Source organism: Gorilla gorilla, chromosome 21 (assembly GCF_029281585.2).
Source record: "Gorilla gorilla gorilla isolate KB3781 chromosome 21, NHGRI_mGorGor1-v2.1_pri, whole genome shotgun sequence".
NCBI lineage: Eukaryota > Metazoa > Chordata > Mammalia > Primates > Hominidae > Gorilla > Gorilla gorilla.
The window spans coordinates 36388784-36460872 of record NC_073245.2 but is presented as its reverse complement, the minus strand read 5'-3'; the positions used below and the strand labels follow the sequence as shown (position 1 = coordinate 36460872).

At 34.6% G+C, this 72089-nt stretch overlaps 1 long non-coding RNA gene across 2 annotated transcripts; it reads left to right on the top strand.

Annotated features, from left to right (window-relative positions):
• Positions 1 to 30373: 30373 nt before the first annotated feature.
• LOC115933008 (uncharacterized) lies at positions 30374 to 65433 on the top strand. 2 transcript variants are annotated; one of them, XR_010132223.1, is made up of 3 exons: positions 30374 to 30492; positions 64993 to 65092; positions 65325 to 65433. It is a non-coding gene; the product is annotated as an uncharacterized lncRNA (long non-coding RNA). The 2 variants fall into 2 exon arrangements; XR_010132224.1 differs by lacking the exon at positions 30374 to 30492 and adding an exon at positions 58261 to 58349.
• Positions 65434 to 72089: the final 6656 nt, after the last annotated feature.

The following is a 72089-nucleotide window of genomic DNA, read 5'->3' as shown; positions in this document are numbered from 1 at the left end:
GAATTTTCCATCACTAAGCTGCCTTTTGGGAGCTGTATAATTGGTCTGCTTTACTAGACAGTCAAATGCATGCAAATGCGTTAGTGCTCATGACTTGCTTCCAGGCCATCCCCAGGCTCACACTGCCAATTTTTTTTTGTCATTGTAGGTAGCCGACTTTATGCATTTTTGGACTTTTATTGTATAATAATAGGGACAAGAAAAATAAATGTTCACCTAGGCATCAAAGATAATTATTAAGCCACTATTTTAAATGATAGTTAACTATGGGATTCTACTGTTTTCTGAGGAATATAGAAAAATGTTTAGAATAATTACTCTCCCTGGGACGCTTTGAGGGGTCAAATGTATTCTGTTCTTAAGTATCAGTTAAAACATCTTTTGCATTCTCTCTGATCTTACTGTTTTGATGTTGTGTACAAGGAACCAAAACATTGCATTACAAAAAGAAATCTTTATGCAGTTGACAGCTTGTAGGTCTCTGAGGAATCTATTCAATTAGTGTCATGTCCTGGTTCCCTATAGTATCAAAATTCACAGAGAATTGAGATGTCTTAGAAGTTGTATCTATTTCTTTTATTGTACTTTAAGTTTTAGGGTACATGTGCACATTGTGCAGGTTAGTTACATATGTATACATGTGCCATGCTGGTGCGCTGCACCCACTAACTCGTCATCTAGCATTAGGTATATCTCCCGATGCTATCCCTCCCCTCTCCCCTGACCCCAAAACAGTCCCCAGAGTGTGATGTTCCCCTTCCTGTGTCCATGTGATCTCATTGTTCAGTTCCCACCTATGAGTGAGAATATGCGGTGTTTGGTTTTTTGTTCTTGCAATAGTTTACTGAGAATGATGATTTCCAATTTCATCCATGTCCCTGCAAAGGACATGAACTCATCATTTTTTATGGCTGCATAGTATTCCATGGTGTATATGCGCCACATTTTCTTAATCCAGTCTATCATTGTTGGACATTTGGGTTGGTTCCAAGTCTTTGCTATTGTGAATAATGCCGTAATAAACATACGTGTGCATGTGTCTTTAAAGCAGCATGATTTATAGTCCTTTGAGTATATACCCAGTAATGGGATGGCTGGGTCAAATGGTATTTCCAGTTCTAGATCCCTGAGGAATCGCCACACTGACTTCCACAATGGTTGAACTAGTTTACAGTCCCACCAACAGTGTGAAAGTGTTCCTATTTCTCCACATCCTCTCCAGCACCTGTTGTTTCCTGACTTTTTAATGATATATAAAAAAAAGAAAAAAAAAAGAAAAAGAGGAAGAAAAAAATAAAAAAAAAATTTGCATTCCATGAAATAAAGTTGTTTGTTAATGAGAGAATAAAAGTAGGCACTTTCTAAATGAAAAAAAAAAGGAAAAGAAAAAAAAGAAGTTGTATCTAATAAGCCAAGAAAAGCATCACGAAATTTTTTCCTTAAAATGAAAGATAGAAAAAAACGTGTTTCTGCATAACTCATGTAAAAACAGCAGCCTAGAATCTGGCACTTATTTGTTCGTCACTGAAATGTGTTATCTCGGTCTGCTAACTTGACATTATATAGCTATAATTTAAATCAGATATATCAAAACCTACCTTGCCTTTGACTCATGCTGCCTATTTTTTTTCTCAAGGGAATCTGAGAAAATCCTATTTCTTGGGGAGGAAAGGACATCAATTTGAGATTATTGATTGGAGTCCAGCATTGGGATCATGTGGAATAGGATAGATGCTCAGTGTGGATGGGAATGAATAGAATCTTCTGGGTGAATGTCAACTGCTATTCATGGAAGGCACAGAAAATGAAGACTAGACCAGAAGCCATGTTGAACTTTATAAAGGCCTTTTCTGCATCTATTGAGATAATCATGTGGTTTTTGGGTTTAGTCCAGTTTATGTGATGAATCACTTTTATTGATTTGTGTATGTTGAACTAGACTTCCACCCTGGGGATGAAGCCTACTTGATCATGGTGGATAAACTATTTGATGTGCATCTGGATTTGGTTTGCCAGTATTTTGTTGAGGATTTTTGCATCAATGTTCATCAAGGATATTGGCCTGAAGTTTTCTTTTTCTGTTGTGTCTCTACCAGGATTTGGTATCAGGATAATGCTGGCCTCATAGAATGAGTTAGGGAGGAGTCCCTCCTCCTCAGTTTCTTGGAATAGTTTAAGTAGGAATGGTTCCAGCTCTTCTTTGTACCTCTGGTAGGATTCAGCTGTGAATCCTTCTGGTCCTGAACTTTTTTTGTTGTTGGTAGGCCTCTCAATAAAGTAGCTATTAAAGGAATATACCTCAAAATAATAAGAGCCATACATGCAAACCCAGAGCCAATATCATACTGAATGGGCAATAACTGGAAGCATTCCCCTTGAAAAACAGCACAAGAGAAGGTTGTCCTCTCTCACTACCCCTATTCAACATAGCGTTGGAAGTCCTGGCCAGGGCAATCAAGCAAGAGAAAGAAATAAAGCATATTCAAATAGAAAGAGAAATTAAACTATCTTTGTTTCCAGATGACATGATCCCATATCTAGAAAACCCCATCATTTCTATCCAAAAGCATCTTAAGCTGATAAGCAAATTCATCAAAGTCTCAGGATACAAAATCAATGTGCAAAAATTTCCAGCATTTCTGTATGCAAACAACAGGCAAGCCGAGAGCCAAATCAGGAATGAACTGTCCTTCACAATTGCTACAAAATGAATAAAATAGCTAGGAATACAGCTAACAAGGGAAGTGAAGGACATCTTCAAAGAGAACTACAAACCACTGCTCAAAGTAGAGAACACAAACAAATGGATAAACATTCCAAGCTCCTGGATAGGAAGAATCAATATCATTAAAATGGCCATACTTCCTAAAGCAATTTACAGATTCAATGCATCCTATCAAACTACCATAGACATTCTGCACATAATTAGAAAAAAAAAACTATTTTAAAATTTATATGGACCCAAAAAACAGCCTGATTAGCCAAAGCAATCCTTAGCAGAAAGGACAAGGCTGGAAGTTATCACACTGCCTGACTTCAAACTATACAACAGGGCTACTGTAACCAAAATAGCATGGTACTGGTACAAGAACAGACACATAGACCAATGGAACAGGATAGAGAACCCAGAAATAATGTTGCACACCTGCAACCATCTGATCTTTGACAAACCTAACAAAAACAAGCAATGGGGAAATGATTCCCTATTTAATAAATGATGCTGGGATAACTGGCTGACATCAGTTGAAAAAACTGGAACTGGACCCCTTCTTTACACCATATACAAAATCAATCCAAGATGGAATAAAGACTTAAATGTGAAATGCCAAACTATAAAAACCCTAGAAGAAAACCTAGGCAATATGATTCAGGACACAGACACTGACAAAGATTTCATGACCAAGATGCCAAAAGCAATTACAAAAAAAGCAAAAGTTGACAAATAGGACCCAATTAAACTAAAGTGTTTCTTCACAGCACACACACACACACACACACACACACACACACACACACACACAAAACAACTATCAACAGAGTAAACAGACAACCTACAGAAAGGGAGAAAATTTTTGCCATCAATCCATCTAGCAAAAGTCTAATATCCAGCATCTATAAAGAACTCAAACAAATTTACAAGAAAAGACAAATAACCTCATTAAAAAGTGGGCAAAGGACATGAACAGACACTTCTCAAAAGAAGACATACATGTGGCCAACAAACATATGCAAAAAAGCTCATTAGTCATCATTGGAGAAATGCAAATCAAAACCACAATGAGATACCATTTAACACCGGTCAGAATGGCAATTACTAAAAAGTCAAAAATAACAGATGCTAGTGAGGTTGTGGAGAAAAAGGAACTCTTTTACACTGTTGTTGGAAGCGTAAATTAATTCAACCATTGTGGATGACGGTGTGGCGATTACTCAAAGACATAAAGTCAGAAATGCCGTTCAACCTAGCAATCCCATTACTGGGTAATTCCCAAAGGAATATAAATTATTCAATTATAAAGACACATGCACAAGTATATCATTGCAGCACTATTCACAATAACAAAGACACAGAATTAACTTAAATGTCCATCAATGATAGACTGGATGAAGAAAATGTCACATATATATATATATACCATATATATATATACACCATATATATATACACCATATATATATACACCATATATATACACCATATATATATACACACCATATATATACCATATATATATACAACATGTGTATATATATGTACACCATGAAATATTATGCAGCTGTAAAAACAAACCAGATCGTGTCCTTTGTGAGGACATGGATGAAGTTGGAGGCCATTATCCTTAACAAACTAATGCAGGAACAGAAAACCAAACACTGCATGGTCTCACCTATAAGTGGGAGCTAAATGATGAGAACACATGGACACACAGGGTGAGGAACAACACACACTAGGATCTGTTAGTGGGGGGCAGGAGGAGGGAGAAAATCAGGAAAAATAGCTAATGCATGCTGAGCTTAATACCTAGGTGATGGGATGATCTGTGCAGCCAACCCCCATGACACACATGTACCTATGTAATAAACCTGCACATCTGCACATGTACACTTAAAACTTGGAAAAAAATCCATATTAAAAAAATGAAGAGTAGAGAAGTTAGATCTACTACCTACATCAAATAATGAACAAAGTTCTATGAATGACATTAAAATCTTACCAAAAAAGTAGGTGGGGAGTTAAATATAGGCATAAAATAAAGAGCAGGGAACAAGTAGCAGGAGGAAGCAACTCAGGAATATTTTGTTTTTAGCTCCTCAAGCTCACTTTAATTGGTTATTGTCACTATATTGTAGAGCCTTTTGGTTATTGATTGTGTAATATTTGGTTGAAAGGTTTGGCATAAAGGTACAGTTTTTTACATAGACAGCTTCCTTCCCAGGCTGCAATGACTGCACATCTGCTCCCACCTGCTTGATACTGGCCTCTGCTCTTGGAGAATATAGAGCGATGGATGGCGGCTTAGGGTGCCATCGATGCCCTGATGGCTTGAATGATTTCTGACTCTACCTAGACCTACAGTATGACTCCTTCAAATCCTTTGATTTTTTTTTCCTTTCTATGCCTATGTTCTTCTAGTTTTTCTTATTTACTGCCTGCTTAGATACACTTCTTTGTCTCAACTTCCATTCCTGGCATGATGTCAATTCCTGGTTGCCTACTTGCCTTGTGTGCAGGTGTATCTTGATCTCTACTCTGTTATTGGTCCTGACCCTGCTCTATTCAAGTGGTCACAATTTATCAACAGCCTCACACTTCACTCTTCATTCAGTTAATGGGCCCACTATTTGCCAAATTTTGTTTTTATCTTATAATCCTAGAAATTAAATAATTAAACAGCAAGCATAAAATACATTTTCTCCTTTAATCAGAATTTGGTACCTGGAGACTAAAATAATGACTGTCATCCTGGCAAACAAATTGATGATATTTGCTGGTGGGAGAGTTCTTACTTTGGAAATACTTTTGGCAAGATATGCCTGATTTTCTAGCCTTGTCAATAGCAAACAGCCATGCACTTCAAAGATTTATGAGGCATGATTATCCGAAGACAAATGACTATATTTTATACCAAAAATTACTCCTCCTGTGTATGTGATGTGACTCCATATGTGTTCTGGAGAACTTCATATTTTAATCTGTGCCAGATGTATGTTCACGGCGTAAGAAAAGGCCTAGAGATTTATGTTCGTCGTCTTGGACCCATTTTTGTTTGTTCTTTGTCTCATGATTAATTGTTTCCTTTGAATAATTAGTAAAACTTACATTGGATAAGCTTTCTGATTCTTATGATACTGAATGTACAATCTAATCCTTTTTGCATTACTATTTACTCAATATCATTTTGCTGTTATTAATCAATGTCCACAGTTCTAAGGCTGAAAAACTATTAAAATCTCCAAGAGTAAGATAGTTTCATTATAAAGTTCTGTCATGAGAAAATAAATCATTGTGAATATATGAAAGAACTTATTTGAGCACTGCAAGGCAGATCATGGCTTTCACTTAAAGTTATTTATTTTTAATATATAACTTCTGTAATCTCTCTCAGAAATATTCATCAAGAAAAAATACCAATTATGTTAGTGCCATTTCTAAAAATCTACCTTTTCTTTTTCTAGAAATATGGGAACATTGTAAAAAATTATATTTCCCCAAAATTTTAGGTAAATATAATTGCAAAATGCAACCTATGGCAAATATTTAAATCTTTATTAATCCAAAGGAAAATAAATTGGCTTTCACTAATAATTACTAAATATCTACTAAATACCAGGACATGTGCTATGATTAACATGTGTTAATTAAATCTCATATGCCCCACAATTTTTTTCGGGTAGCAATTATTATTTATAGGTGAGAAAACAGATTTGAGAAATTAAGGAGTAGGTAGTCCCTGGATTACAGTCACAAAATGACAGAGGACAAATTAAATCATAGCTCGTTTAATGAATGCCCATCCTGTCTCTCCTACAGCATGCTGTCTAATATAACACTGATCTAAGCACACATTACTATACAGTAAACTGGGAAAAGAGTTGCTCTGGATTCTGTACAATTATTAGAATGTTTAATAATAATTTTATAGTAACTATTGATTTTTAGTTTAAAATTCCAAACAATTGATAGCAATTCATCTTTTAATATTTTAAACACATTTAGTTATATCTCTGTTTGTAACTGAATCAAACATTATCAAGTTAATTTCAACAAAACTATATTATTTATCATTTGATATAAATTATTAATTTTAATTTATTGATTGTGTGGTTATACATGTGTTGGATTTTTTTATAATTGCATAAGAACTGTAAACATGAAAAGTTTGATAGAGATTTATAAAAGAATTTAAATCAACAGTAGGAGCTCAGACTTTTTTTTTTCTTGAAAAGGTGGGTACCTTGGACATTTTCAGAAACAGACTAAAATTCCTTGTGCTTTGACAATTATGGTGGACAAAGCTAAGAGATTACAATTTGGCAGGGAACAGAATGCTCAGGCTTTTTGGATCTTATGGTGGTTGTTTGTCAATGCAAATCAACAATCTTTTAATTAAGTTATCTTTCCCAAATTTGTATATATTTTCAGTAACGCAAGTTTCTTAGAGCCTGATTAGTTCTGGGCCCTCTTTTAAAAAGTGAAAGATGAGATAATAGAAAATAACCCCCTAATATTGTTGTTACTAGCCCACCTTCAACTCCATATTAAATTTTATATAAAAAATTAAAAATTTCTAGGTTTTTAAAATGAGAAATTGAGGCACAAAATGTTTACTTCATCAAAATGGGGACATACGTCATACATGAATGGGGAAAGAAGGAAGGGAGACAGGAAGCACAGGTAGAAAGAAAAATGTATCCTACAATTTGACTTGAATTTAGGCATTGGGATAAGGATGTTTAGGCATTCGAGTTAAACAATCAGCTACCTGCTTTCAATATTTCTTCCAAGTTTGGTTTTGCTTTACGTGGATATTTATTTTTCTAGTAGAATGAATTAGTTTGAGAGAAACTACCACAGCTCAAAATTGAGCTATCATGTTAGCTATCATTAACAGCTAACAAAGTAGTAGTATTTTAAAATTCCTGCATTTTTAACTCAATGTAATCTCATGATGTTTCAGAGAGGTAGGTACTGGGATTATGACCATTTTACTGATGGAGAAGTAGAGAAATGAGAGAAAGATGATGTAATTTAAACAGACTGTAGGGATAAATTCAAACTAGTGTACAGCTCCTTAGTCACTATATTGTATAGCCTTTGCATGACCTGGCAAATTAGTTTTGGCAGTCAATGGTTTGTTTTTTTGTTTTGTTTTGTTTTGTTTTGTTTTGAGACGGCGTCTCGCTCTGTTGCCCAGGCTGGAGTGCAGTGGCGTGATCTCGGCTCACTGCAAGCTCCGCCTCCCGGGTTCACGCCATTCTCCTGCCTCAGCCTCCCGAGTATCTGGGACTACAGGCGCCCACCACCATGCCCGGCTAATTTTTTATGTTTTTCATAGAGATGGGGTTTCACCGTGTTAGCCAGGATGGTCTCGATCTCCTGACATCATGATCCGCCCGCCTCGGCCTCCCAAAATGCTGGGATTACAGGCATGAACCACCACGCCTGGCTAATTTTTTGTATTTTTTTTTTTTTTTAGTAGAGACGGGGTTTCACCGTGTTAGCCAGGATGGTCTTGATCTCCTGACCTCGTGATCTGCCTGGCTCAGCCCCCCAAAGTGCTAGGATTAACATATTTATGGATGATTTAGTTTAAGACATGGAATCTATAATGGTCGCTATTAAAGAGTATTGATTATTTGTTGGGTGTGTCACAGCTAACTCTTATTCAGTAACTAAAGCTGGTATGTGATGCCAAGGATTGAGCACAGAATGCATGCCTGCTAGTCACGGTGATCTCTTTATAATACTGTTCTAAGGACTGTGCATCAATAGTTTGTAACCTATAGGCCCAATATTTGATGAGATATTTTATCTCTATTATACTTCAAATTAAACTTATTTCGCAATTAAAATTTTTTAAATAAATTGGTTATTATTTTGAGGTTTATGCCTTTTAGGTTGAAAATGTTACAGTAATCCTCATGATTTTATGAGTAAAAATGAAGACTGTTTAAAGTGGATTGATTGGGAATATGTACACACTGAGGCACCCTTACGCTCAATATCTCACAAATCAGTTGGTAGAATTAACTTTTAAAATGGTTAAAGTTTTGACTAAACCTACATTCTTATTGTGATTAAAAATGGGCTATGTATGAAGTGCAGTTTATGTCAATAAATCTAATCATATTTTATTTTCCTCATAGGAATATTTTATTTTACTTTGATTTCTATTTATAATTGATTTGTATCAAATAATGCTGCTTAAAATAATTATCATATTAATTAATATAAATAAAGTATCCCAATCATAAATTAATTCTATTTTCCTTTGATAGATATTTCAAAGCATTTTGTCATTATTTATGACAGATACACAGAAGTACATACACCTCCATAACCTGTTAATTTTCATGGTGGAGCCATCAGATTAAGCTTCTTTCTACTGAATTTCTAATTTGTGGTAGGTAGCCAGATGTAACTCTTTCAGTTGATTTGGTAGCAGGAGATAGATTCACCCACACTCCTTCTGCTAACATTATGGTGGTATAGTGAGAAGAGAGATTATAAAAAGAAACAAGCTCTGTTCTGTTACATTGATCTATATCTCTGTTTTGGTACCAGTACCATGCTGTTTTGGTTACTGTAGCCTTGTAGTATAGTTTGAAGTCAGGTAGTGTGATGCCTCTCAGAAATAACGCCACATGTCTACAACTATCTGATCTTTGACAAACCTGAGAAAAACAAGCAATGGGGAAAGGATTCCCTATTTAATAAATGGTGCTGGGAAAACTGGCTAGCCATATGTAGAAAGCTGAAACTGGATCCCTTCCTTACACCTTATACAAAAATCAATTCAAGATGGATTAAAGACTTAAACGTTAGACCTAAAACCATAAAAACCCTAGAAGAAAACCTAGGCATTACCATTCAGGACATAGGCATGGGCAAGGACTTCATGTCTAAAACACCAAAAGCAATGGCAACAAAAGACAAAATTGACAAATGGGATCTAATGAAACTAAAGAGCTTCTGCACAGGAAAAGAAACTACCATCAGAGTGAACAGGCAACCTACAAAATGGGAGAAAATTTTCACAATCTGCTCATCTGACAAAGGGCTAATATCCAGAATCTACAATGAACTCAAACAAATTTACAAGAAAAAAACAAACAACCCCATCAAAAAGTGGGTGAGGGACATGAACAGACACTTCTCAAAAGAAGACATTTATGCAGCCAAAAAACACATGAAAAAATGCTCATCATCACTGACCATCAGAGAAATGCAAATCAAAGCCACAATGAGATACCATCTCACACCAGTTAGAATGGCAATCATTAAAAAGTCAGGAAACAACAGGTGCTGGAGAGGATGTGGAGAAATAGGAACACTTTTACACTGTTGGTGGGACTGTAAACTAGTTCAACCATTGTGGAAGTCAGTGTGGCGATTCCTCAGGGATCTAGAACTGGAAATACCATTTGACCCAGCCATCCCATTACTGGGTATATACCCAAAGGACTATAAATCATGCTGCCATAAAGACACATGCACACGTATGTTTATTGCGACATTATTCACAATAGCAAAGACTTGGAACCAACCCAAATGTCCAACAATGATAGACTGGATTAAGAAAATGTGGCACATATACACCATGGAATACTATGCAGCCATAAAAAATGATGAGTTCATGTCCTTTGTAGGGACATGGATGAAATTGGAAATCATCATTCTCAGTAAACTATTGCAAGAACAAAAAACAAAACACCGCATATACTCACTCATAGGTGGGAATTGAACAATGAGATCACATGGACACAGGAAGGGGAATATCACACTCTGGAGACTGTTGTGCGGTGGTGGGAGGGGGGAGGGGGAGGGATAGCATCGGGAGATATACCTAATGCTAGATGATGAGTTAGTGGGTGCAGCGCACCAGCATGGCACATGTATACATATGTAACTAACCTGCACATTGTGCACACGTACCCTAAAACTTAAAGTATAATAAAAAAAAGAAGCATGCATAGTATTATGATCAGATACTTGAAAAAATTTATAATGCCAGTGAAAAACTCAATGATGCTTCAGTATCCTTACATTCATTTCCAAATGCACGTACATTCCTTCTCACAAGTGTCATATCACAGCTATACTTTCACCAAACCAATAGCTGGCAAACATTTACTTCTGTGAGTAAACTCAGTAGATCCATCTATAAACAGTTATTTCTATATCAGCTGCTTGGTTGTTAAAATTATTTAGCTATTGTTGAAAGATTATGATCCTTGTTCTGTTAAATAAGTTGATAAATATGTAAAACGTTTTGACCAGTGCCAGGATATAGTAAGCAATATAGAATGTGATGTGTTATATTTTTTCTCATATTAAAGCTTGGCTCTTTTGGCAGATTTTAAGATGAGACAATACATCTAACTTTCTAGATTTAAAATATAATACACACACTAACACATATTATTTAAAATATATCTTTTAATTTCATCCAGCTACCCCCATACTGGGTATATCCCCAAAGGAAAAGGTATATCCTCTAGCAAAGTGGCACCTACTGAATATTGCTATTGGTAAACTTCATGATCACATAGCACTGTGACATAAACTGTGTTGCTATAGTCAAATTCTAAGGAGAAATTTAATGTATATTTTAAAATGGTTTTTTTGTAGGATGCTAGCCTTTAGAAAAAAGTATAATCTTAATTCTCATATAAGCTGTAACCCACACTTTTCAAATAAGCAACTCAGAATTGTGAACAAAAGAGAAGAAACAGGCTGAACAGGAGCAATTCCTGTGTCCTTTGTCTGAGAAAACCTAGGGAATAAAGTATCAGATCAAATGCCATTTTCAAACAGCAGGTTGAGTCAGAACAAATGAATAATTTAGGAAACTTATTTTCTGGCTTTAATATCTTTAGTAAAGCATTGAGGTCTAGGCACCCCTCACCACTCTCCACTGCTGTCCCCACTCACCTTCAACAACAATGGTCAACATCAAAGTGATTTGCTTCTGGGCATTTCAGCATACTAATATGACATTCTAATTAATCCAAACAAGAAGTCCTGTTGCTTTTAGAAGCTAATGATCAGAGGAAAGCCATGATTAGTCATGTCAGGTTAAAAAATTTTATCAGTCTCATACTTTCTTACATTACCAAATTGACAGAAAGTGACAGTCCTTGAAAAAGATGACAGCTGTTTACCACTATTTCAGATAGAATCAAAACAAATCCAAACAGGACAAAAGAGATAAAGGGAGACAGAGAAAAGGAGCAAGAGTAAAATAATGAGAAGAAAGGGATTATTTAGCTACTACTTTGTATCATGTAGTAGCAGCTTTACATTCCAAGTAGAAAAGTCTAAGACATCCAGAAGTTCTCTTCAGCAGTTGGTGACACTTGCACCCATATGCTCATCATTCGAGCCTTTTCCTATCACTGGAGTATAGGACAGAACTAGCCAATCACACCAAATGTGCCTTTCAGAAGGAAGTCAACTACTTCACCGTGATACAAGCATAAAGTAATTAAAAGATGATGAAATTGATATAAGTAATTTTCAAATTATACTTAAAAATGTATAGCAAGGATTTTATTCAATGATACTTTAGGTAAATATTTTTAAATATGAAAGTTTCATATTTTTTTCCTAAGAAATAAAAAAAAAGTTGACATGTGTTACATGGAATGCATAATTTTATTGTGCTAGCTGAATTGTTAAGATTTGAAAATGTATTTTTATATTTTAGCACAATATTTGTCATTCTAACATGGTGAACATTAAAGAAATTGATAGTGACATTCACAGAGCAGTACTTAGTTTCTTACAAATTATTTATAGAAGTACATGTTGTGGATGCTAAGAAAGACCCCATGTACAGTCACGTAATATAAACAAAATTAATTTTTACTACCTAAAATTCCAATGAAAAAAACACACTGAAAATAAAATGCAAAACATCTCCATCTAAAGAGCAAACGACTTCACTTTTAAAGCAGCTTGAAATCACTCCTAACTAGCTCAAAATCAGGAACCACATTAACTAGGATGTCTTGATCCAACTTCTTACAACGAAGATGTCCTCACATAGTTGCAGAATACTCCCTAGTTCAGCAAGTACTGCCAACAGTCAGCATGTTTAATTTATGGTGGAGAATGGGAACTGTGGTGGTTTTTATAAAATAGCCTCCACAAATTTTTTAGAACTTTTTTCCTTTTATCAATGGTCTATGTTGCCTACCCATGGAAATCTCAGCAGACTTGAGCTGGCTGAGAAGAAAGTGACACAGCCTGTCATCAGAGGCTAAGTCATAAAAGGCCATGCAGCTTCCAACTGGTTATCCTGGAATGTTTGCTCCTGGACAGGTTTGTTTTGAGTGTGTGCTACTGGGACACAACAGTCATGCTGCAGGAAGCCCAAACCACACAGAGAGAATACATATAGGTGTTCCTGTTTATAGTTCTAGCCTTTGAGGGATTCCAACCTAGGGTCCAGGCGAGTTAATGAAGACAACTCTAGACAATTTCACCTACTTAGGTCTTCCCAGCTGAGGCCCCAGAGTTTGTGGGCAGATTACCTTCCTCTCTGTACCCCATCTACACTCCTGACCCTCAGAACTATGAGCATCCTAAAATGTTTGCTATTTTATGCCACAAATTTTAAGGTGGCTAATATACATCAATAGATAACCAGGAAACAAAAAACTAATTATCAAGGTAGTTTTATATACTAAATCTGTGTATTTAGAATCTTACATATACTTCATTTAATCTTTACCACAACCTAAGAGACAGGTATTTTTAATCTGCTTACACATGGAAAATTGAACTTCAAAGAAGTTAAGCAACTTTCCTGAGAGCATTCTACTTTTAAGTGGCAAGGTTGCAATTACTCATGTCTGAAGTCTATTTTTAAAATGTTATTGAGATTTTCTAGTCAGGTTTATAAAAATTAAAAAAAGAAATGGTCTTCCTAAGTGGTTATTTTAATGTTTCTCAAGCTCAATATTCTAGATCTTGTCAAACATGATTCAAATTAACATCTCTTCATTTCAATGAAAACGCACTTTTGCATAACATAATCTGAAAGAAGGGGCAGTTGCTGAGTTCATATTTTAATTAGTCTGATGTCTGACTCTTTTTAGTGGATACTTAAACAATAGGTGTCTTCCAAATCTCATAGACGTGCTATAAGATTAAAACGTAAACTATGTAATTTAACTATGTAATCACATAGTTTAATGAATCAGCAGTATTGAGCCATTTCTTCTAAGTGAACTTGAAATTACTGCACAGCAAGAATAGGTGTCTTCCAAATCTCATAGACGTGCTATAAGATTAAAAACGGTAAGACACAGGAAACATTTTTAATGTTTTGGAAGTTAAAATGCTGTTTGTAATAATGTCTCTTATTATTATCATCATTAAAATATTGCCATCTTTAAAGAAATGATATTAACGTGTTTGTTGAAGACTTTTTTGTTGATGTTTCTATAATACTAAAAATCAGATAAGTAAAGACAAAAGTTTGTAAGCCTCTACAAGTAGTTCAATACATCTTATATTATCATTGCTTAATTACTAGGTTAATGATGCTTTTAAGTGAAAAATAGCTTCAGGGAGTCATGGAGGCTAGAAAGGTTAAGCACTTAACTGACAGAAACCTGCCCCTTCATCTCAGATTTATCATGACCCAATCTCATATTGATTTCATTTCATAATGGATTACCTTAGCTTTATAATATTTCATAGGGGGAAATTTTTGTATAAAGATATGGGCAAAACATTATTAAAAAACATTTGGACTACAGAGGAAAATTCTTAAAAGACACAATTCTGTTACAGAAAAATGCAGTTAACAGAAGTCTTCTGAAGACCTTTTGCTAATTACAAGTACTGCTTGCAAATATAATCCATCAAACAAACTAACAGAGATCAACACATTAATTAAGTAGCTATGGTTATTTTTAAAAAGTATTTCTGGTTTTAGTGTTTTCTTTGAAAAGTATCTACAGTCTAATTGGGGACCCAGATACTAAGCAATCATTTGAACTTAGTTGAGAACAAAGCTTAGAATCCAGGTACATATTGCAGCAGTAAGAGTGTATTTAATAGGACCATTTTACTCATTAAATGAAGTGAGTGGATGCTTACTAAGAAGTTGCAATGCTGAATTAAAATACTACTTCATCTGGCAGGGTTGAGATTAACTTTACTAATTAAAGGGTTTGAAATTCTTGGGGCACTACCATTTGAGGCTAAACAAAGTTGAAAACCTGTTTTTCTGCTTGTCAAAGTCCTTCCTCCCTGATTCTCATCTCCTTTCTGGGGATCAGTCTTTTCTTAAAATGATTTAAAGAAGAAAATATGATCTGTCTTTAAGGTAAATCTTACTCTACACACTACAACCATATCCCAACTGGCAAGGCCACAAACCTGAGAAATCATACTCATTTAATGAGACCACGTCTAGTACATCAAGCATCCAGGCCTGGTGGAACTTTGCCATGCTGGGGTTCATTTTCTTAACAATCTCTCTACCTGAGAAAGACTATCAATGCTATATGTCTTCTCTCCAGTGCTCTTTCTCCTTATTCCTTATTTCTAACTAATGACCGTACTTTACAAGTGCTTGAGAACCACCCATAGTTCATGGTATCTACTACCACACGAGAACACAAACACTTTCCCCAAAGAAGTTGCAATATCTATAGAACCATAACTCTTTTAAAACAATTGAACAGCAATTTGAATTTCCTTCACAGCTGGATTTTTGGATTAAAGTATCTGGAATCAGGATATTCTAGTTTCTCTCAAGATAATGGGTCATATTTGCTTCACATATATGTAAGGAAATGATTGATTTTTGCACTTTTCATAAAACCAAGGAATGCTATTTCTTACATTTGAATTTGTGTCCACCTCTTGCTAAACTGAAATAATATATGGCTGGTAAATAGTTGTTTCTGCTCCAGGTACCACTCAACATGGTTCAAAAATTTCAAGGTTGTTAAAGCCAGGACACCCTTCGCTATTAACAAAATAATAAATTCTGAATTCTAACAGTGAGGAGGCAAAACTGATGAGCATATTAAAAATTGAGTTCTATGTGGCAATACATTAAGTTACAAAGTACAACTCTGAACTGTAGACTTTTAAGTTACTGTTTGCGTATACAGTCTTTGCATATTTATGGTGGGAGAAATCTAAATAAAAATATTAGCTTAGATCATTCATTCTTTACATATTTTTATTTAGACACTGTAGATAGAAAGATGAATAAGACATTCTTAAGAGTTGATGGGTGGAGAGTTATATAAATAAAGAATTATTTCAAAAGATGTTTGTAGAGTGAGAATGACATTTAATAGGAGCATTTTACTCATCAAGTATAGAGGTTATGCTGAGTGTACCCAGGTGAGAGCGGATCATTTTACCTGGAACCAAAGTTTAAACTTCATAATAAATTAATTGAGGAGATGTTTTTAAGTGAAATATACATTTTTAAATATGACCGAGTCCTTTTATAATTATCAACAGTTTTGGTTTTCATTAAACATTAAGTGCCTCTTTCTTAATTCTTCACTGGCTTTCCCTGCCACCTGCTACACATTATAGTTCCCCCAACTACCAATCTTTAGTGCCCTATAAAATGAAACTCATCTTAATTTTAGCATGAATAAAACACAATAAGAAGGATTAATCAGCCACCAGAAGCTCACATAATATATTCCAGGAACAAATTTAAGTGACATTTGTTTAATAAACTCCTTTTATATCCATGAACTGGCTTGTCTTCATTGAAAGTAAATATTCAAAGCCACTGGGATTGAGCTAAAAAGTCAGAGTAATACTTTTGGACTCTCCCAATTTATTCTTGATTAATGACTAAGGTATTAGGTTTCATTTCTTCTCAATTCCAGTAAAAATTAACTTTTTAGTTTCTGCTGATGCCTTTTCATTAAATGTAAAATATTGATTACTAATGATTTTCTTCTATGTTGTATAATTTAAAAAAATAAGATTTAATTTTCCCAGTAATAAGCACAGTTTAAAAATTTTTTTCCACATAAGTTTATCATTCAAAATTTCAGAACTTGCTATAATTGCCACAAAAAAGTCTTGATGTCACCTCCTCTGAAAACTATTTTAGGCAGAATAGATGGGCCAACCTGAGTCACAAACAATAACTGTGTCTTGTAACTCTACATACTATTATCCAGAGTTTCTGCTGTGCCACAGTGGTGTCTAGAAGAGAGAAAATGTCCTTCCTCTGGTGTTCCGTTTAATTAAGAGGGCTCCATGTTGCAGATGAACTCCCACTGTTCATTTAGTCAAATTCTTTGAATTCACTTGGCATTAATTTCCCCAGTACACACCCTGCCAGTAGGATGGTTGGACTAGAAGGGATTGTGGTGTCAGTTGTTTTGCATATATCAAACTAACATTTCTTCTCCATCCAGCTTTTGTGGCAGATAATTCATTAACAAATTTGTTCTTTTCCAGTTCTTACAATCGGTTCCCTAAGACACTTTATTTTCCTTTGCTCCCATTTGGCCTTGGTCAAGTATCATAGCCTATGTCATCAGCTAAGTTACAGTAACTGTAACCCACAAAGACACAACAGGTCATGAGCCCGAGTGGCCATCTCCTCTCTATGTAAATTTGTGGGCACACACAGAAATGTGCTCTTACTGAATACATCATAATCCTGTATGTTCTACAAATGTTCTTACTTATTCAGAAAATTATTGACATTTTTGTGGCCTAACACAGCAGTAATTTTCATAATTATGCTATGAATACTTAGGAAATACAGATCCTATGAAGTACAGATTTTACTATACAGCTACTTGGTCATTCTTACTGATGTTTTTACAGGATCATTTCTACTTTATTTATGGGACTTTCTACTTTGTCAGAGGCGATTTCAAGTCTCTCTGTACAGTCATGCTTATTTCACTTTGCATTTCTTGAATTTGTCCAAATTTTATGTATTTGGGACATAAAGATTTCTAAATATTATATATTTATTATAAACTATATCTTTCAATATTAAGATTTCTTAACTCTGATAGTACAATTTCAATTCCTAGTTTCTTCTCTTGTTTCTTTGCCAGGTTATATTTTTTGCTATCATTTTACTTTCTGCTTTAGGTACTCTTACTGGGTCTGTAGTATATACCAGCTGTGTGTTGTGTGTGCTTTTGTGTTTTCATAACACACTTTAATGATCTGTTTTTCATGTTTTCCCCCAATTTTTGGTCGTAATAAGTATTACAACATTTAAAAATTTATATTTCACTTAAAAAACAGGAAGACCGAAAGACCAGAGTGAATAGAAGAGCTTGGGGAAACTGGAGCCAAGGCTGAAGTGATGTGCTGTGTCGATGGAGGCAGAGGCCAAGAGCTCAGGGATACATGTGACCCCTCAAACCTGGTGAATTCTTTCCTGGAATCTCCAGACAAAATATAGACTTGATGATAACTTGATTTTAGCACACTAAGACCCATTTTGGACTTCTGACCCACAGAAGTATAAAGAAAAAATGTGTTGTTTTAAGCCTCTGAGTTTGTGTTAATTTGTTATAACAGCAGTAAGAAACTAACACAGTAAGACGGTTTTTATTTTTCTTTATTTGATGTATAGAATTAAATTGGATATTCTAGGAAATATTGGGAATTTATTTTCTTTTCTTTTTTCTTTTTCTTTTTTCTTTCTTTTTTTTTTTTTTTTTTTTGAGACTGGAGTCTCGCTCTGTCACCCAGGCTGGAGTGCAGTGGTGTGACCTCGGCTCACTGCAAACTCCGCCTCCGGGGTTCACGCCATTCTCCTGCCTCAGCCTCCCAATCAGCTGGGACTACAGGCGCCCGCCACCACGCCCGGCCAATTTTTTGTATTTTTAGTAGAGACGGGGTTTCACCGTGTTAGCCAGGATGGTCTCGATCTCCTGACCTCATGATCCACCCGCCTCGGCCTCTCAAAGTGCTGGGATTACAGGCGTAAGCCACCGCGCCCAGCCGGGAATTTATTTTCTTAAGGTGGTTGGTTCTTCATATTAGAATAATGAGAACCATCGAGAAATTAAGTATTCTATTTTGTGAAGGATGATTATATAAACAGTATGAAGGTTAAAAAATGGGCGGGGCCGGCTGGGCACAATGGCTCATTCATGTAATCCCAGCACTTTGGGAGGCTGGGGCAGACGCATTGCTTGAGCCCAGGAGTTTCAGATCAGCATGGGCAACATGGTGAAACCCCATCTCTATAAAAAATACAAAAACTAGGCAGACTTGGTGGCTAGAGCCTGTAGTCCTAGCTACTCAGGAGGCTGCGGTGGAAGGATCTGAGCCCGGGAGGTGGAGGCTGCGGTGAACCGTGATTATGCCACTGCGCTCCAGTCTGGGTGACAGAATGAGACCCTGTCTCCATTAAATAAATAGATAAATAAATAAATTACTAAAAGGGGAAGGTGTCTTTTGAAGACTATTAAAGTCATCTAAGTGTCCTCTGATTATATGAGGCTGGGATGGTTCATGGAAGGTTGTCTTGAATAATCTGATACTCTTTCTGAAACTATAGAAGCATTAGTAATTTTAGCCTGAGAGTGCTATAATCTGGGATAATTTGGTCCAATACTTCCAGGGAGGGTTGAAGTTTTGAGATAGCTTGAGTTATTTCAGTTGAAGACCAGAATATGAGGCAACTGGATACTCAATTATAATTCAATTTCTACTCTTTATATTAGGTATATATTTGCCAGCCACTTATGTGTGGGACATTATGTTAAAAGTAATGCAGCCATAGTGTAGAGGTAGAAGCAGATGAAAAGTACTACAGTAGTCATATAGATGAGGTACTGGAAAGAAGCAAAGTTGAAAAATTGGAGATGACAGTTTTCCAGAGCCATAGGATTAAAACCAGATAGGATTACAACAGATTCAATTCACTCAAGATGTCTAACTTGGTAATAGGTCAGAAAACTAAATTTGTCATATTTTCTTAAAAGTAAACAAAAATGTTCCTTTTGCTAAAAAATGTGTAGTGCACCTTCGGATTTGATTTTTCTTTATATTCTGTAAACGGCTCACAGTGAAACAGAAAAAAAAATCTGACAAATATGATGGTCCTTAAATCTTGTAGGAATATGAGGTTCATCCAAAGAATAGAGGTTTTGCTAGGAAGGCCCTAAGCAAGGAATCAAATTTCCTTTTGCAAGAAATAAAATTCTCAAAAGTTCCCTGCACCTTGGAAAGGCTCTGGTTGAAATTAATAGCACAACATTATTTATTTAAATTTATTAACTTTTAAGTTCAGGGGTACAAATGCAGGTTTGTTACGGAGGGAAGCTTGTGCCATGGGGTTGGTTGTACAGTTTATTTCATCACCCAGGTATTAAGCCTAATATCCATTAGTTGTTTTTCCTGATCCTTATAGCAAATATTACCCCCATTAAGTTTTACGGTTACTTTTTTCTTATCTTCTGATTAATGCCATTAGATTCACAAATTGAAATTATTTTTCAGTAGTTTAATTCCCTCTGGAAGGTTTAAAAAATGTATCCTAATTTCCTAAGTCTTCTTTCTTTGTTAGTCTTCTAAAAAACTATATTAAACTATATTAAATGGAATTCATGTGCTCAGGCACACTTTCACTAAAAGCATATCTTCAACATAAAAGCATATTTGACCTGTTTAAAAGTTCTTAAGGTGTTGAGGAACATTAGGTATCAGAGTTTATGGCATTTGATTAATCTGAATAAATCTTGGCATCACATTGAATTCAGCAAAAATAACAGTGATAAATCAAAGAGCAATATTTGAAATGTCTCCATCAAACATTTTAAATCAACTTTTAAGTTCACTAATTTGAGTCATTACACTTGGCCGTAATATAGTAGATTTTTAAATGAAGCTGAGTCGAACTTGGCAGATATCATATACCAACTTTTAATAGTCATAACAATTCCTGTACCTCATTTGGAAAAAGATTATTTCCAGAGCATCAGTGCTTTGACCAGAAAGGCATTTATTATTCTGTAACACTTTTCTTGAGAAATTAGCATGATTTATCATTTGAGTACGCGCTCTCAGATAGTATTCTAATATTTGGGTGTGAATAAAACTTCAGGGCATTAAAAGCAGCTGGAAGATAGACAATAGGACAATCATCCTCTCTTGTCATTCTCTATCAAGGTCCTCTTTAATTATTGGCCTAAACAGCTATAACTTTATGGTGAAAACAAACTGCTTGGATATAGCGTTAAAGGTTGAAATAATGAATTATACATAAATCTATTTAGTTCAGTTATATTCTGTTGAATTGGAAGAAAATCCAATTTTTAAATGTCTCTGCATTTCTTGAAGTTAGGAATAAACGCTGGGGTGGGGTGTCCTGAAATAATGAGGTCTAGAATAATTTCTGTTGTTAAATTTACTTTTTAGCAGGATAAGTCTACTAAAATCAATATGAATGGAACCTTCAATGTACCACTTAAGATAATTAATCTTTGAGAGGTTAAGTAACTATTACAAGGTAATTTACCTAATTAGCAACTAAGCCAACCGATTTTTAGATTTCTTAACTTTAAGACTATTGCTCACATAGTCACGTAAAGTATATCTTCCACATAGTCACAGGAAATCACAAGCTAACACGAGCAGGTAGCACAAAATATATGTTCCACACAGAATGCAGAACAAAAAAAGACACTTTTAAAATCCTTTTCCCTTTTCCAAATTCATCTTTAAAAAGTTTCTTGTGGAATTTCCCAAATGCCAGCATGGCCACATATAATACAGATTGATTACTCAGACCTCTAATGAGAAACACTTAGAATTACGCTAAACAAGGAACATTCTATATTGATTTAACAAATTCTCCTCTTTCTACTGATAGTTTCTCCTAAAATAAAATGTAACATGTTTGTCTTGTTTGGAGTCTGTATAGAAAAAGTGAGATAACTGAAGATATAGACACACAGGTGTATGTGTGTCTGTGTGTTCCTGTGAATTATAGTCTTTCTTTAATAGTTTTCTCTTTTTTTAAAATATGCTTTAAGTTCTAGGGTACATGCGCACAACGTGCAGGTTTGTTACATATGTATACATGTGCCATGTTGGTGTGCTGCACCCAGTAACTCATCATTTACATTAGGTATATCTGCTAATGCTAACCCTCCCCTCTCCCCCCAACCCACAACAGGCCCCAGTGTGTGATGTTGCCCTTCCTGTGTCCATGTGTTCTCGTTGTTCAATTCCCACCTATGAGTGAGAACATGCGGTGTTTGGTTTTTTTGTCCTTGCAATAGTTTGCTGAGAATGATGGTTTCCAGCTTCATACATGTCCCCACAAAGGATATGAACTCATCCTTTTTTATGGCTGCATAGTACTCCACGGTGTATATGTGCCACATTTTCTTAATCCATTCTATTATTGATGGACATTTGGGTTGGTTCCCAGTCTTTGCTATTGTGAATAGTGCCACAATAAACATACATGTGCATATGTCTTTATAGAAGCATGATTTATAATCCTTTGGTTATATATATATATTTATTTATTTATTTATTTTTGAGACAAGTCTCGCTGTGTCTCTCAGGCTGGAGTGCAGTGACCCAATCTCAGCTCACTGCAAGCTCCGCCTCCCGGGTTCACATCATTCTCCTGCCTCAGCCTCCCAAGTAGCTGGGACTACACGCGCCCGCCACCACGCCCGGCTAATTTTTTGCATTTTTAGTAGAGACGGGGTTTCACTGTGTTAGACAGCATGGTCTCGATCTCCTGACCTCGTGATCCACCTGCCTTGACCTCCCAAAGTCCTGGGATTACAGGCATGAGCCACTGTGGCCGGCCTCTATTTAAGTTAGCCCTGTCCAGTGCGAACCAGCATTTCACAGATAGAAACTGTTTTTGCAAAAAGCAGGTATACACCTATCCATAGTGCAGACATTATGCCTACTTATTTCTCTGTAAATAGATCTTTCATTTTAACAAGTACTTCACCTTCACAAAATTTAGTTTGAGTCAGTGAACTCTTATCCAGATGCTATACCTTGGCCAGGCCATCAAGAATTAAGCCTCACAGATAGGTTGTTTCCATTTCCTTTAACAAAGTTTATCAGTCCTGGGTTACTTCTTGATTTCTTGCCAGTGGTCACTTTAAGGCTTTAGATCTTTTGCTCAATATCATCTTCAGGCAAGTTCAGCCATCATTTTAGTGGCTCAACATTTACATGAAACGACCATTACAAACCTCTATTCCCCATTTTTTGACATCTTTATTTCCATTACTTTTTTCCTTTCCTCCACTTTATTGTCATCAAATCTGAAACATTTTCTATAAGGGTATGTACCACCAGGATCTAGATGCAAATATTCTGCCTCCTGGACATCACTCCTTGCAAGCTCATTGGCTCGGATATCCTCATTTCTACAATCCTTCATTTTTACTGAGACTCTCCTTAGGACACAGCTGCTGCTGCTCCCTCACAATCCATCGGTACTGTCTTGCTTTCAGTTTCCACGTTTTGCTCCTCAAATGCCGTAGTTCATTTGTACTCTCTTGCTTTCAGTTTCCACATTTTCCTCCTCAAATGCCATAGTTCATTTTTAGCATTCCCTTGCAGCTACCCTGAGCTTCATTTTCCCACCATTAATAGATTTGTTTCTATTTCTCTTCCCAAATTTTAAATATTGATGTTTTAAGGGTTCTGTCCTAATTGCTCTTCTTTTCTCTCTACACACATACTCTTTCTAAGCTCTAAACACTACTAAACAGCTAATAATTTCCACTTTTAGAGTTTGGCCCAGACTTTTATTCTGGGAGTTGATGATTTACATGACAATAGCACTCGAATAATTCAGAGGTAACATGTCCCGGTTTCCTACATGTCAGTAAGTGGCACTGCCAGCCATGCTAGATGCTTATAAGTCATTTTTGGCCCTTCCTCAATATTCTGACAATATCCAATTCAACATTCATTTAAAAAATATTTTGGTTCCAAATATATCTGTAATTTCCTCCACTTATTTTGACTTCCAATGTCCCCAGCCTAGCCAGATCCACATATTTTCTTACCTACTCTATTTTCTTAGGCTCATCCTTAGTCAACCAACTTTAATTCTTAATTTCCTACACTCTGTTAGCTACATAGACACCAAAGTGATCTCTTAACATGTCTTTCAGTTTCCAACTCTCCCACTTTTCTGGTGTACTTGGACTAAGACCTATGTTCCTCATCATTACTAATGAAGACCTGTACAGTTTCACATACCCTTCTCTTTCAGCCACATCTCACATTAGTCCTTTTGTACTTCATCCAGATTCCTACTTTTCAGTTTTTTCATTTCATCCAATTCACAGATTTCTTCCACATGCCAAGATCTTGCTCATACATTAGGGTCCTTGAACACTGTGGGTTTTTTCCTAAAAGACAGACCTTTCTGTATTGTATGAAAAGCTAACTCTTTTTATTCTCAGGTCTTAGCTTAAATATTCTCACTTGAAAGAAGTAGTTAGAATCTGTATAATCCAAATTAGTATTTCTTTTTTTCTTTTTCTTTTGAGACAGGGTCTCACTCTGTCACCCAGGCTGGAGTGCAGTGGCACAATCTTGGCTCACTGCAACCTCTGCCTCCGGGGTTCAAGCAGTTCTCCTTCCTCAGCCTCCTGAGTAGCTGGGACTACAAGCACGCACCACTACACCTGGCTAACTTTTTTATTTTTAGTAGAGATGGGCTTTTGCCATGTTGATCATACTGGTCTCAAACTCCTGGACTCAAGTGATCCATCCGCCTTGGCCTCCCAAAGTGCTGGGATTATAGGCATGAGCCACCACGCCCAGCCCAAATTCATATATCTATATATAAAAATTATATGTATGAATCTTATATAATCTGAATTAAGATTATATCTGTCTCATGTTCCCCCCAACACCCTTGTTGTGTATTCAGTCCCTTGCTTGACTTTGCATGTGAACACATTTTGTAATGATCTCCTCTCTTTGCTTAGTTGGATTTCTGTACCTGTCTTCGTCTTCAGAATTAAAACCCTAGGAGTACAGGACTATGGCTTTCTTACTCACCACAGCAGCTCCGTAACTAAGATAGCATCTGATACGTATTTGTTAAGGGAATTGATTAAATATAGACCACTAGGTCCAGTGGAGTCCACAGTCTATTCACTTCATGTAGTTTCCAAGAAACAAAGGTTTCTCAACCTATATTAATGAATGAGATATGGGCCAGGGTATCTGGTCTGGCTGGAGATGGCTTAACTTTGAGTTCACTAGAGAGAATATCAGTGTAAGCAGGAATGCTTTTACTCACTTCAGGAATTTCATGGTGTTTAGGACGAAAAATCACCCTGCTTCTCTGGAGAGACTTGAGGGCTCTATGGCTCCTGTGGGCTCTCAAACTATCGGAAGATGACTACTAAACCTGAGTTTTCAGGTCTCTTAGTTACATTCATTTAAACTTAGACATAGATGTTTTGTCACTATTTTAAGTTGTTTTTCACTGAAAAGTCAGTCTGAATATAGAGCCTTATTTCATTCAGATCAGAAAAACTGGGTTACTGTGAAATCTGTTTATCTATAATTTTAAGTAAGTACAATTTTATAAAGCAGTTATTCCTAACTTGAGAGGCCTGGAGGATTTATTACAATGTGTATTTCAAGGCCACATCTGCAGAAGTTTTGATACAACATTTCCTTACTAATATCCCTGACAGCACATTTTAGCAGGCATCCTGTGTTATTCAGAAGCAGAACGTTTATGCACTACACTTTGGGAGAGAGAAGTACATGTTTTGTTACCATTTAAAGATGCCTGGTTCTTGTGGGGCAAATTGGCAAATGATTTATCTGAACTAATGGCAGAGTGGAATTTTAATACTTTAGAGTTTTCAGGAATCTTAGAGCTGTTTTCATTTGTCTCATACATAGAGCCTGAACCTTGAAGACATTAATTAATTTGTCACAGAAATTACATGGGGTCAAAATTTACATTTCCAACCCATGTCTGTGCTCTTCATTCTAAAGCACAATGGCCTAGAGTCATATTTTAACCTCTAAGTTTTATCTTATTAAAAAATAAAATAAAATAAATAATAGTAAATGCATGTATTATATCTACATTTACAATTTATATACATTACAATGTTAATTTGAATTACACAGGACTTTGGACATCACTATTAAAGGCCAAGGAACAGTTTAGACTGAGATAAGCCCTACCTGTGAGAATTTACTAAGATCAAAAAGACTCCTTTTAATGGTGACTCAGTGGCACCTAGTCTAAGGACAAAGGCTCCAGTATATATCTTAATCTGAGTTATTACTGAATGTGAGTCATGTGAGGGCTTCTAATGAAAGTTTTCCATTGAAAAAAATCAATGTTAATAACTGGAACTCGAGAGCTATAATGGGCTCTGCTGTGTTTTTCTGGCTTAAACTGTGTGCTATAATATGCTAAGAAGAGGAATTGATGACCTGTGAGCTCTGGTCACTTCCTGACCTCATTTGATTCTTTGATCTTTAGTTTTAAAAGGGTGATCAGAGAGGTTGCTTATAATGGAGAAGTTGGACAAAAGGACTGTCAACCTGCAGGCTCACTGGCACAGCCCAAGTTTCACCAGATAAGCATTTCAGTAAAGAGGACTATTGCCAACAGCAATGCTTGCAAGGAAGCTTTGTTCCAGAGAGGATTTTCTTTTAAAGAAGCTGCTAGAAAAACTGACACTAGAAGCTAATTAGAGTCACTCTTTCTAGATAACAATGAAATTGCCAGTCTGAAGACGTTACTTACCTAGATATAGAAATGGACTTTATTTAAGAACCAACTTTATACATACATAATATACCCAGGCTTGTTGGTCAGGTTGGCTGGCTGGGGAAGAATAAAACCATCTAGAAGATCCACATGATGAGAGGAACCATTCGGGGAGGGCAGACAGATACCTGATGCTGGCCACAGATAGAACCCAGAGATGCTCTGTGATTGAAGTGGTTCTAATATCTGGAAGCTTCAATTTGCTCTTATAACGTGTTCTAAAGCCATTTAATTCAAGACTACCCTTCCTAGTTGGTACCTGTAGATGTAATGCATCTCTTAAACTGTGGTGGTATTATTCTAGGCTCCATCAGACAGAACAACTATCTGGAGATAGGTTGTGGAGCCTCTGGACTCCACGACGCATTTCACAGCGCTGTTTACTCCAAAACGCTTGCCTAATTAAACTAATGTAGCTATTGGGTAAGACGAGAAGTAATGCACGGACATTCTTAAAATCTGTTCTCTTTTGGCTTGCGACCTTAAACATTTGAAAGACCAAGATGAACACTATTGAATGGAATTGTGTTTCCATCGTCATAACCAATCTGAAAGCTTAAGTTTTACCTCTCTTTCACTGCATATCCAGTCTATTTTATGGGCAGAAGAGCACAATGGGCTCAACTATCCAGGCTTTAGGAGTTATTTTAATCTTTAAAGAGCAACAGGTACAAGTAAAAGTACATACATAAAGTAGGTATTTAATATTTAATTTTTATTCTCATACGCATGAAAAGGGTGTTCCAAAAAAAGATTAGAGAAGTCCATGGCATGTCTTTATGGTTAATCTTACTTTATTTTTTGGTTCATCTACCATGCTTCTTACAAGCTACTTGTTTTTTCTTTCATGGAAAATTTTTTTTAAATGAATTGATTTTACTTTTCATCAGCACAACTGTTGACTAATACCAAAGTTAGTTAGAAGGTTATAATTTTTATATTTATAGAATTGCAGGGGCAGAATTTACATAATACATCATAGTAACTTGGCATTTATGAAGTATTAGTTTTCCATACACATCAACTCAGAGAGGAAGGTTACATTTTTTTTAATTATAATAACATTTTGAAAACCATCTGTCCTTTAAAATGTTACTAAAATATGTATTGGAACTGGTGTTTTAGATGCCAGTCCTTCCTGAAGAGTGTTTTGAGATTTTTTTCAAATACTGCCTCAGTTCTATATGAAAGAGTAAAAATTCTGCCTTTTAAAATGACTACTGGCTGTAGGTAAAAAGAAGTTAAGGAAATATTACATAAAAATAAATCTGCAAAAGTAATTTACGGAAGGATTATTTACACTTTGATGAGTGGATCTGGATATTTTGATACTAAGTGAAAGTGGTTCCCCTATAATTATAACGGAACAAATATCTGCAAGTAGTAGTTAAAAGAATGTGTATAGGCCGGGCACGGTGGCTCATGCCTGACCTCAGGTGATCCACCCGCCTCGGCTTCCCAAAGTGCTGAGATTACACTCATGTTAAGTGGTACTCTAATTATATCAGTAATTTAAACCTCAAAAGAGATTCATTATGTACACAAAATTAATCTTGTGTAATTAAATTTATAAGTAAAATTAGTTGAACAAATCAAAAAACACAAGGTGGCTCACACCTGTAATCTCATTGCTTTCGGAAGTCTAGGTGGGAGGATCCCTTGACCTAAGGAGTTTGAGACCAGTCAAGCAACATAGTGGGACCCCATCTCTATAAAAAAATTAGCCGGGTATGTTGATGCGTGCCTGTAGTCCTAGCTACTTGAGAGGCCGAGGCAAAAGTATCGCTTGAGCCTAGGAGTTGGAGTCTGCAGTGAGCTATGTCACACCACTGCACTCCAGCCAGATCAACAGAGGGAGACTTTAAAAAAATAAATAAATATATCACAAAACACTTGTGATTCCAAATCCAGATATATAAACCACAGGAATACTTATATAAACACACGTTATACATACATATAGTATATGTATGATAAAATATACTTGTATGTTCAACTTGGGAAAGGTTGATGATTTTAGAAACAAACTAATTAATTCTATTGCCTTATGCTCTAATGATTTTCAATTTGAAGATGTATTTGGGATCAAATACTTGAGGCTCCATACACAAGACATCTTTTTTTCCCCTCTTCTCAGAATCATTTTTTGGCTGATTATTGGACTACAATTGGGAGATCTAGAACTAAATTCCTGCTTAGTGTTTACTTGTTCAGAGCGTAGGCATTGAAATCGTCCTGTTTTGCCTCAGTCTCCACAATAGTACCTACTAACCTCATGACTACGGGATCCTGTAGCATTTCTCTAAGCCGTGTTTTTCTTAGCTGTGAAGTGGTAAATTTTGAAAGTGCTTTGTTCATAGGATTTCTGTGAAAACTAAATTGGGTAAAGAATGTAAGGCATTTAGCACAGTAAAATAACCTGGATTACAGTAACTTTTCATGGAGTGTTTATTAGTACTTAAACTGTCATTGTCATCAAAATTCTGTTTTTACATATGAACTCAGAAATGTCATTGTAACCTTCTCAACTCATTTGGTCATTTAAAATGGAGAGGTTGAGTTAGGTGTTTCTTAAATTTCTCTTTAGCTCTGATACTATGAGTCTGAAGTTAAGTAATGCAAAGTTGTTAATTAAATCTTCCCCTTTCGTGATGTAGGAGAAAGGGAGAAAGAAAACTTCTGGGTGACTGGATTCCCTTGCAAGTTTATTAGAATTGTAATTATGTAGCATTTTGAATAAAGCATTCATTCTGGAAATCATTAAGTTTACTTTTTTTAACTCCGTATTTTCTCGACTGTAGAAAAATTGGGATTTAGGAGTAACTTCTGATTTAAAATTTCACCTGTTAATCATTTAAATTGTAGTCTTGTAATTTCCTAACTTTGGTCTTGAAGGTGTTTATCATTCTTATGCATTATTATACTGTATTATATATTTATGCAACATAAAATGTATAGTTTTAACTATTGTACATGTTTACATATGAAAGGTATAGTTTTGAACTTATTATTCAATTTGCTAGTTTTGCTTCACTATTCATTTTTGACACTTATCCATATTAGTACATGCAACTCAAGTTTATTCTTTTGATCTAGTGTATATCATTAAAATGTATGAATAAATAACCTTGCTTTGGTGGACATTTAAGTATTTTCATGTGTCAGTATGAAAAGCAGTTTCAAAATGAACATTCAAATATACATTGTCATATATAATATTTGTATATATGAAAGTTCCTGTGGGTTATATCTCTGAAATCAAAATTACAAGTGTTTTGTAACTTCTATAATTAATTTTACTCTCAATTTTAAGTAAACAAGATTAGTTTTTGCACATGATGGGTCTCTTTATTCAGTTAATTACTGACATAATTAGAATACCACTTAAAACTTGAGAATATTTTCAAGGATATTTATGCTAAACTTACATAAATGTGTTGAAAAGTCCTTTTGTATATATGTAGAGATTACATGTATGTTAAATTCATCAATTTGCCTAAATATCAAGTTATACTTAAGTAGTGTCCATACACAATTTTTTTGCTTGACCGAACTCCAATATGTATATTGGGAGTACTTTTTAACATTCGTAGGTTAAATGGCCTGTTTTGGAAAATGATATTAAAAATGTAATTCAGATGAATGCTTAGAATAAAGATTAAAGATGAGTGAGCTTTCGTATTAATCATCAATATGACAATCCTAAAGGGAAGCATGATTTTCAAATGTACCTCCTTGTAAGCAGGATAATTCAGAAATGCACAATGCATATTAGATATGGGATTTGAGTCGTAATATATTTCTCTAAGAATGTAATTTATTGTACTTTCACATCCACCCCACTGAATATGCAGAGTTTAAGACGCAATGGCCAGAAGACATGAACGTCTCACTAGAAGGATGTGGACGTGGGCTCTGGGACTGTTGATGATGACTGTGGTCTTTTGGGGTCATCAGGGGAATGGACAAGGCCAAGGTAAGTGCAAGGATGTTCTAATTCTTTGAGAGTTGGATGCGAATTTCACTTTATGATGAAATTATGTGAGTCTTTGGTTTGACGTTTAAGCAATTTGTTGTAATCTTCTGCCAGGTTTTTGTTACAGGGTATTGTAATGCCTCTGCACCAGTTAAATTGAAATAGAATTAGGTGTGAGTAAATGCATCAAAATTGAAGGCATCTTTCTGAAATTGGCTTTTCTATGTTGGAATTGATTATATATATATATGTATGTATGTGTGAGGTATGAGGCTATATGTGTGTGTGTGTGTGTGTGTTTTGGGTGGGTGGGTATGCATGTGAGTTTGTGTGTGTGGTATTTTACAAGAACACGTAGCATATAAAGTTGTGATTTTGAAGAAAAGTTTTTGGATGTTTGTTTCTTTTCATTAGGGTTTTTAAATTTTACATTTTAAAATTTCAAGAACCTATTCTTAAAGGATGTGATGTTCTTTAGCAATTAAATGAAAAATGTGATGTTTCTCATTCTTCTGCCAAGTGTATTTAGGGGAAATTAATGATAGAGTGGAACTGCAAGGTTGTGGCATCCTGAAATGTCTGTTGGAGAGTAGAAAAGGGCCATAGATTTTGTAATAAGGCTTTCAATACTGATTTGATCAATAGCTGTATGGAGCGGTTTGTGCCAAATCTAGTATCTGTGAATGTATTTTGTGATAAGTATTGTATTATTTTTGGAGGTGTGTTGGTTGCTCAGATACAAATTGCAATTCTGTATTTTATGTGATAAAACATCCTGACACCTCTGAAGTTTTCTTTTCCTTTTGGGGCAAGTATATTTGGCATTGATTTTCTGCATTTTCAAGGCTTGAAATGAAATCTGTGAGCAGGAAGTTCACAGAGTTTATTTCAAGGGATAGGTATATTTCTCCAGATAAAATTGAAAGTGTGCAGTGTTATTATATAATTGTGATGAAGTTGAGCTTTGCTAGTTTGAAGTATCTAATAAAGTTTAACACTTTTTAAAAGATCCTTCAAAAAGAGCAGTTTTCTTGCCATATGTAATATTGTTCAGTGAATTTTTGAAATGAAATAGATATTTTTCAAAACCACAAATGCATCTGTGCCTTTGTACATGAATAGTTGTATATACATGTAAGCAGATAATACATTTTGTTAATTAAGATCAGCTTTGATTTTAATTTTTCTTTCATGACATTCAGAATTTATATTAGCATTTAATATAATTCTCATTTTTCTTTTTTGTGATAAAACTAATGTAAAATACATTTAATACACATAGTAGTTTTTTCACCAAAGGTCTCAAACAAGAATATGTAGACAGTAGCTACGTTGGATTTCTGTGGCTATAAGAGTTGTTTATTTCTCTGGTGATGTGTAGAATTACTAAAATGCAGCATGACAACTGTTTCTCTGTAACAGTGATCCAACATGACATGTAGTATTACACAGGGTTGCTAAAACCTTCCTCTGACCATCATTTCCAGTAATCGTGGCTTGTTTTAGATGAGGAATAGGTTATTAGATGCTTAAAATATTTGAGAAAAGTAGGTATCTTCTCTCTTATTTACCCAAACCCTTTTATTTACTCAGTATTGATTGCTCAAATATTCTGTCCTTCACTGGGGACCATCATTTATTAAAAAATGGCCTGAAATTAATTCCAAGTCTAGCTGCAGTGAAGCTTCGAGTGGGAAATGCAAGTTAAGTAATTTGTTTTCTTTCTAAAAGGATAAATTAAAATAGACAATGATTCAAAGAACAAAACAACTTAATAGAAAACATAATGGAATGCTTTGATATTATGATTCAGGGAATTTTGCTTCCTTTGTGGTAGCTAGATTGAGTGAAGGAGATTGCTTTGGTATAATGAGCAAATCTTATAATTGCAAGTATAACCGAAGCTGCATATCATCATTTAGATCAATAAGCCTCATTAAATATTAAATATTACCTTTTAACTTTCATGCAATTAAGCAGTATTTAAAAATAAAAGTTTTAAAAATTAAAGTTTTTATTACTATCTTTTAAAATACAAATCTCATAGCTCATTATTATTGTCAAGAAAAGAACACATGAAGATTTATAAATAAGGTTTTCTCTCTATTAAGTTTACAGTCTTGCATTAAATATTGGTTACTGGAACCCACAATGTCCAAGATTATGATTAAGTATCAATGAAGTATGACTCTTACAGCAAATAAGCATACAAATGTTATCATTATTTTCGCATTATTTCACATAATTTCTTAAGCGTAATAGTATAAGTAAATTATACTTTCTACACAAGCTCTTCATATTTATGAATAGACTATGTTCTAAATGTTTAAGTCATTGAGAAATCCCAATGTTCCTTCCTAGAGAAACTGTGTGAGAAATTGTAGCTAAGCTAAAAAAATGGAAGACAAAAGTCGATTTAACGAGGAATGTAGATTAATATCATAGTATTGTCTCAACTGTGTGCAACCACTACTTATAAAAATGGTATAAGAAATGCAGTCTGAAATCTGAATTCTAAATAACAATGTAGGGCCATTATCCCTCTGGGACCCTTAGGGTCAAAATAAGAGAAAAGGGATGAATGGTGGGTTGGAAGTAAGTCAATGATCCTTGTCAATTTTTTGTATCTGTCAAGAAAAGCATCTGCTTGAGGACATCCATTTTCCTACTTCTGAGTTACCAAATAATAGGTGCCTATACTGAATGTAACATTCCCTGACGTGGACTCTGTGTCTATGCTGCTTAGGTGGTTTGTGCATGAGAAAGTGTTTAACATCTGAAAATGGAGACAATCCTTAGAGAAAGATACATATGAATTTTAGAAGGAAATATACCTATGATGGAAATAAAACAAATAGCATAAATATCTAGCTGTATTTTGTCTTTTTGGTAACTATTACAATATATACATTTTCAAACAGCTAAGTTCAGCACTGACTTCGGGAGAATCTAGATAAAACGGAACTGACATATAATAAGCATGGGTGTAATTAATAGCAAAGCAGGCAAAACCATGGGGATGTTTCCTGAGAAAGAGGGACTATAGAGAGGCACCAGAAAACCCAGCTCATTTACAGGATTCTGGGGAGTGTCAGGAGCAGTTATTGTATTCAGAACTGAGAACTTATTTCCTCAGCAACCCGTAGTTCTGGCTGAAGTGCAGTGGTGCAATCATAGCTCATCACAGCCCCAAACTCCTAGGTTCATATGGTCCTCTCATCTCAGCCTCCTGATAGCTATGACCACAGGTGTGCACTACTATGCCCAGCTAGTTTATTTTATATTTTATTTTCATTTCATTTGTAAAGACTGGGTCTTGCTATGTTGCCCAGGCAGGTCATGAACTCCTATCCTCGAGCAGTCCTCTAACCTAGGCCTCCCTAAGTACTGAGATTACAGCCATGAGCCATTGCATCTGGCTCAAAAATATTTCTGTCTTAATGGCTTTAACAAAGAAGTGCCATTTTGGGGACATATACAATGCTGTGCTGTTTGGGAGTGACACAAAAATAATTATAAGAAGAATGGAATGAATATGTCAGTATGTTTTCAAAAGCAAGTTAGCCCAAGTTATTCAACAAGCATAATTTTAGAGTTTTTGTAACTAACTTAGGGTTTAAATGTAGCAAAAATTTTAAACATTATCATGAATACACAGAAAATTTTAATCAATTTGGTTTCCACGATGAATTTACATGCTTAAATTCCTAATTTCGATTTGCTGCTAGATATGAGAAAGTTTGAAATTTTGAAGAAGCAAGTGGCGCTTACAGATGTAGCAAACTTAAATTTTGAGGACAATTTAATTTAACTTCCATTTTTATGACCAGATTTTGGGTCAGCTATTAAGCATTCAAAAAATAAAATCTGATAATATCTGGCAATTCCAATTTTCAGTTTTATTGATCTTCACCATGAAATAATATTTAAGTTAAAGGGCAAAATTTTGGAAAAGCAGACCACTTCGTTGTGCTATTTAGCAAGTTCTCAAATTCTGCCATCTTGGAATCATTACAAGTAATTATACGAAGACAATATCTTGTATTTTGTATTTCATTGTTACACATCCAGTTTTCCTCTAGAGATATCAGAGAAAACCTACTCAAGAAGGGAAGGTTAGATAAACAGCCCCCTCTCTCTCTGTCTTTGCCTCCATTCGGTTCCTTACAATTGTTTCCCGGTGCATTTCAAAGTTATTTTTATTATTCCCTTCATTTTCTCTTTCATTCCAGAAATTTAAGTGATTGTGTAATTCTTTTGACAGCTGAAGGTGGTATCCGACTTTGAATTAAAAGTTTATAGCTACAGCTTTTCAATTAGAAAATCTCAGATCATGTGATCTATGAGTTTTAATATCTTAGGATCACTACTAATAAGGAATAATCACTTTGAAAAACCTTAATGCTACCTAGAGTTTGTGTTTTGTGAGGTTGCTTGGTAAATTATTTTCATTTGATAATTGAATATGGCTTCAAGATAGGTGAGCTCAGACATTTGCCAATGAATATTGAATGTGTATTCCAAGAGACATGACCTTAAAATATCATCAAGCTAAGTAGTAGTGAAATTGAACTCTGCTGTATTATAGATGTCAGTGTTTCTTACATCTTTATGATATATAAATATTTTTACATTGTGGTAGATAATAATTTGTATGGAAAAATTTAATTGAATTCAATTTATCCTATGGCAGAATTATGTTACATGGGTCATTTTAGTTTTGGATTTAAGCATCTTAAAATCATAAATGCAAATATTCAACACATAAAACCCACATGAATACACACTCCCAAACATTTGAAATCCTAACAGTCATTTCTAACAGCTTTTTCCTACAAAAGAAGTCAACTATTCTTCAAGATTACATGCATTCCCATAGCTTGAGAGGTTCACACTATAAGGTAAACAGAGAAAGTATTACAGCAGTTTAAGAATACCAGTGGATTCACTTTAAAGACAATATACTTTTGAATTACTTGTCTTCAAAATTTAGTTTATTGAGAAAATTATCTGTGTAGATTAATCATGCATTTCAGATACTTTCCAGACATCTGAATGTTGTTTTCTTAAAAGTAGTCAGCAAGACTTTTTATGCAGTCTGCATGGGAGATAGTAAGAGATGTGTATGCTATATATCTACTAGTAGAGATTTGTTTTCGAGTGCTTCCTTAAAAAATTATTTTTTCTGAAGAAAGGGGTTTCTTTTTTATAATTTAGATTAGATGATTTTAAATGTTTTTATGTTTTAACCTCTCTTTCTGATCATCAGGGTCATTGCCATGGAAAAAATGCAAGTTATAGCATATTTCATTTTTATAAGGAAAGAAGTTGATACTTTAGACTTTTTTCTTTTACTAAATTGAATTACATCACTCAATATTTGGATGGCATTAATTCACAATAGTAACAAAAAAAATCTTACTACTCAACATAATAAAGTATGATTTCTTTCACATTTGTTTGACTTAATTTGTTCTTTAAGATACATCTCCTAATGAAGGTTTTCTCATCCTCTGTAGCTGAATTTATTTAGGAAAAAATATTTTAAATACCATCCCAAGCGATATAACTATTTTTATTGAGCTTTGATGTTCCATTTGAACGTATTTGAAGACTACAAGCACTCAATTTAGAATTAAGATTTCATTTGGAGATTTTGGTTGTATTTGAAATCTGTCGTGGAATTCAACATGAAGAATAGGTAAATTTAGTAGATGTCATTGTCTATGACACATTTTCATTTTATCTCTCTGCCTATATGTAAAGAGGAATAGAAATAATTGGTATAAACAGGAAAAAAGAAGTAAAGTGGTAGGATCAGATGTGAGAAATATATAAGCTAAGATATTCTTTTTTTGTTTGTTTGTTTGTTTTTTGTTTTTTTGAGACAGAGTCTTGCTCTGTTGCCCAGGCTGGAGTGCAGTGACACAATCTTGGCTCACTGCAGCCTCCACCTCCCGGGCTCAATGGTTCTCCTCCCTCAGCCTCCCGAGTAGCTGGCATTACAGGTACGCATCACCACACCCGGCTAATTTTTGGATTTTTAGTAGAGACTAGGTTTTACCATGTTGGCTAGGCTAGTCTCAAACTCCTGACTTCAGGTGATCTGCCCACTTCAGTCTCCCAAAGTGCTGGGATTTCAAGTGTGAGCCACCAGAGCCAGCCTAAGCTAAGGTATTCTAGAAGCTAATAATAGTAAAACATAATGTAAATTGTTTAAAATTAATCTGTATATGAAATTTTTTCTAGGACTTTCCTGCCAGAAAAGTAGGAATAGAAACGCACAAGGAAAGAGGTTCCTTCTGCAAGCAGGCACATCCTATTTCACTTTATCCTGTGATCGGTCTCATAACCATCTCCTGGTGTGAAGTGCTAAAACTGTGCTTTAAGAATAACTTAAGTCCTTTATGTACAAACTAAAGTATGAGAGCCTGAACCTTGGAAACCGAGAGATTCCAAAAAGCCTTATGTGTGAGACTGGGTGCCACAGATCTTGGCAGAAATTACTGCTTATTCTTAATTCTTATTGTTCCTTTCTAACACTTCAACTTATAATGCCAATATCTCCCTCAGCCTAAAGACAAGCTCTAGAATCACTTGTGTTACTTATTACATTTCTTTTAAAGAAACTCATGAATTACACATGAATTTCAAAGTTGCCACCTGAGATTCCAAGGACTTAAAAAAAAAACCTGGCACCTTTCCATTATAAAGGCTGTACACAGTGTTCATAGTGTTTGTCTTTAAGGGACATGCCTCATCCATCAGCAACTTTTCTTCCTTAAATCATCATATCTTGCCTAAAAATGTTTTCTCAAAAGTTAGGAAGCACTAAGTTTTACAGATTGTTCTATCACATCTTAATCTACTTATCAACTTTAGCATTATCATAGCATGAACTGTTTTTGGGTTTTCATAGTTAATTATGTTTGTCATAATAATTGGGATGCAATTGTTTTTCTTATGATTATTTTGTACTTGCTTTTCTTATGGTAACTTCTGATGCTTGTTTGTAAAATCTTCCTCTCTTTTCTCCATCTGGTTATCTTCTTACTTTCTGTCCTTTAACTCAGATATCACCCACACTGTGTGTCTTTCTGAATTGCTTCTTATTTAACTGTTGCTTCTCATAGTTTACATACCTCCTCCTATACCACACTATTGATATTTCTCAAACTGCACTATAATGCTGGTTTGTGTTTTTATTTATTTATAAGCTCCTTGATAATTCGGACTACATATTTGTATATTCAAAAAATACTTATGACGTGTTTACTTTGGGTCAGGAATTATTGAGTGAAGGAAATTGACCAAATCTCTGCCATCACGAAGCTCGCATTCTAACTTAGGGAGACAGATAACAGACAATGAGCCACATAAATATGTGAAGTATCGTAAGTTAGATGGTGAAAAGTAATCCTGGATGGGGATCAGATAATTTTGATAGGGTAATTTCTAACTAGATAGTCAAGAAAGGCCACACCGAGAAGATGGCAATTGGAAGAACAAGGTAGTGAGAACTGCTGAGTCTGGAGCAAAACACACAATTTGGAGTAGTAGAAGATTCCAGAAGTAATAGAATAGAGGCGAAGAAGTGGGAATTGTGTGGAGTCTTACTTGCTGTTGTAAGGACCTTGGCTATGGTTTGGAGTGAGGTGGAAAGTTGATAGGGACCTTAGTTTTCTTTCTAATAATTCATTATGAATTTTGAATGGTTACTATTAAAGACTCAATAATTTTGCTTTATTACTCTTGCAATTGACTACAAAATAGTGTATTGAAGAAATGTTAAATTCTAATTTAAACTGATTGAAATAGGTTTTTATCTTTTTATATTTCTCATTACTGAATATCTCATTTTTAATTTGAAAGCATTCTAGAATAGTGAGCCAATGCAATTTAGCATAATGCATAACTTATTAATCATCAGATTTAGGTATTTAACTGAAGATGCTAATTAGAAAGTAACTTGTTCTGTTGGATGATTTTGATAAAGCTACTTTCAAATGATTCATATTAAGTTGTGTTTCTGGAACCCAAATTTAGGCAGTGGTAATGAGTTAATATCTCTAAGTGGATACCTTTTATCTCTACAGTCAAGGATACTTGAAAGTGGAAAAGCATACTGGCTTCAAGTCTTGGGAACTAGGACTTACCAGAAATGTTTTGGTTTGTTTTGTTTCCTGGCAGAATTGTCTTCTTGGAAAGATGGTGTTTCCTTCTACCAGGAAAAAATTGATCCTATGCTGCTTTACTTTAACGCTTTGCTTTTTTCAAAATAGTGTTTTCTTAGGAAAATTAACCTATCATAATATGATGAAAAGAGAAATGCTGAAGACACAAAATGATGTACATGTTAATATTGAGTAGGAAGCATCAAGGGACATGAGAAGAGAGGGAAGCAAAGAGAGGGAGAAGAGAAATATATAGTATAAGAAAAATTAGTAAAAAGGATTAGCATATACATGTAGTCAATAAGTCAATAAATGGATATTTATAGAAAGCCTACCAGTCACTAGGGGATATAGCAGTGAAGATGACAAAGACACAATTGGCTATACTGTAGTGAGGAGGGAAAGAGGACGAAGACATACAAATACTTAAACAAAGCAATGGTGTGAAGGGCTATAAGGTACACTACTATGAAGTCTTAAGATTACATGTGATAACATGGTTGAGTAAAACTGGCAAGTAGGAAGGCACTGATCTGGCTATAGGTATTTCAGAGAATTTTTCTCTCTGAGGAGCTAATATTTCATTTGAGAGTTGAGTGAAGACAAATAGGAAGGTACTTTGAAGATCTGGGGTGCTCTGAGTGGAAAGAAGGGCAGATATAAAGATTCTGTAATTTAAAAAGACAGCTTGATAGTTTCTTAAAAAGAAAAGAAGGCCGGTTTGGCTGGAATGTCCATGAAGGAAGAGCATGGAGAGATATTACATGAGTGCCCTCAGGGACCAAATTTAGATCTTATATCAAAGTGTAAATATAAATTAACTACATTGAAAAATGTACGATGGATATGTGATATGATGAGGTTAGCTCTTAGGAGGCTGTACTATTGTGGAAGGGTACAGTAGTGAAGGAAGGGGGTTCATTTAGCACCTGTCCAGTTGAAGGATGATGGTGGTTGGGATTATGATTGTAGCAATAAAGTTGGAGAAAATCAGTTGAGATTGGAAGTTGATTTGAAGATGACTGAATTTACTGAACAAGAATTATAACAAGGTATTTGGATTTAGGGACATGGCGGATTATGGTCACTTTTAGTGATATGACAACATCTTGATGACATGAGGCAGTTTGCAAGTGACAGAGGTGTAGGTAGGTGCATATGTGTGATTGATTTTACATTTTTTTAATCTTAAATTAAGACGCTAGTTAGAATCCAAGTGGAGACATCAAGTAGGCACTGACAAGTTGACTTGGCTAGAGATGTGAGTTAGATAATCGTAGCCTATTGATCATGCCTAAAGTCATGAATCTAGGCGAGGGGTTGGCAAACTATTAAAGTCCATGAGCCAGATCTGGTCTGCTGCCTGTGTTTGTATGGCTCATGAGTTATAAGTACGTGTATCATTTATAAGGCTAAAATGTAAAATATAGGGAAATTTTTCAGCAGCGAAATTTCCATAAATTTGCCTCTTGGCAACACAAAGCCTCCAATATTTACTGTCTGGCTCTTTGTCAAAAATGTTGCTGACTCCTGATCTAGATGAAACCCTGTGGGGAGAGAGTGTTGATAGAAAAGAGAGAAGCATCATAGTGGAAATTAAAATTATGTCAACTGAAGTGTATAGGGTAGAGAATTTAAGCCTGAGTATAACAGTAAGAGATTAAAATAACAATAAATTCATCGTCAGCATGATCAGTAAAACCTTTGGGGGCAAAAAGGAACTATCTTCATCAGACCTTTCACTCACCCATACAAGCATCTTAGGCAGGAAATACAACTTGTTTGAAGATCTGAGATAAGGCTAATGTAGTTTGGACAAAGAAAGCCAATGGGAGGATGACATTACGTCTGGCCAAAGATTTAGGGAAGAGCCAAATACTTCAGGCTTTTTAAAGTGATCTTTAGGTAAAGAGGAAGTCATCAAGGCATTCCGAAGTTGGAAGATCAAATCACATCTGATGGGAAAAAATCTGGCTGTATGTGCATCTAGGATGTAAGGAAGCCAACGTGGATGTGAAGTTAAAATTGTCCATTGCAAATAATAAAATGAAGGCCCTAGGTAGCCTTGGCAAGGGCAGATTTGGTACAAAATCCTTATTGGAATGGGCTTAAGCATTAACGGGAATAAGGATCTAGCTGTCGTGTTTGGTGGAATTTTATCAGTCTTTTTGTTGTGTATGATATATAGATGGTCAAAATAAAGAACTTCTACGTTTTTGGTTTTTGTTTTATTTTAATTGAGATTTGAATTAAAAATAAGAAACTTTTATTTTCAAAATTGGAGACTGTGTTTAAAAAGTATAAAGTAGGGATAGAAAAAAACATAAAACTCTCCTGATGAGGAGAATGCTAATCATGACTCTAATAATAATAAAATACTTCTCTGATAACTTAATTTTTTTACTGCTTCATTATTTATGTATGTATGGGAAGTTGTACCCTAGCCACATGCCAATTCACCTGGTGAACTTGTTCTTCAACGTGGCCCAAATATTTCCTTCTATCTTTAGCCTTCCGTGGTTTCTCACATGGACTATTGGCTCTTCCTATTTGAGCCTTCTGGTAGTACCCTGTAAGAGACATGCTACTCCATGACAACAGGCACCACGCTGTAGGGGAATTGCCATACCTGTCAATCACTATCTCTAGAATGTGGCCTTTCATGAGACCTGAGATTTCATACTGTTTCTCTGAGCTGTAACAATATTTATATTGAAAAAATAAACATGTTCTTCTATCTTTAATATTGTACATCTTATAATTTGAATATCCCATTTTCATTATACTACTTAGCTGCTAAGTTATGTTATAAAAACAAGTTTTAATTATCTGCAAACACCTTCAAATCTAATCCTTACCAGTGAAGACTGATGTCTGGTTAACATCTGTTAGGAAATTTATTTCCATACAGTATTTACAGCACATTTTTGTTATTGAAATGGCTACTGTTTAGTTTGAAACGATGCACCCTGAGGATTGGAATGATAAATGTGTAACTCTTACACAAAGATAATATTTTTAGATGTTCGTATTTAAAATACTGGTTATCAAAAGAAAAAGCCAGATGTTATTTGCTTACATTTCTGCTTGAGGTACTGAATCTATTTCAAGTCATATTTCTCAGTATTGATATACTTAATTTTGCTGAAATAATAACACACTATCTTTAGCTACTTTTTTTCTCAGTACGTCTCCTTGTCGCTCACTATTTCTGCCTCATCTCACTTCTCATCTTTATTTCTTTTTCTTTGGTCTACTTTTACTTTAGGGATTCTTTCAATTTAGAAGTTTTCTTGTTTTTGAATAATTACTATTATTCTTGGATATACACAGATATCATTTTCCATTTCATTTGTGAATTTATCTCAGAGGCATTTTGTGTGTGCCTTTTACTCATAGCTTCTAAGAAGTCCCTTTTGAGGTTACTGATTTAATATGTCATGTACTGTAAGGTTTGCATGGCATGGTGGCAGCTGACTTTTGACTTTACATTGATTGAAATGTTCACTCAACATGGACTGGCAAGATTTTCTTTTTTCCTTAAACATTACATTGCCTTGTAAACAAACAAAAGCAAACCAAAATCTCAAAACTAACATTAGTATTGGTGCCCCTGGAAATAGCTGCCTTCTCACTAAAGTGATTTTGTCATCCAACTTTGTGTGTTGTTGAACACACATGGTGCTGTATGAGCACACACTCACTAGTCTAGAAAACATTGCTGTGACCAGTTACAGAAAAATAAATTCAGATTGCTCTTTACATTCCACAGATGACCCTTCTGAAAGCTATTTGAATTCATTATAAATTATAGTTATATTAGTATGACTTTAATTCTTTTGTAATCTGAACTTTATGTGCAACGCATTTTTTTCTCGTGTTAAATCATTTTTGAATGCTAAATCATTTGCAAACAAATGGCTTGTCCTTGAGAAAGAATTTAAGACTGAAAGTACATTAAGTGCCATCTGGGAATCTGTGTCAATGGTATTATCACTACATATGCGTGTGTGCGTGTGTGTGTGTGACTGTGCATATCACTTACTTTCATCACATTTATTTGATAAAATTGATATGCAATCTCTAAATCATTGTGTCTCGAACTTGTGTTATCCCACAAATACAAATTTTTATCCTAAAATTGGTGGTACCCTCTGTAAAACTAGAAGCTCTCATTTGTACAAAGGAAGGAAAAAGAAAACAAGAAACAAATTCAATAAAAAAATTAAAGGTCAGATTTATTTTGTAGCTGCTGAGTTCCTTTCTTTCCTTTCCATCCTCCTCACATTCCCAAATCTCAACAAAGCTAAGAAATTAAAACACGCATCATGAGATCATATGTTCACCTTGTTAAGGAACTGAAGGATTACATATACAAGATTATACCTTAATAAGTAGAGGGAGAAATATGAAGATATAAATAGAATATGAAAATTTATTATAATGCAGTTCTATTCTAAAGTGTTTTCTAGGCAGGCTAAGAGTATGTTGCCAGGAAATTTTAAGAGACCCACTCCATTATATAGAGGAGGATGTGTGTAGATCTCTTAATTCTGAAATGTTTAGAACTGAGTACAACAGGTTTTTGAATAACGACGTTTCATTCAATGTCATTTCATTATAATGTTGATGAGAAAAAACAAATTGATTCCAGTTGGGGTTCACTGTCTGTGTAGAGCTTATGTATTCTCCCCATGTCTGCATGGATATTCTCTGGATGCTCCAGTTTCCTCTCACTTCCCAAGGCTGTGCATGTGAGTTTGATAGACATGTCTGTGTGGTCCCAGTCTGAGTAACTGTGGGTATGTGTGAGTGCACCTGCAATGCGATGGCGTCCTGTCCAGGGCTGGTTCCCACATTGCATCCTGAGCTGACAGGATAGGCTGTGGTCAACTGCAATCCTAAACTGAAATAAGTAGGTAAATAATGATTTTACTGGTTTTTATTAATATTAAATGTATGAATAGCTCAAATTTATTTCAGCATTTAATATTAGAAGTGTTTTGATCTTTATTTACAAGTTTGTTGATGTTTTTGTTACCAAAAGCCATAGAAGCTTAACTCTTTTTTATGTCAATCTACGGTAAAATGGATTTTGCTTACTGTATTTTTGCACCAATTAACCATCCCCAATTTATCCCTCCTGTATGCGTGTATCAAAACATCACGTGACCATAAATATATATGCCTATTACCAGTTTTCAAGAACCTATCAATGATGTTAAGACTTATTGTAGTCCTTTTTTGACATAACAAAAATGTGTGTGTTTTGTTTGAGACTGGAAAACTTCTTTATATGAAGAACTAGACAGTAAATATTACAGGCTTTGCTGGCCATGTGTAATCTCTGTCTCTCCTTCATCTACTCATTCTTCTTCTCCCCTTCCTTCTCCTTCTTTAAACACTTCAAAAATGCCAAAACAATTTTTAGCTCTCAGCCATATGAAACAAGCCATTGATTGAATTTGGCTCGTAGGTCCATAATATGTGAACTCCTTTACATCATCAAAATGACATATATATATGAAATGTTATTTATGAGAAATTAATGGTGCTGCCAGCAGAGAGAAATTAGCCTAAGTTAAGTTTGGGCTTTGGAATTCAGTGGAATACCATGCATGAAAATGCTCTGCTTTTAAATCTAGTTACTAACAATACATTTCTGATATCAGAAATATACGAAAACTACTAATTGAAGCAGCATTATTCACTACTTTAGTGCTGCTACTCATGTGTGGTGGAAAAAAAATCCATAAAGTTTTCCTTTCTATTTGATCATTCATGCAATAAAAATTTCCAAATCTTTTTTTGAACACATTTTTATCTGATAGCTCTCTTGTGTACTTTAGAAGTACCTTTTGCTGCTTATTCTCATTAACTGTATTGAAACAATCTCTGTTTTCCTTTATCACTCAAAATAAAATAAGAAATTTAGCTTAATACTAATATTAAGCTGAAGTGCAAGATATATGAAAAAGAGAAAAAAGAAGCAGGATAAATTGACATTTTGGTAACTGCAAAGGACAGCAGATCAAACAAAGACTGGACTTTAACGTCTTACATTTTCAGAATGTAGCACAGTAAGTCCATTGGGTCCAGAAATAGCTTTTAATCCTACATTGAGGTGACTCATAATGCTGTCATGACATTGAGTTTTGTGGAAAAAGTGAAGTTAATGTTTTTCTCAATTTTTTTTTAAATCAAACAATGATTGATTTAGCTATAAAATGGGCTGATTCTAAATAGCTCATTCTGACTTGGGGGGTGAAAATGCTTTTACTCTAATCAATTTCTCTAGATATCTGATTTTATTCTGCTTTATAACATAAAGAATGAAACTATATTTATTAATGAAATGTAATCTAGCAAAGTGGCATAAGCATAATTATCAGTCACTTACTAAAATTGTGTTTTTTTCCATTGCATGAAAACCCTGCCTTGTTTTAATTTTTATTAATTGACTCTTTAAAAGCAATTTTAGGTTTGCAAAAAGAAGTGAATAAGCATTCACATGTCATCCTCAGCCTCTACCCCAATTTCCCTGACTTTTAACATCTTGCAATAGTGTGGTACATTTGTTATAGTTGATGAGTCAATATTGGTACATTATTATTGACTAAAGTCTGTAATTTATATTAGAGTTTACTCCTTATGAATTCTATAGGTTTTGTCAAATGTGTAATGACAAATAATCCTCACTACAGTGTCACACAGAATAATGGATTCACTTTCCTAAAATTCTTCCTTGCTCCATCCATTCATCACTTCCTCTACTATTTTATCTAGAAGACAAATTAGTAGATTGAGGTGATGTTTATAGGAGTTTAAAGCACAGATAGACAACTAGATTGTCCTACCTACCCAGACTGTGCTTCTCACTCTCACCTTAATCTTTGCCCTTTCTTAATCTTTGGAAATGCTTTTATTTATATATAAAATAGGCTATAACTTCATATAGTTGTATTATGAAAAGTTAATGCACAGAAAAAGACTTGTGCTAGGTATATGGTTTCTTCTCAATTAAATGGAAGCCATTGCCTGTATTTGTCAATAGAATTCATCATACTTTATCTCACATATTCAGTGCTTTACATCATTGTTGGCACATGGTATGTTTAGACTGCGCAAATCTCCAAATCCCTAATAGCCACTGATCTCTTTACTGTCTCCATAGTTTTGCTTTTTCCAGAAGGTCATGTAGTTGAATCACACGGTATGTAGACTTTCAGACTGGCTTCTTTCACTTGGCAATATGCATTTAAAGGTTCCTGTGTGTCTTCTGTGGCTTAATAGAATAATATTCCATTGCTTGGATATACCACAGTTTATTTTTCCATTCACTTCCTGAAGGACATTTCGATTTTAGTGATCATGAATAAGTCTCCTATAACATTCATGGGAAGAAGGTTTTTGTGTGCATGTAAGTTTTCAAATCCTTTAAGTAAATACCAGGGAATGTAATTGCTGGGTTGTGTGGTAAGAGTATGTTTAAGTTTTGTAAGAAACTGCCAAACTGACTCCCAAAGTAGCTGTACCATTCTGCATTCTCACCAGCAATGAATAAAAGTTCCTGTTTCTCCTCACATTTGCCAGCATTTCATATTATCAGACTTTTGGATATTGGCCATTTTAATAGTCATGTAATAATATCTCACTGTTGTCGTGACTTGCAGTTCCCTAATGATATATGACTAGTAACTTTTCAATCTCCGTATTTGACAGCTGTATTTAGACCTTTGCCCTATTTTTTAAATGAGTTGTTTTCTTTCTTATTTTCGAGTTCTTTGTATACTTTAAATACCACTAATTTATGCGGTATGTGTTTTGAAAAGATTTTCTCCCAACCTGTGGCTTTTCTTTTCATTCTAAGCACAGTTTGAATAACAAAAGTCTTTAATTTTAATGATGCTCAATTTCTCAATTTTTTCTTTAACCCAATAAATCAGAAAGCTGTTTATCATTTCACATGACTTAATATTCAGGCAAGGCCTATATAGGTCCCTTTCAAACAGTCATAAAGTTTAGAAGCTCTCACCTTGCAAACAATAACAACAACAACATAGAAACAAAAATGACAGCTTTTGATGTTGTCTCAGTAATTTCTCAATTCAAGAACAGATTACTGAGCTTTACAAGCAATACATATAGATATCAATTTCCCAATAAAATACCTTATGATATTTATCAAATCACCTTAGTTTTGGTCTACTTATTGCTATTAGACTAAAATGTAATTTGTCAGACATGAGAAATCTTTTTGTAGTATTTCTTATAGAACCAAGTATTTGTTTTAGCTTTTTCAGTTCTTCCCTTGCTGTTTCCCCAGTATGGTCATTCCAATTGTCTCTATAGATGTATTAATACCAGGTATATAATAAATACAATTATCTCCCACGTGTACCCCAACCCCCTTCCCTGTTCATGCAGTCAGCATAAAGAAGCAGGTCAAAGGAAATCATGTACCCTCTGATATGCTAGGTTGTAAGGAAAGGTACAAAGTTAATTTACCATGTCTGAGTTTTCTTCTTCTCTTTATTTGTTCCATTTAATGCATGTATGTTTTTATTTCTCAGGCCTCTCCAGTCCTACCACTCTCAAGGACACTTGATACAAGTATAAGGTTGTGTCTTCATCAGGTCCCTTTGTGTTACCCCCGGCCAGGGGTGTGAAATAGAAGAAGTGAATGTCTGTATCTTCACTATGTATCACACAGAGCAGAAATATAAAGAAGCCTGTGTGGTGAATGGGTCTCTTCTTTCTCCAAAAACCACCTACCCCTTCAACTCCCACTTCTTCAACGAAAATCTTGTATTAGTCTCCCCATTTCCCCCTCAAACTTGCTTTAACAAAGCAGTTCCTAAACCTCTGTTAATGTATGTCCCCACCCCTAACTCAAAACACAGTCTTATGTCACATCACAGAAAAGAAGTTCAAAACAAAACAAAACGAAACAAAGCCACAGTCTTAAAAGAAAAATAGGTAAATTTTGCAAAAGTTGTGTACTGTATCTCTGCTTTGAATTTCGTCATTGGCCAAGGATAATAAAACTCTTGGAAAACTATAAAACAGGAACTTACTTAATATGTTTTACCCAAGATTTTTCAAACATTTTTGGAAGGATACTTATTAACATCTTGCAGAGGTAATGTTACATGAAAAACTTAGCATAAGACCAATCGGGTATTCTATGCAATAATGCAGATATATGAAAAATTAATATAATGAAATAAATGACTTTTCAAAAGGTATTGATCCTAGATCCACATTTTTTTTTTGGTTCAGGTGAGGCAATTAGAATGTCAAAAAATTAAAGAAGCATAGAACAACCGTCTAATAAGAGGGATGAATGCGCCTGGGTGGAAAGTTATTAGAAGATAAATTAGTAGATTGACCTTTTTGCCGTCTATGTAGTTTGTTTGTTTGTTTGTTTGTTTTTTGCTGGTACCAATAGAAAGAAATTCATTTCATGGTTTGTGTCACTGGAAATGTATAACTTAGTGGTAGCTATATAGCAAACTTTCAATATGTATAATAAGAGATTAGATGTAGGTTTAATATCATTATTTAATTTATTTGCTTGAATACCAGTGAGGAATTTCCACTTAAGCTCTTGTTTTCAAGATGAGTGTTTAATTGAATTCCAGAATTCATTTTGAAATAGAACTTTGTGTAGGATATAAATTTTTTTGCAAGAAAAATCATTTGTACACTTGGGTTTGAGAGCAGTTTAATGTCGATATAACTTGTTTCCAGGCTTTCATTTCCTACTTTTTGATATGGGAATAATCTCATGACGTGATTGTGAAAGTCTTAAAAGATACTGTCTGCAAAGATACTCTGTGCACTCAAAGTGTGCTCTATACACTCCACTGCCGTTCACCTTTTGGGTTTATGAGGCTTCCATTTGCTGGCAATTCGAATGTGACTCTGAGTTAGATGCTGTGGTATGGGAGACATGTTTATAGGAGTTTAAAGCACAGATAGACAACTAGATTGTCCTACCGACCCAGACTGTGCTTCTCACTCTCACTGTGCCCTTTCTTAACCTGGTGGCCGTGTTTTCCTGGTGGCCCAGCCATGCCTGAGGTTTCTCCCTGAGCCGCCCCTCTGCGGGCTCCTGGGTGCCCTTGCCCTCGCGGTCCCCGGCCCTTGCCTGTCTGCGCCCCCTTCCCCGCCTGCCGCCCGCAGATCCTCTCTCCTCCCCGAGCGGCTCACTGGCTTTACGTCGGTTGGTGGCCCCGTCTGGGACCGAACCGGGCACCGACTTGTGAAAAAAAAAAAAAAAAAAGAATAGAATATACCCTGTTAAATCAGACATGATACTTTCTTTTGTGGAGCTTATGCTTTAATGCAGAAACAGAAAGTCAAGCAAAAACTCAAACTATGTAACTTTAAATTGGATATGTGCTAATGAAGGAAAATGTGGCACTGTAAGAAAAAATAATAGGGAGTTAAAGGATAAATAGGAGTTTGCTGGGTGAAATTTATGAAGGGCTGAAGATTTCAAACAAAAGAAACTGATGCAGGAGGGTGCAGCTTTGGAGTCAAGAATGAAGTTCTAGGAGATAGAGAGCAAGGAAATGGTGGGAGAGGAGGTCAAAGTAGGTAGGATTTTATATATTATCAATGGGAAAATATTGAACAATCCTAAGCAGAAAGGCAATGATATATGTTCATCTTCATTACAAATTCTTATATTTTTAGTAGACCTGTTTTCAGGCAAAACTTCGTAAGAGAATAGTAACAAAGAGAAAAAAAGCAGTGGTCTCAAATTCTCTCTAACTCACCTGATGACTTTAAGTTAAATGGCCTCAACATTTTGTGATGCTTTTCCTTCTTATAAAGTAAGGAGTTTAGATGAGGTGAGGTATCCAATTTCGTTTAGCTTCAATTTCCTGTAATTTGACTGCTGTCAAGTCATGCTTTGCTTTGTTCTGTTTGTGAGCCAGAGTAACTTTAAGGCAGTATATTAACTAGAAGAACTATTTCTTTACTTTTAAACTTCAAAATTATGATGACATAAGTGTTTCAAAGAGCATTTAGAAAGTAGACAAATGAAAAATTTTTAACATTTTGGAATGCTTCTTTTATTTCTTTTTGAAACCTAGGATTTTGGTGGTAGTGGTGATATTTATTTTTTGCCAAACTAACCATTCTGTGTAATTTTGTAGCATTTTGGGTTGATGACCACCGTAAGTCTAGTATTCCCACATGTGTTAAAATTTATCTTTACAATTAATATATTTTCACTGAATTATTTAATTAAAAATTAAACTACAATTTCTAATACATGTTCAGTGAGATATCATTAGGCATTACCTGAAAAGGATTTCTGGAGAAAGAAAGAATTTCTGGTTAAAAAAGGGTTGAACAGGTTTTCCTAGTGCAGTTGTCTCGGTCTCTAGGATGGAGCTACAGCATAAAGTAGCTTCCAAATTTACTTCACAAATTAGCCCTTAGATTTCAAGAATTACTTGTAATTTTTTTTTAATAGAGCACAGTTTCTTTGCTCTTCAGTATTACACTTGGCTTATGTGAGTTCCTAAAACTAAGTTTGATTTTGGAAATTCTTAATTTTATATTTACATTTTGAGTTGTGTTTAAATAAAAAATTAAGTTTAGTAAAAAGCTAGGTTTTTATTTCCACCTACAAATTCAGTGTCCCATCAATAGAAAAAAAATTCTCAATAATATTTTAAAGTTACTTACTTTAGTCTTTGTCATTAAAGAATAAAATTTGCCAGGCAGAAATGCCCCAGAAGCTACCTATGGAGGAAATATAAATATTATTATTACCTACTAATATTAACATACAAAATAGTCAATTATGTGTATAGCAGTTAAATATATATAAAAGTTAAATATTTATAAATGATACAGGACTCACATGTTTGTATGCCTGTTGTGCAGTCACAGTCTGATAAATTGATAAACAGAGTTTGCAGTAGAGAAAGAGTTTAATGATTGCAGGGCAGCTGAGTGAGGAGATGCGAGAACCCTCAAATCTGTCTTTCCAGAGAGTACTTGGCTGGGGTGAAGGGATTGTAGAGGACCAGGGGCTGGAAAATTGGGGTCACTGACTGGTTTGGGGAAGGGGGATTAAATCACCAGGATGTAGAAACTTTGCCCTTTAGTGAGTCGGCTTCTCCTGGAGCCCTTCGGAGCAGCTGATGTCAGTAGTTTCACTGGTATGTAGGATCTGAAAGAATACCTCAAAGAGAAAACTTAACATTTCACAATGCTCAAGTTGTTATCTATGAGTGGTTAAGTTTAACTATAATCTTGTGACAGGATATAAATGATTGTGGGGCCATACCTAGTGAACAATTATGAGGAAGCAGGACAGACAGCAAGTTAACTTAACGTTTAAGGCTGGATGTGCTGGAAGCTTATTTTTATTTCATCTGCTCCCTCCTCTCCCAAATAATTTTATAAAGATTACAGGGGTGGTTTCATTATATATATATATATAATATATATATATTATATATATATAATATATATATATATAATATATATATATTAATATATATATATTAATATATATAATATATATATATAATATATATATTAATATATATATAATATATATATTAATATATATATATTATATATATATATATTATATATATATAATATATATATGTAACATCTAATATGTTATCAGTTAATAAAAGCTCAAATTTTCTAGACATTTTTGTTGATTAAGCTAATAAAGTGGCTTCTACCAATGGATCTTGAAATGTGGTATGCTAAATGAATTTCTGTTTTCAAAAAGAATTGTGCATGATCAATAAATCACTAAAACATTGAGACAGTAGGCAAGTAAACTATATTTTTAAATTTACTAGTGGTGCAATCTTGTGCAAGTCACGTGACACTTTATGCCTTAATTTCTAAAAGAAAAAAGAGAACTTCCTAAATTACAGAGCTGGGTTCAAATGTGAATTAGATATATAAATATGAAGATATTGGAAATATTAGAAATATGAATATGAAGGTACCTGCCGTAGAGTTAGTGACTAACATGTAGTTAACTATCATTGACAAAATTATTATTCTTTTCTTGTTATTTTTGGGGGGGTTTCTTTTTTTTATTGTACTTTAACTTTTAGGGTACATGTACACAACGTGCAGGTTTGTTACATATGTATACATGTGCCATGTTGGTGTGCTGCACCCATTAATTCGTCATTTAGCATTAGGTATATCTCCTAATGCTATCCCTCCCTCCTCCACCCACCCCACAACAGTCCCCGGTGTGTGATGTTCCCCTTCCTGTGTCCATGTGTTCTCATTGTTCAATTCCCACCTATGAGTGAGAATATGCGGTGCTTGGTTTTTTGTGCTTGCGATAGTTTGCTGAGAATGATGGTTTCCAGCTTCATCCATGTCCCTACAAAGGACATGAATTCATCATTTTTTATGGCTGCATAGTATTCCATGGTGTATATGTGCCACATTTTCTTAATCCAGTCTATCATTGGTGGACATTTGGGTTGGTTCCAAATCTTTGCTATTGTGAATAGTGCCATAATAAACATATGTGTGCATTTGTCTTTATAACAGCATGATTTATAATCCTTTGGGTATATACCCAGTAATGGGATGGCTGGGTTAAATGGTATTTCCAGTTCTAGATCCCTGAGGAGTCGCCACACAGACTTCCACGATGGTTGAACTAGTTTACAGTCCCACCAACAGTGTAAAAGTGTTCCTATTTCTCCACATCCTCTCCAGCACCTGTTGTTTCCTGACTTTTTAATGATCGCCATTCTAACTGGTGTGAGATGGTATCTCATTGTGGTTTTGATTTGCATTTCTCTGATGGCCAGTGATGATGAGCATTTGTTCATGTGTTTTTTGGCTGCATAAATGTCTTCTTTTGAGAAGTGTCTGTTCGTATCCTTCACCTACTTTTTGATGGGTTTTTTTTTCTTGTAAATTTGTTTGAGTTCATTGTAGATTCTGGATATTAGCCCTTTGTCAGATGAGTAGGTTGCAAAAATTGTCTCCCACTCTGTAGGTTGCCTGTTCACTCTGATGGTGGTTTCTTTTGCTGTGCAGAAGCTCTTTAGTTTAATTAGATCCCATTTGTCAATTTTGGCTTTTGTTGCCATTGCTTTTGGTGTTTTAGACATGAAGTCCTTGCCCATGCCTATGTCCTGAATGGTATTGCCTAGGTTTTCTTCTAGGGTTTTTATGGTTTTAGGTCTAACATGTAAGTCTTTAATCCATCTTGAATTAATTTTTGTATAAGGTGTAAGGAAGGGATCCAGTTTCAGCTTTCTACATATGGCTAGCCAGTTTTCCCAGCACCATTTATTAAATAGGGAATCCTTTCCCCATTTCTTCTTTTTGTCAGCAAATAAACTAGAAAATCTAGAAGAAATGGATAAATTCCTTGACACATACACTCTCCCAAGACTAAACCAGGAAGAAGTTGAATCTCTGAATAGACCAATAACAGGCTCTGAAATTGAGGCAATAATTAATAGCTTACCAACCAAAAAAAGTCCAGGACCAGATAGATTCACAGCCGAATTCTACCAGAGGTACAAGGAGGAGCTGGTACCATTCCTTCTGAAACTATTCCAATCAATAGAAAAAGAGGGAATCCTCCCTAACTCATTTTATGAGGCCAGCATCATCCTGATCCAAAGCCTGGCAGAGACACAACAAAAAAAAGAGAATTTTAGACCAATATCCTTGATGAACATTGATGCAAAAATCCCCAACAAAATACTGGCAAACCGAATCCGGCAACACATCAAAAAGCTTATCCTCCATGATCAAGTGGGCTTCATCCCTGGGATGCAAGGCTGGTTCAACATACGAAAATCAATAAACGTAATCCAGCATATAAACAGAACCAATGACAAAAACCACATGATTATCTCAATAGATGCAGAAAAGGCCGTTGACAAAATTCAACAACGTTTCATGCTAAAAACTCTCAATAAATTAGGTATTGATGGGACGTATCTCAAAATAATAAGAGCTATCTATGACAAACTCACAGCCAATATCATACTGAATGGACAAAAACTGGAAGCATTCCCTTTGAAAACTGGCACAAGACAGGGATGCCCTCTCTCACCACTCCTATTCAACATAGTGTTGGAAATTCTGGCCAGGGCAATCAGGCAGGAAAAGGGAATAAAGGGCATTCAATTAGGAAAAGAGGAAGTCAAATTGTCCCTGTTTGCAGATGACATGATTGTACATCTAGAAAACCCCATCATCTCAGCCCGAAATCTCCTTAAGCTGATAAGGAACTTCAGCAAAGTCTCAGGATACAAAATCAATGTGCAAAAATGACAAGCACTCTTATACACCAATAACAGACAAACAGAGTGCCAAATCATGAGTGAACTCCCGTTCGCAATTGCTTCAAAGAGAATAAAATACCTAGGAATCCAACTTACAAGGGATGTGAAGGACCTCTTCAATGAGAACTACAAACCACTGCTCAATGAAATAAAAGAGGATACAAGCAAATTAAAGAACATTCCATGCTCATGGGTAGGAAGAATCAATATGGTGAAAATGGCCATACTGCCCAAGGTAATTCATAGATTCAATGCCATCCCCATCAAGCTACCAATGACTTTCTTCACAGAATTGGAAAAAACTACTTTAAAGTTCATATGGAACCAAAAAAGAGCCCACATTGCCAAGTCAATCCTAAGCCAAATGAACAAAGCTGGAGGCATCATGCTACCTGACTTCAAACTATACTACAAGGCTACAGTAACCAAAACAGCATGGTACTGGTACCACAACAGAGATATAGACCAATGGAACAGAACAGAGCCCTCAGAAATAATGCTGCATATCTACAACTATCTGATATTTGACCAACCTGACAAAAAGAAGGAATGGGGAAAGGATTCTCTTTTCTTTTTTGAAATAATGGAGGTATAGTAGAGAAGATTTTGTTAATTTGAGGTGTTTTAACTGTTTATTCAGTAAGTTCTTTGTAAAAATTTACAGGAAGAACTGAAGGGATACAAAAGGTTCATAAAAACACAGCAGATGATTTCTGATCCTTATATCCAGAAACTGGGCCCTAATCTATTTTGCTCTCTTATTTCTAGCAAACTACCTAGAAAAAGTTGGAGAATGGCACTATTTTTTTGTTGATCTGAGCTTCAAAAATTTCAAAATGTAGTTTTTCATTAGTAGTAGTAATTCAAGCTAGAACATATTGTATATTCAACATTACACTAAGTGATTTACTTTAATATAAGTTATTTCATTTAACCTTAAGAATACTTCATGGATATATTTATATTTATTTTTACAGATTAAGAGATTGTTATTAGCAGAGGTTGAGTAACTTGCCCAACTCTGATACGTTGCTAAGGAGTAATTGACCTCTAATTGAGTCACATTTCTTCTAACTACTATGCTCCACTGTAAATAAATGAGATTACAGGTTAAAGTTTGATAATTACTTCTAAGTAATAAATAGGACACTCAATTTTAATATCGATTCTGGTAAAATTCTTTATAAAGGGTTTAGCATTCTTTACAATGTTTGGGGTTGGGTCAGGGAGAAGATAATGAAAAGAGAACAGAGCAGATAAGAAACATTTTGCACATCTGACTTCCAAACTGATCCTCTAAATAGATTTTTTATGCTATCTCATCACACTGAAACTTTTTGATGGATATAGAAACAAAAAATATTGTATTAAAAATATTGAGAAAGATTGGGGAGAAAGATAGAAAATTGTTTTCAAGAGAATCAAAGTATATTATTTAAGGTATATTTCTGTGTGAATCTTGAAACTAGGGAAAGAAATATGTCAGCAAAAATACTGGAAGTAATTTATTCTTTCATTGACACAAAAACAATAATTGAATGATTAATATGTAGCAATCACTAATCTAGGATGCTCTTGCTCTGACTTATATTCCCTTTCCAAATATTCCAAACAATGATCTTGTATTAATAAAAGAAGACATTAAAGTAGTATATTGATATTTTACAAGCACTTAGAATGTATATTTTGAAATTTTGTGGTGATCTGATGAGTGACTTTGAGTCTCAAATTTAGAGAGTTTCTAATAATTCTGGATTAAACAAAATGTGAAGGGAGTTAATCTTGAAAGCAAAAGAAAAATAACTCATCCGTACAAGGAAATGACTTTATGATTAATACCTGACTTTTCATCAGAAACAATGGTAGTCAGAACACAATGGGATAGCACATCCAAAGTGCTGAAAGAAAAAATAAGTGTTTTGTTCTGTTTATCTTACCAGAGTGGTAATGTGTGTAGGATTTATATGTAAAGGGAAAAAACTTTAAGAGGAATTAGACATAGTCAATGGAAAGAATATGACCAATAATGTGTTCTCGGTCTGGCTTGGTTAGATATAACATGTTTAACTTTGGATAATTCATGAATCCTTTGCAAATCTTTCTTTGCCTCTGATATATCTCGGCTGGAGTCAACACTAAAAACTTGAGCTCCATATATTGTGTATAGCTGTTATTTCAAGTTATCTTTGCCTCCAATATAACTGGGCTGGAGGCAACACTAAAAAGCTTTAGCTCCAAATATTGTGTATATCTGTTATTTCAAGTTAGTATATTTTATGTTTCCTTCTTGATGGAAGCTTGTCTTATTTTGTTCTCTACAGTCTGTATTTTTTTCTTTTCATAATTCTGTAGCAATCGTGTTCCAAATATAAAAATAATTCTTTTGTGCTGTGTGAAAATATGCGTTCTTTTATTTAAGCTTCCAGACGAATGTGTTATTTCAAGTGGGAGACTATGGTTTTTCTCTAAAGATGATGGGTAGGGTTTTGTTGTTGTTGTTGCCATTTGTTTGTTTGTCTAACTTTACTAGTAGGTAGATTATTTGAATGACTGATCTCATTAACCATCACTCCTGCTAAATCTGTCTCCTTTTCCTTCTAAATCTATCTCCTTTCCTTCAAGTCTTTCATCTGAGTGACATTAGAAATTCTCAATACAATTGGTTTTGTGCCCAGCTAAATCCATCTGATTTTTACTTTTAAAAATGGCAAGTTGATGTAACATTTCATTATACTATATACAAGAGAAAAATCAGAGCAAAATGTAATTGACAGTTTTCTGAGTTTCTTTAGTCTTAAGTTTTGAAATTGTTTTTATCTATTTTTATTTATTTATTTATTTTTTACAGACAGGGTCTCACTCTGTCACCCAGGGTGGAGTGCAGTGGTGCAATTATGGCTCACTGTAGTCTTGATCTCCTGGGCTCAAGCAGTCCTCCCAACTCAGCTCCCAAGTAGCTAGAACTACAGGTGTGTGCCACCACACCCAGCTTTATTTTTTATTAAAGAAAAAAGTTTGTAGACATTGGCTTTCATTATGTTGCTCTGGCTGGTTTTGAACTTCCAGCCTCAAGTGATCCTCCCACCTTTGCCTCCCAAAAGTGCTGGGATTAAAAGTGTGAACCACCTCATGAAACTTTTTTTTTTTAATTATCATTATAATACTTGATAAAATAAAATAAACAAACTAAAACAAACATCTGAAAATGATGCTAACGTAGTTGAGTGCTGGCTTTAAAAAGTCCATTATGTCTTTTGTCAATTATATTAGTTTTCTAAGGTGTCACTTAAACACATGCACACACACACAGACTGGGTGGCTTAAACAACCAATATTTATTTTCTCACAGTTCTAGAGGCTGTAAATCCAAGGTCAAAGTGCTCCTCTGACGACCATGATGGAAGGATCTGTTTTAGGCCTCTCTTCTTGGCTTATAGATGGTTGCCTTCTCACAGCTCTATCTTCACACAGTTGTACTTCTGTGCATACATGTAGCTGATTTTTACCCCTTTCTAAATTTTATTTTATATGGACACCATTTTTTTTGGATTAGGACCCACCCTGAGGGCCTCATTTTAACTGAATTCTTATTTAAAACATCCGAGTATGGTTACTTTCAGAAATACTAGGCTTTAGAATTTCACCATATGAATTTTGGGAGAGAGGAGCACAGTTCAGCCCATAACTAACACACGGTAAGTAACTATTGACCAGGTTACTCATGTTACTCAAAGGAGATAATTCACTTTGTTAATATGAAGCAATTTTTTTCCTCAGTAGGTGTAAGAGTGTGTGTCAAACAGAAGTAGCATTTTAACATATAAGAGACATAGCTGAGCTCTAAATATAGGAGACAGTATGATAATGTTTTACATTTCAAATTCTCTGCCTGCATTAGAATATTTTTGCAGAATGTGTAAAACAATCTAATGAATTGATTGGAATGTGCAGGAACAAGAAATATGGGTGTGGTTTTTGCATAAAGCTTTTATATAGTTCCTTTAAAAATATAATTGTCTCATTTACCTATTTCCTTAAGGCAATGGGTATATTTTGTTATATTATTTTTGATCCCCTGATTTTTCTGACTACGGTTCACAAAAAACCATAAGATAAAGTACCATTCTGTACCTTATCTTCATGCAACAGTTTTTTTTCTGCTAAATTAATGTTTTGTATATTTTTATTTTGTATATATTTGGTATAATTCTGTTAATATTTTATATATTTCATATATTTGTATATGAGATGCGGATGCTTTAGACAACATGAAAATATCTTCGAACATCCATATTTTACCAAGGAAGAAAGATAACCAAAGCACATGATTAATAGATTTTAGAATTAACTGGTAAGTTACACCAGTTTCAATTTCCCAGAAGTCTAATATATATCCCTGCATTCTTATCGTGAAATATACAGTAACAAGGAAAGAAATTAATATATTAAAGTATCTTAATCGATCCAATTAAATGGTATTTTGAAAAGGACTTTAATGCTCTGTCTTTTGACATTGAAATAAAGTGATTTTATCTTGAAATTCCGTAAGATAATGAAGAGTTGGTAATTACATCTTTACATTTTATTGCTCTTTAAATTGCAGAATCTTCATTATTTCTGCGAGAGGTCACAAGCATGTTCATCTTAACTTGACTGTTATACAAATAAGGCTTTATTAATGCATCTATAGAAGTAGCCAAATCATTCATTCCATGACTAGGCAATTAAGTAATCCTGTTAAGATAAAGAAGTAATGACTAAAATTGGTTGGATAAAACTGTAAGACACAATGTCAGCAAGGTGAAATAACTTCTCTTTAGCACTTTGCCTAAATAACTTTTTTTTTAAAAGAGATGTATGCAAAAAGAACATGAATGTGTCATGAATTAATTTGTGCATGGTTTCCCTATACAATAGTCACAGTAGCAACCACAATTTTGGTAAATTAAAAGTTGTAACACTAAATGTTTTTAGATCAACAGTTTTCTCTTTAATGCTTTTTTCAATTTAATGCTGGCCTATTTTTCTGGGCTTTCATACAGACTTTATAATTAGGTGGATATAGTGGTTGTATGATTAATAAAATATAGACTGTGGTGCTGCCATGTTTGCATTTGAATCCTGCCTCAGCCACCCAATATGGCATGAGTGACATCAAGTCAGAACCTGGGTTTTCTCATACAGAAAAATAGTCTTAGAAACATCAATTTCATAAAGTTGTGTGTTGGTTAAATAAGACAATTATGTAAAATTGTCAAAGCACAATAGCTACACATAACAGGCATTCAAGTATTAGTGCCTATATTCCGATCTCTGTTGTCCTCACTTTTCTATTCCCTCAAATGATAACAGAAGCTGTATTTAAAATCACTATTCCACTCTTTAATTTCTGTTGTGGAAAAATAGAGAAATCTCTATTTTCTTATGTAGTAACTTTTATCTGAGTATCTTCTTGAATCTCTAGAGTTATATAATTTTCATATATACAATTAATTTGACCTCCAGTCTCTACAGATAGTTTATCAACACACTGCTACACATAGACTCAGGTCTTTGATTTCCACAATGTGTGTGTGTGTGCATGTGTATTTATTAATATGTTTTATTTTCTGCCTGTTGAGTTGATGGGAGAAAAGTGAAGAAATCATAAGTAAAATTTTACTCCAGGATAATGTGCTGATTTTTCTTTTAAGGAGTATACCAATATAACTATTTAAACTTGGAATTATTAAGCTATCTTTTTTCTCTTTTTTGTAAGTATATCAAACTGAAATGACTGTCAGCAGGATGAGGCACATGCCAGTATATGCTGCCAATTTGAGATAGTTCATATTCCAGGACTTTTTTTAGAATAGTCTATATGCCAATCTTGAGAAAATTTCAGTTACTCGCAGAGTTTTCCTTTGTGCAGAAGTGAACTTAGTTCAGATATTTTGACTTCGCTACTAAAAGTGTATAAGTCAATTTTCTATAACTGAAGACAACTGACTCACCTTTTAAAATAATTCTAGGTGTCTCTAGGATTACTGTATATTAACACAAAAAGGGTTATAAACACATACTGTAATAACTACAATAATTAAAATAACATAAAATTACAAACAAATTCATGGCACTCAGATTTAGTAGGTATGTATGGCCCTTACACATTTATTTATCCCAATAATTTGTTCTGATGTCAAACAGTACCCAAGTAGAAATAATACTGTTAGAAGGCATGGAGTAATCTTGCATTTTTCATTATAATTTCGTATATAATTTCATTTTTCATATATAATTTCATTTTTAATGAATAGTTACCATGCATTAAAAACCAACCTCATTTTTAGCCTCTTTAAATAAACACAGTTAACACAGTCAAGATGGCAGAGATTTTCAGGAATCACCTTATCAAGTTGCCCATTTCTAAGAGTATTTGGAAGCAGATATTATATTACTAAAAACAGTAATTAGGATGCCATAACTGCCTTGAAGTAATGTTGACTGTAAGTATCTTCAGTGTCCAGAAGTTTTCCTGGCATACAGCAAATATTCAACTAGAGAGTGAAAAATTTTAAAAAAATTTAAAGGCCACAGGATAAGTATAATCTTGAAAAATAACTTCAAATATAAACTTCACTTGATAATTCATTTTTTAAATTTACAATAGTTTATTTTTGTTGTGTTATTTTCGAAAATGGTTGCGATCAAGGTGACACATGCACACATGATGAGAGAGCACACATGATCAGAGAGGCAGTTAATTAGGATGATAGATGCCTGAATCAAGATTTGCTGTTCTGTTTGTTTCATATGTTGCAAAAATAATATATTTACACCAAAGTTTTTGATGGTTTGGCTGTCAACACTATGGATATAATTACTGTCCCCTCAGGCTTTGCTGATGAGTCTACATTTATCAGGTTGTCTCCTTCCTCTACATATCTTCCATCATTGCTGCTCTAATAGTATTGAAGGAATTGTAAATCTCTCCCATTGGGTTTTTTCAAGTTTTGAAAGTTTTAATGTATAAATTGTTAAGTTTTGATAACCTACATTTTAGTTTATTTACTTATTTTTGGTACATATTTAACGCATACATATATGCCATGAAATTATTACTATAATCAAGCCAATTAACATATCCATCACCTTTCATAGTTATATTTTTATGTGATTGGCAAGAGCACCTGAAAATATGCTTTCAGAAAATTTTCAGTATAGAATACATTATTATTAACTATTGGTATCATACTATACGTTAGGTACAACTTACTCATCCTACATGACTGGCAGTTTGTACCCTTTGATCTGCTTTTTTTCATTTCCTCCTAATCCTTATCCCTGATGGCCACCATTCTACTGTTTCTATATACTTGGCTTGTTTTTAGATAGCACATATAAGTGAGATCATGAAGTATTTTTCTTTCCATGTCTGGTTTATTTCACTTAGCATAATGCCATCCAGGTTCATCCATATCATCAAAAATGGCAATTTTAATTTTTTTAAGATTGAATACTATATAATATTTATATTATTACAGTTTATATTATAAGATTATAATATGATAGATAATATGTTATAACTATATATCATAATTTCTTTATCCAATTGTTTTCATAGATTGGCTATTGGTTATTTATACCGCAATAAACATGGGAATACAGATATAGCTTTCATATACTGATTTCAGTTCCTTTGGGTATATACCCAGCAGGGGGATTGTGGAGTCATACAGTAGCTCCATTTTAAATTTTTGAGGAACCTTCATACCATTTCCCAAAATGGCTGTATCAGTTTACTTTCCCACCAACAGTGAACATGAGTTTCCTTTTTCCACACCCTCATCACACTTATCTCTTTTTTATATAATAACCATCCTAACAGTTGCGAAGTGATATAGTTGTTTTGATTAACATTTTTCTGATTAGTGATGTTGAACACCTTTTCATATACTTGTTGCCCTTCGTATGTCTTTTTTAAATAATGTCTATTCAGATACTTTGGCCATTTATCAGTTGGATTGTTTTTTTGACATTGAGTTCTGTGAGATTTTCATTTCACATATCAACCCCTATCTGACATATGGTTTGTAAATATTCTCTCCCATTCTGCAGGCTGCCTTTTCATTTTGTTGAGTGTTTGCTGTGCAGAAGCTTTTTAGTTTGATGCAGTCTCACTTGTTTGCTTTTGTTGCCTGAGCTTTTGGTGTGATAGCCAAAAACCATTGTCAAGGCCCATATCAAGGAGTTGTTTTCTCTGTGTTTTCTTCTGGGAGTTTTATAGTTTCAGGTCTTACACGTAGGCCTTTAATCCACCTTGAGTTGTTTTTGTGTACAGTCTAAGATAAGGGTCCGGTTTTATTCTTTTATATGTAGATAACCAGACTCTCACTGTTGCTTCTTCACAGGAACCCCTCTTTGCCCCAATTTTGGCCAAGTATCTTCTACACCACCTTCAGGTCTAAGTGCAACAGAAAATGCACCTTTCTCAGGAAAGACATTTATTGTTCACTGATAATTCTATCTTTAATAGACATATCCAATAGAATATACAGTTCGCAAGATTAAAAACAAGGTTTATATTGCTTCATAAGGAGCAAGCACATTTTTGAAGCACAGGGTAATTCTTGACAATAAAACCTGCAACTCATTATGCTTTTTAAGTTGTGTGAGACGTGGATACCCAGCATTTTCATGATGAGGCTGTGCTTTCTTACATTTTCAGTGATGAAGAAGACATGCCAACAGAGGGTTAATTCCAGATAAAATGAAATGTTCCAAACAGTACGTTTGGTTATTTGATTCATCTGTGGGGGAAGGAAAGATGATTTTTGAAAGGACATTCCTGCTAAATTCTGTCTTAAAGTTGTTTGTGAGCAGAAGATTGAGTTTATATTACATTACAAGACTATAATGTCTTCATTAAATTCACTGTACAATCTTTAATCAAATAATTAAATGCATTATTTATTTCTAAGTTTGAAGCACACATTATCTTCAGCTGAAATGCCAATTCTGGAGGAAAATATATCCAATAATATATGAAACTGAAGGCCATTTTTATTATTATTTTATTTATTATTATTATTATTTTATATTTATATTTCCTACTTAGACATGGGCCCTTAACTGATGGCTTTCACAGTGAAAAAGAAACCCTACCAAATACTATTGTTATTTTTTAAGTTAAAAAAGTTCAGTAAAAGAAATCAAAATAAAATAATGGCAAAGAAAGACCTACAGGTTTAAATCTGTAAATTGAGCTTCTGAACTTGATTCATTTTACCCTGGATGGGTCAGATTTTCATAATAGATTGATACTAGGCCACAGATTGGTGACAAAAAAAAAAAAGACTACAGCATGAACTACTACAAAAGCGTACTTTGTCTTTAAATCTTTTTATGTAATTACCCTCCATCTGTCTTCTGTGTGAAGGGCCAGCAAACTATATATCACAGGCCAAATTCAGCTTACCAAATGGTTTTTTATACAAAGTTTTATTGGAGTGCAATCATGCCTATTTGCTCACACATTATCTATGACTGCTTTTACTCTACAATGCAGAGTTCAATAGCTGTTACAGAGACACATGGCCTAACATATTCTTCTGCTGACTCTTCAAACTTTCCACATGTTGCTTTTCCCAGACATTGAATTTTGTCAGATGTTCCCTCCACCAAGGGTGCAGCCTCATCAGGTGTTTTTTCCACCAAGCTTTCAGCCGTGTCAGGTGTTCTTCCTGCCAAGGGTGCAGCCTCGTCAGGTGTTTTTTCCACCAAGCTTTCAGCCGTGTCAGGTGTTCTTCCCGCCAAGGGTGCAGCCTCGTCAGGTGTTCCTGTAGATGTTCCTTCTGCCAAACACACAATCTGGTTAAATTTTCTTTCTGCTTAAATATCATCCTCCTGACTCTTCACTTGGCAAACTTCTACTTATTCTGTATGCTTTCCTTAAATATTACCAAACTTTTCTTTTCTCTTTTCTCTTTTTTTTTTTTTTTTGATGGAGTCTTGCTTTGTTACCCAGGCTAGAGTGCAGTGGCGCGATCTCAGCTCAATGCAATTCAAGTGATTCTCCTACCTCAAGCGACTCTCCTACCTCAGCCTCCCAAGTAGCTGTGATTACAGGCACGGGCCACATCAACCGGCTCATTTTTCGTATTTAGTAGAGACGCGTTTCACCATGTTAGTCAGGCTAGTCTCAAACTCCTGAGCTCAAGCAATCCATCTGCCTTGGCCTCCCAAACTGCTAGGATTACAGGAGTGAGCCACTGTGCCTGGACTCTACCAAACATTTTAAAGCTTTAATTCTTCACCTTGGATGTAAAATTTCTGACACATGCTGAATATGGTAATGACATGACATAATAAGTAATAATTATAAGCTCCAAAAGGGGTTCTGGCACAGAGTAAACACTAAATAAAGTAATAAATAATAAAAAAGATAATAATAACAAGAAAAATGCTTAGTATCTTAATAAAGAAGCAAATAAAAATGACAATGATAATAACAAGGAAGATGCTTAGTACCTTAAAGATACCTGACAGTTATTTGTTAAGTGGACAAGTGGATAAATGAAAAACAAACTTTTTAGGAAATTCTGTTGGAAAAATGCAGAAATTCAATAGGCACAGCTCTTCCGTTTTATGAGCACCTTAAAGACCCAAACTATGTGTATTCCATCTTTGTCTCCTGCAACTTGCCAAACCTAACTTATAGAGGGCCTTTGATAAATATATAATAAAGATGTGCTCATACAGTTCATATTGTACAATGTGTCACATTTAGGTATCACAGTAGCATTTTCATTGTTGTGAAAAGTTTCTGTAATATTTTTATAATTTTTTGAGTTTAGAGTTAAGCTATCTGAATATTTATAATGATAATATTTTGGCTATTAGAAACAGAGTATCTTGCTGTAACAAAATTACTATTAACACACTAATTGTCCAGTAGATAGAACAACATACCTTGCTCTAATGGAGTAAATATATCTTATCTGGTTTCAACTTAGACGGAATGAAGTTGATAATAGTGAGACCTTGTTGGTACAAGACTATGTAACATAACCTGCGCTTCTCAACAAAGAATTGCTTTTCTGACTTCTGCACTCAGTAGGTATCTTTGAAAGATATTCTCCTATTGGTACTGATGCACCCTGGCTAAGTTTTGTAATTCTTGCTGACATTTGTTTATGGTGCCAGAAAAGTATTATTAAATTCCAAATTCTAAAGATAGTTACTTTTTTAGTGACACAAGTCACTATGTGACACAGTTGATCCTTGAATAAGGGTTTTCACTCTAGGAGCCCACTAATAGATTTTTCTTTTCCTTTGCCACTGCAAGATAGCAAGACAAATCTCTCCTCTGCCTTCTCCTTATCAGACTACTCAACATGAAGGCAATAAGAATGAAGACCTTTATGCATAATAATTGACTTCCACTTAATAAATAGTGAGTATATTTTTTCCTCCTTATAACAGTTTCTTTCCTCCAGCTCACTTTATTGTAAGAATACAGCATATAGTACATATAAAATAGAAACCATGTGTTAATTGACTGTTTATGCTTTCAATAAGGCTCCAGGTCAACAGTGGAGTATTAGCAAAGTTTTGGAGGAGTCAAAAGAAACAGATTTTCATATGAAGCAGATTTTCAGCTGCATGGGGGATCAGCACCGTAACTCTCATATTGCTCAAGATTCGACTGTAATTAACTCTAATTTACTAAATGCAAACCATTTATTGTAAAAATTAAATAGAGCCCAGAAGTTCAATACCAGCCTGGGCAACATAAGAAGACCCTGTCTCTACAATAAATAAATAAATAAATAAATAAAACCATGTTTCTTCATAGGTTATTGTGGGAGTTCATCAGGCTGGTGGGAAACATTTTAAGATGACGTTATAGGACATAGACACAAATCTTGGAAGGCCAGAAGGTTTCGTAAAAGTCTCAAGATAGGGTTATGGCTGAAAGCAGTCTAATCCTTACCTTGAGTAAGTAGCTTAAAGTGGGTACAAAGGAAAGTAGAGTAGTTTATCTAAATAGCTTGTTTACTCATGCAGTCTTAAGACTCCCCTTTGATCACCCATGGGCAGGATGGCTCTCCCGGGGTGGGGCGACCAGATTAATTACCCACAGGTATGTTGACTCAAAGCCTTTGTCATTAAATCTTTGCTAATAAATGCCCCCAGGGCCAGCTTGCCAGGGTTGTGGCCGCTGACTCCTTACAGCACCTTCCTTGGTGTCTGTAATCGGCTCGGAACCCTTGCTGCTCTTTCACTGAATATTGCTGTCTGGGTATGTGTCTCATCCGTCATGCAGCCGGGGTCTGCAGGATAGACCCCCGCAGGTTATAATATTCAAATGTTACAGTTTTCTGTTATTAATTCCTACTTTTCGTTATTAGATGTTCAATTCTTTGTGGCTTGTAATTCAGGGCATGTAAACTAATTTTAATTTGTAATAAAATCTATTTATAAATGTATTAATTCATTAAATTGGATAACCTGATCATCCCATATTACTGAGCTCATCAATCACACCAAGGGTTATACATTTTATAACAAGTCTCAGTTGTTATGACACTTGAGGAATCATATAATATACAAACTTAAAAATTGTGTTACTTATATACACAAAGGTATTATATAGGATTTTAGGGACCATAATTAAATATTTTTTCAGATTTTTTTTTGAGATTATAAACTACCTACAACTAAATTCTTAACTAATTCTGAATAATAAACTAAAAAAATTAAAGCTATATATACATATATATACACACACCCACATACATATATATGGAAACACATGCTGTTTACACATTGCTTTTTGAATTGCTTTTTTGTGATCAGCGCTTCCATAATCTTATGGTAGCACCATCAAGAGTAGTTTGCTATCTGCAGTCTTACCTGAATTGGTATTTTGAGGATTTTTAGATAATTTTTGTATATGTTTCAAAAGTTGTTGATGAATGCTACGTATAAAAATGTAATAAATAAAATTACTATTTTAACACGGATATAGAAAACATTTACCAAATTTATTAAGTTCTTAGAGTATTTCAGACAATATCAGAGCTAACATCAGAACATTACTTATTTCATAGACTTTAAGTTTGTAAGCTCTATGAACTTATTAAGCTTCTAATTAAATAATAAATAAAGTAAGATGAAATACTCATGAATTGAGGGCAGTATCACTCAGTAAATTAACTAGAGTTAGCTTGGCTTAATGGAAAATGTCCCTAACTCATAAAAAGTCCTAGCGCAGTTACCAACAGGTATTTTTTCTTGAACAAGTTGCTTCTCTTAGGCTCAATGTCCTCTAAAAATGAGGATTTTAGAGACTTATTTCACTAGGTTATTACAAAGATTTAACAAGATAACATTTTTAAAATGCTCAAAGAAATAGTGAAGCAATGAAATAATTTATTCTTGAATCTTATTGCTGAAACTATTTTAAAATTCCCAATAAAACCCAATGTGTTGGCCTGGTGCAGTGGCTCATGCCTGTGATGCAAGCACTTTAGGATGCTGAGACAGGGTGATCGCTTGAGCCCAGAAGTTCAAGACCAGCCTGGGCAACACAGGGAGACCCTGTCTCTACAAAAGATAAATTTATTTTTTTTTAAAAGTGTTTCTTCATAGGTTGTAATGTTGAAATGTTGCAGTTTTCTGTTATTAATTCCTACTTTTGGTTATTAGATGTTCTATTCTTTGTGGCTTGTAATTCAAGACATCTAAGCTATTTTGTAATTTGTAATGAAATTTATTTATAAATATATTAATTCATTACATTGCATAACCTGATCATCCTCTATTACTGACCTCATCAATCACACCAAGGGCACAAAACTAACAGATCTCAGCATCTGGCGTGGACTGCTACTACTCTTCATCTACCTCCTTAAACCTGAATCAACAAATCTTTGTTAGAACGATGCTTAAGTCACGATGTTCATTTCCAGCTGCTGTGGAAGACAAAACTCTACCTTTATTTTTTGTAAGTTCCACAAACAAGATGCAAGTTGGTATGTTCTCATTTCTGAGAGGTCTACTAACAACATATTGCACACAAGATCGTATGTGTTACCACACCTCTTTGCATAGATCACCTTACATAAATATTTTGTGTATGAAAATCACAAGTGCAATACTGGGTGTCACCCATTTTGCTTTGACTCACACCATTTCCTTGGAGCTAGTTAGTCAAATGTCCTTTTGGGGACTGCAAGAAATATGCAACACTTCACAGATTTGTGTGTCATCCTTGTGCAGGATGACACTTGATTTTAATCTTAAGCTTTATGGTCAGTATGTCCCACCCTTACAAAACCAGTACTTTACCTTAGTTCTTCAGTAAATATGAGAACCATTCATAACATGCAACAACAGAGAAGGGAAGCTTTAATATCATTTATGGATTTCTTATTTTTCTATCATTAATTTTTTTATCTGATAGACCGATTTTTCTTTATCCTCTTATTTATTTAAGTTAAATATATTCACATACTTTCAAAGCGGATAGACATACATAATATATATATTAAAATTCATATTGTAACTTTTGTCTATTGTTAAATAAATTTATGTAATATTAAGTAGGTAACTACAAGTCTGCTTATACAAGTCATATCTTTAAAGTCAGTCATTTTTCTTTATTGTAATCTTATTAGTCGATTAAATACTTAAACATTATACTTTTACAAATATAATTGTAATTATGAAGCTCCTGTGTGTATATATAATGATGCCTTATCTTTGTGTTGTATTTTATTTATAACTATCCTAAATATCTGATTTCTGTAAGCCATGTTTCTGAAATGCATCGCTCAGTTAAGTCACTCTACCAGAACTAGATGATTCCTAAATAAATATATTTAGAGAATTGCTTAGAAATTACAAACTTCCCCACCCCACTTTGCTACTTTTCTACCACCTACCATGTTCTCTGCAAGTCACCTGTTAAGATTTAATTTATTACTATAAAGGTATCTATTCATGGTTTTCCACTTCAAACACAATACATGTAGTAATTTTAATTTATTTCTGAGAATGTTCTCATCCATTCTGCTCATGGGTGAAAGTATTATATTAGTATGGTATATAAAGTGAAGTGTTGACAACGATGGTGGAATTTTTCACAAGGAGGAGGACAATATGGAAAACATAAGAATCGGGAAGAGGAACTAGTCTTACATCCACTTTAAAGATCCTAGGTGTTTTAGGTAAAATGTAATCTTCTTAGCTTGACATCAATAGCCTTTGATAATAATTTCCCATATAACTTTTCAGGCATAACTATTTTTTCAATGTTGTCCCTGCACTCAACATACATGTAATTCCAACTGAAGATAATTATTAAAATCCCCGTGCCTTTTACAGCTTTCTTGATTTTTGGAAAGGAACTTTCCTCAGTCCTTTATGTTCTTTTCATCTCCAGCTAGTGCATTTCCATTCATCTTCCAATATCCAATTCAAATGCCAACTCTGTGACACCCTTTTGTATTCTGCCAGACAAAAATAATTGTGTTTCTTCTGACCTCTCCTTGTGTATTTCATGGAATATGGCAAAGTACTTAATTCCACTGAATTGTAGCTACTGTCTTGCTGTCTTACCAACTAAAACAAGGACATTTTGGGGAATATGAGAATTTAAATTGAATAGTAACCACAAGATAAAAACTCTGGGCTTTGCATGATCTTCCTTTTAACTAATTAGAGGCCAAGTATATTGATGAAAAATCATTATATAGAATTTGATAAGACTTTCTTCTAATATTAATTTTTATTTTATGATTTTCCTTGTTTCATAAAATTTTGACAGAAATATATTTCTTATAATTTGCCTTCTTTGTAAGTCCCCACTTTTGTTCCTAGAGCAACACGCTGTCCTGGATAGCTAACGTGTTTATGAATGCAAGGAAATTTTCAAAAAGGGAGTTTGAAATTTAACTCCACAAACTACTGTCTGGATTGGGACGCTACATTAAATGTATTATAATTTTGTATGGACATATAAGGATGGGGAATGAAAAGGATCCAAGGCCATATGTTGATAATCTTTTGATATGTTAAGAAATAATCTAGTGTTATTTTCTATTTCTTCTCAAATGTTTTTAGAGGTTACTTGGTACACTGGTCGACAAAACCTTGAAATGTTGATGTTTAAGGGCTGTTGATTGCTGGCAGCAAAGAAGTCCAACTGTGCTGGTACCTGAGATAGCGTCTCCACATTTTCTTCCAGGATCATCACCTTTGTTCTAAATAGCTCCCACATAGTGTGAACAGAAGTCACATGTTTTAGATTTTCTGCCTTGGCACCCAGGAAACCAGTATGATTGAGTAAACATATTAAACTTCCTCTGCATTTCCAGCCTGAACAGATGTTGAGTACAAGCCGATCCACCTACGTTCAACCTGAGAGAGTCCACATCCACAGACTGTTTCATTTCCCTTTTTCAATTTACATAGAAGCATAGATTCTTGCTGGCATATACAAATGCGCCATTTAAGGCAATCAAAAATGGTTCCACATCTCACCTGATTTCCACAATTGTTGCTGTAACGATGGACTACTGAGGAGAGAAACAATTTCTCTGGCAGATCTTCCCACGTTTTAGCAACATGTTCATGGAGAGCCAATATTCAGTAATTACAGCACAATTCCTCACAATTTCACAATTCGCTAACAATATGCATTTTCACAATGTAAAGCTGATTTTCCTTTAACCAAATCAAACATGAAAAGATAGCTGCAAGCAATGGGCAATCTAGATCATTAGAAGATTGATGTAAAATTAGAGGACATTGAGACTGGAATAGATTGCAAACTTCAGGGAGCTCAGAAAACTTGTAAACTCTACATTTTGAGGCAATATGTTGTCGATGCTTTTGCAGCTCTATGCAGTAACTTAACAAATAAAGCCTTAAAGTAACTTATCTACGAGTTACTTTGTCATTATTTGCAACTATTTCACATCATACAGCTTCTCTAGGAAGTCCTCAGCTTATTCACCAAAATAAAATTTGTAGTTATAATTCCATTCCTCTGTTGATACTATTTCTCTTGCCTAGGAGACAAAGAATCAAAACCAAGTAATCAAAAGTGTAGAATATTGTAGTGGTTATGTTTAATTTTCTAATGTTGTGAATGCTATCTAATCAAATGAATTATATGATTTAACAGTCCCTATGAATAAGTAAAAAGTTACAGAAGTAATATACCAAGTCTGTACACTGTAAGTAATCATATATTCCAAATATTATTTTGTATGGTAATGAAAGGTACTATGTATTGAGCACTTAAATATGCATAAGCATGATGCTAATCTCTTTAGCTATTTCAACAATAAACTGTGTAAATACCGTAACCTACATTCTTTTTGAAGCACAGGTAGTTGTAACATGGGTACTCACATTCCGTTTTCTTTATAGTAGGGGAAGGTTAAAGAATGAGGCAGACACACACATACACACACACACACACACACACACACAGATATGGAATGTACATGAGAAATATTCAATCTGATAAATTATATAATAAATCTTCACTTAACATATAGTATTATGACAGCAAGGGACTGGCGGATAAAAGGAGCATTTCTATTTTTAAGTAGCACTGAAACACTGAATTTTAAAATGGTACAGGCTTGTTAGGTCAAAAAAGAGAAATCTAAGCTCAAGCAAGGAAATAGCATGTAGAATTTGACAAAGTTATAAAATGTATAATTTTTTAAATTGTATTATTATTATACTTTAAGTTTTAGGGTACATGTGCACAATGTGCAGGTTTGTTACAAATGTATATATGTGTCATGTTGGTGTGCTGCACCCATTAACTCATCATTCAGCATTAGGTATATCTCCTAATGCTATCCCTCTCCCCTCCCCCCATACCATGCAGCCATAAAAAACGATGAGTTCATGTCCTTTGTAGGGACATGGATGAAGCTGGAAACCATCATTCTCAGCAAACTATCGCAAGGATAAAATGTATAATTTTATTTCATGTCAGGGAATACAAAAAAAAAAAAAGAAAAGAGAACCAGAAGATTCAAAACTGCAACAGACCAAAGGAACAGGCTTGTCGGTGGTTAAA